This window comes from Vigna unguiculata, chromosome 1 (assembly GCF_004118075.2).
Source record: "Vigna unguiculata cultivar IT97K-499-35 chromosome 1, ASM411807v1, whole genome shotgun sequence".
Classification (NCBI taxonomy): domain Eukaryota; kingdom Viridiplantae; phylum Streptophyta; class Magnoliopsida; order Fabales; family Fabaceae; genus Vigna; species Vigna unguiculata.
The window spans coordinates 7,844,814-7,916,902 of record NC_040279.1 but is presented as its reverse complement, the minus strand read 5'-3'; the positions used below and the strand labels follow the sequence as shown (position 1 = coordinate 7,916,902).

General features: G+C 33.7%; 4 protein-coding genes and 1 long non-coding RNA gene across 5 annotated transcripts; 4 read left to right on the top strand and 1 right to left on the bottom strand.

Annotated features, from left to right (window-relative positions):
- Positions 1–30,795: 30,795 nt before the first annotated feature.
- On the bottom strand, positions 30,796–31,859 carry LOC114164943. Its single transcript, XR_003599677.1, has 4 exons — positions 31,508–31,859; positions 31,321–31,356; positions 31,048–31,217; positions 30,796–30,949 (listed from the first exon to the last, which is right to left on the bottom strand). It is a non-coding gene; the product is annotated as an uncharacterized LOC114164943 (long non-coding RNA).
- Positions 31,860–35,037: 3,178 nt separating this feature from the next.
- LOC114187736 lies at positions 35,038–38,454 on the top strand. Its single transcript, XM_028076086.1, has 6 exons — positions 35,038–35,103; positions 35,152–35,505; positions 36,501–36,734; positions 36,852–37,258; positions 38,072–38,170; positions 38,364–38,454. The coding sequence occupies exons 1-6, from the start codon at positions 35,038–35,040 to the stop codon at positions 38,452–38,454; spliced, it is 1,251 nt and encodes a 416-aa protein (XP_027931887.1).
- A 1,044-nt stretch (positions 38,455–39,498) lies between these two features.
- On the top strand, positions 39,499–40,536 carry LOC114183753 (glutathione S-transferase 3-like). The gene is made up of 2 exons (XM_028070917.1): positions 39,499–39,878; positions 39,982–40,536. The coding sequence occupies exons 1-2, from the start codon at positions 39,564–39,566 to the stop codon at positions 40,324–40,326; spliced, it is 660 nt and encodes a 219-aa protein (XP_027926718.1). The 5' UTR covers positions 39,499–39,563; the 3' UTR covers positions 40,327–40,536.
- A 5,020-nt stretch (positions 40,537–45,556) lies between these two features.
- On the top strand, positions 45,557–47,155 carry LOC114187732 (endoglucanase 17-like; the record flags this gene model as incomplete). The annotated part of the gene is made up of 4 exons (XM_028076072.1): positions 45,557–45,700; positions 46,622–46,714; positions 46,801–46,962; positions 47,044–47,155. Coding segments are annotated over 4 exons (423 nt in total), but the record flags the coding sequence as incomplete, so codon positions are not given.
- A 6-nt stretch (positions 47,156–47,161) lies between these two features.
- Positions 47,162–48,560, top strand: LOC114194781 (endoglucanase 17-like). Its single transcript, XM_028085201.1, has 3 exons — positions 47,162–47,398; positions 47,531–48,139; positions 48,322–48,560. The coding sequence occupies exons 1-2, from the start codon at positions 47,254–47,256 to the stop codon at positions 47,863–47,865; spliced, it is 480 nt and encodes a 159-aa protein (XP_027941002.1). The 5' UTR covers positions 47,162–47,253; the 3' UTR covers positions 47,866–48,139; positions 48,322–48,560.
- Positions 48,561–72,089: the final 23,529 nt, after the last annotated feature.

Genomic DNA, 72,089 nt, shown 5'->3' with positions numbered 1-72,089 from the left:
ATTCTTGTTGAGATTTATTTTCATCTATGTCTTTTGGTTCTTAATTTAGTAAAAGTAATGATTTTTACATTGTAGCAAGTTAGCACGGTGTTAAATCTACCTAACATAACAATCGTATGAGTCCAAGGGTTTTTAAATTTTAATTGAGAAGTTACTTTGATTAATTTTAGAAACTTTCATATGATTGAATGAGTTTTTGCTAATAATTGAGAAGTTACTTTGATTAAAGATGAAAACTTAGAATACAATTAATCAAGAAGTTACATTGGTTAATTAGCTTTTTACTAGATATAAGAGGTAAAAGAAGGAACATGATTAGGATTAGTAATATTTAATTGAGAAGTTACTTTGGTTAAATTTACTAAGATTAATCTACAAAGTTCTTGTTTTTGATTGAGAAGTTACTTTGGTTGAAAGTAAAGACGCCAACAAATTAATTGAGAAGTTACATTGATTAATTTGAAGTCTTTACTATTAATCTTTAGGAAACCAATGATGAATTCTATTTTGAAAAAGCAGTGGAATCAACCTATTTTTCTTTACTATTATTTCTATCTTATTTTATCTTTTTATCTTTATCTCTCATATTTTTATTATTTTATTTAAGTAACTCTTTTGTATAGATTTTATAAGAACTAACTTGTTAAAAATCAATTCCGTGTTCGTTGGGAGACGACTTAGGGTTAACTTAACCCATACTAATTTTCTTAACTATTATCTTAGCAATACTGAAGTTGCTATAGTTTAGTAGTATTAATTTGATTGCGTCAACAACAGCATTATCAAATTTGATAACGTTGTCGTTCACACGATCAAATTAATACTACTTATCTATAACAACTTCAGTATTGTTACGAAAGTAGTCAACAAAATAGAAAGGGTAACCAAAAAGGTATTTTAACCTTATCAAATTAACCTCACTTGATCACATAATTCAGCAACTTCTCGTATCCAATAATTAACTCATCGATAAGCCTCCCTACTTCTCCAATCAGAATCAACCCAGAACCCCAAAAATATCAAGATTGAGCCCATATGACTCGCGTCGCCTGGCAGGTGGTCGTCCGCCATACCGTTCATGAGAAAACCCAAAAATTGGGTTGGCACTCATGTGTCACCTGGCGGCTAGTTCGTGTCGCCAGGCGGTTCCTCTCAGGAACCCAAATCTTTTTGCACAAAAAAAGGATGAGTCACTTGGCGGCTTTGAAGGCCTGCTAGGCGGTTTTTGGAAAATTTCCAGAAACTTAGTACAATCCAAAAATTTCACAAAAATATACATTCTATGCTTCTCATACAATTCATAATTAAGAAATCAAAGTCAAGAACGCAAGGGACAGCTCCCTTAACCTGGTCTCCTTGCTTAATTAGAGGTTTCTTGCGTTAGCTTTTTATCCAAAAACTTTCCTTTGTTCCCCCGTAGTTCAACCCTCCTCTTCACCCACTGTTACCGTGATTCACTCTGATTTTCTCTCCTCATAGTGTTCAACAAGCCTTTCCATTTTCTCATCTTACAACTAGGGTTTCTTGATCCCTCTCATTCATACCAAAAAGAATTTTTGCAAAAAGAAAACTTAGTTTATGTCTAGCAAGGTTCGAACTCACAACCATGCAATTTGTAAAGTCAATGTACAACCATTCAACTAATTCATGTTTCATGATAATTATAATTCTAGGATTATATTATCACTCATCATGATCACTCACATTATTATTAAAATAATAATCAATTAAATAACACACAAGTGACATACATAAGACTCAAACTCAAGTCCTCTCAACATGACTAAGTACTCTCAACAACTTGAGCTAATAATTTTCCACGTCATATAAGCTAACATCAATTGCCATAAAGGCTCCTACTACCCGCATTTCTTAATTATTTATTTATTTAATTAATTAATTTCAACGGGTTTTACACTACCCAATCCCCTTCTAATTCTAAGCTACACAGACCAAGGTATAGGGACCCACTCAAGTCATGTACAAAAATATAAAGTGAGTGTGTGAAGGAAAAAAAATGCACACCTAAAACCCCACTTACAAAACAATCAGAAAATATTTAGGCAGATACAAAACATGTTTTCTACCCTAGAGTTCAATATCCATAATTATTTCATACACTAACTAAAAATGAAATAGACACACACAAATAACAAATGGAAAAATAAACATTTAAACTAAACACATCACTTTCGCATATTCAATTAAATAGGCTTGATTCTCTGATGTCCCCAATGAAGTCGCCCTATTTTGACATTTTTTGTAAAATGAGTGTCCTGTGAAGCTTGCGGCCGAGTTGACAAAAAAAACATTTTTATAATTTTTGTATTTCGAAAAGGAGTATCGTCCGACACAAGTGATCGATTAGACACCAAAAAATTTCGATGATTTTTATTTTGAAAGTGAGTGTCGTGCAACACAAGCGGTCAATTAAACTCCAAAAACTTTTTTATAGTTTTTGTATTTTAAAAAAAAAAAAGTGTCGTGCGACGCAAGCACTTGATTAGACACTAAAAATAAACAAAGAAAATAATTTTAAATTTTTATTTATTCTTATTTTATCACTTTTAAAAATTATTTTAATTTTTATTTCAATTTAAAATACTTTTATTATTTTAGAAAATTATGTTATTGAAATGTGAGATTTAATTAGAAAATAGTAAAATTGGAAATAGAAAATGGGAGTGCATAAGTGAGTATGTGAGTGTAATGAAAAAACTACACACATGGGAATGAGATGCATAAAGAGAAACGTGTGGTGCATAAAGTAAACGCATCCTAGCCTAAAAAAAGAAATTAAAGGAGTGGGGTGTGTGCTTAGTGAAAACGCAGGAACTAAAATATAAAACTAAATGCACGGGATGGGTTATTACATTGGGGAATGCATGAAGTAAATAAATAATCAGAACCCAAATTAAAAACAGGGATGCGCAAATTATAACCCAAAACCCAAAAAAACAAACTAGAAATTGGTCAAAATGAGCTAAGACTACTAAATTAGCAAAGAAAATGTAAAGTAATGATGCAAACACAGTCTAATTAGTATATGAATGATGAAAACTAAGGTAAAGGTGAGGAATAGCATGAAAAACGAAAAATTATATGTGGAGACTAACTTGGGTGGCTTTGTTTATGCAAAACCAGTCTACCTTACTTTATGTTTCTTTCATTGAATTAGAATGACTAACTTGTGTGGCTTATTTTGATGTAGAAAAAGTGAACCAAGGACACAAAAACTTAGGGGTGGCAAAATGGGTCAGCCCGGCCCGTGTTGGCCTAACCCGCTAGCCCGTCACCTTTATTTTTTATTTATTTTTTTTAATTTTATTTTAACTTTATTTTAATTTTTGTATATAAATTATATATATATATATATAAATTTATTTATGTAATATAAAAAAATTATTATTTTTTAATTATTTTTAATTTTAAATATAAAAAATGAAAAATAGTTGGTAGGCCAAGGTGGGTTGGCCTGCCAAACTGGCGAGCTAGGCGGGTCAAGCTATAGCGGGTTGGCGGGTTTGAAACTCTAACCCAACCGACCGTTTTCTTGGCGGGCTGGCGGACCTGCTCCGCTTTAACATCCCTAAAAAAACTAAGAAATACAACGGGAAAATTTGAACTAAGTTGGCTGAAAAGTTGTTAAAAACAATAATAAGAAATCTATGAAAAGACTATTTTGCTTTTTTACTCTAATATGAAATCTATGAAAACTGGTAAAAACAGTAATAAAAACCTACTCAACAAATATCAAATGACTAAAGGAACCTAAGGAAGAACTCAAAAACTGAAATCCTGCCTAAAACTCAAAATTGTAATACCTAAAACCTTTAAAAACAGCCTAAAAGTAGGCTAAAACTAAGGTTATTATAAAGTATGGGTAGAAGTCGAGAGAAACTACCTATACAAGGTTAAAATGACTTTATCAAACTTAATCCTAACTCAGAAACTATCTCCTTAAATATTTACCAAAAATCACTACCTAAAACCAATACTAATCTACCAAATTAACCCTTTTCTATATGCATGTACTGAGATAACCTATGGAATTTTAGTCTAACTATTCTAACAAGTTTCTAATGGCAAAATATGACTAGAAAAATACTCACACTGCTAAAACTAACTATAACTCAAAATCTAGGTACCTATGACCTTAAACTACCACTGAACTATGTCGAAACTACTGCATATAACTCATATAAAACTACTTGGACAAGTTCTAATTAGCAAAAGAAAGGTTTAGAACATATGACAAATCATAATTAACAAGGGAATTCGAATTTGTCTAGTTAAAACCCAAAAAATGAACTAGAAATTGGTTAAAATGAGCTAAGACCACCAAATTAGCAAAGGAAATGTTAAGCAATGATGCAAACACAATATAATTAGTATACGAAAGATGAAAACTAAGCTAAAAGTGAGGAATAACTTGGAAAATGAAAACTGATATGTGGAGACTAACTTGCGTGGCATAGTTTATGCAAAATTAGTCTAGTTAAATACCTTAGTTTATGTTTTTTTCATTCAATTAGAGTGACTAACTTGTGTGGCTTATTTTGATGCAAAAAAAGTGAAGCAAGGACTGAAAAAATAACAAAAACAATTGGAAAATATTCGCCAAATTGGTTGAAAAAGTCACTAAGTTGACCAATAGTTGACTTTTTGTTATTCAGTCCTAAAGCTTGTACCAGCTATTGGAGACTCAAATAAACATTAAATGGGACTTGTGCTGAGCTAGAGAAGCATCAGAGAAGGCTGGAAGTCAAATCAATGACTAGATTGATGCACAACTATGAATATAAGTGATGCTTATGTAGTTTCCAATCAAAATTATTCATGAATCCCATTCACCACTCTAGACAGAATTGAACTCAATACAATGGAGATTTAACTACTAAAAGTTCCACATTATGGCAGTATTATTGTTCCTGTAGAGAACAAACAAGATAAGTTAGGCACAAGCGTCACCTTACCCATGTAGTCCGTTATCTCCTCAGTTGGCTTTTTCCCAGGTGGTACATGTCGGTTTGGACCCAGGAAGGGTTACCTGCAGAAGCGACTCCGAAGCTCAAGTGAGTCAAAACCCTCAAAAGGTCAAATCAGTGATTAATGAATGCGTACCTTTAATTAATGGGGTCCACGTGTATTTATAGAGTATTAATTATGTTTGGGTATGGCATGGGTCGGGCCCTGGTTTGGGCCTCAGTTTGGGCTGTAAGTGGACATGGGCCTTGGCCCAGGCCCTTAGTTTGACTATTGTGGGCTCATTGGATGATAGGAGGGATTTCATTTTGCTAAGTCTTTAGGAGCAGTCTGATCAGGATACTTCTCAACTTGTCGGATGTCGTCCTTGCCCACGCACTGTCCTAGTTTTGTCGTTCTGTTGTTAGTTTAGCCTCCGTTCAGTTACAAGTTTAAGTCCATGCCGGCCCAAGTCGTGTACTTGGGTTGTTCCCGGCATATACGTAAGGGTTGTCATTTATACGGTTAATTTGACCAGGTCCAGTACAATTATGAAATTAGAAAGTGATAGCACTGTGATTTAAGGATCAAAAACTACACAATTCTACAATTAGGGTTCAGCCCCCAAACTTGGACATGACACAAGGACCAAATAATGTGTGTGAACTTTCTCCAAACACTAGACTTTAACAGATGTTCCATGAGTACTAAAATAAGGAATGAAAACATAACTCAATTCATATGCAGAATGATTGTAGTAGGAAGGAAAATTAAAGGACGCGTTACATCGACGCTAGTCCAGTAGTGCCAAAGCACCAATATTTTTCATTTTATCAAAAGATACAAGAGTTATATTAAAATTTCATTATTATTAATTTAATATTTGTTCTTTGCGTACTTTTGATCAAGTGATGTATTATAACTTTTATTAATGTATAAAAAGGAGATTCATTAGAATTTAAAAAATTGAAGTAAACAAACATTTAAAATATATTTTAATTTGAATATTAGTTTTCCTTTTATATTTTTTAAATAATATTTTTAAATTTTATCAACTAGGTTCCATTAATGTTTGCAAATTTAATAAATGTTCTGATTCTTATGAAATTTTATTTAGTATTCTAATTTGAAATGTATACAATTATAATTTCTTTATAAATATTTGATATCGAAGAAATAACCATCCTTTTAATATTGAATATTTGATAATATTATGTTTCATTACTGTAATTTTTTTATTATTTCATAAAAATTAATTAATTAATATTAAAACAGTAAGAAAACAAGTATGGGTGTGGGTATAGGGATATGCCCATTACACGGTGAGATGGGGATGGGGCAAAAGTTTGATATCCGTTGAGTTCGGAAATAGGGATAAATTTTTTCTACGGAGATGGGGATGGGATAGTGAAACTCGTCCTTGCCTCATTGCCATCCCTAAGTGCGTGCCCAAAGTATTAATTGTACTTTTATAAATAAAATTATATATTAAATTATTAAATATCCTTGAAACATTAAATCACATTGAAACCTTTTCCAATACACATTTTTATGTAGATTTAAGAAGGCAATTATCTTCTCTCACACGTCTTTCCATTAAGTTTGTCTATTAATCACTCATTGATTTTTCTTTTATTTAGTTTTTTTGTCATTAATTAATATTGTTAGCCTTTTTTCTCTTATTTTTATCTTTTTGGGAAATAATACTTTGACAAAATTTTGTTTAACAAACAATTATTTTTGGTAAAAGAACCCTTAAAATTTTATTACTTTATTTTTGTAACTTCTATAAAAAAAATAAAAAATTCCTCTATTTAGTAACTTAATGAACTTTATCAACCAAATGTTTGTCAAAAATCATTTTCATCTTTTTAGTCTCTATTCATTTCCAAAGAAGGTTTTCTCTCTTCCCTTGGAAGTGGTGTCTGGCTCCTTAATCACAAATCATAATTTATTTCACTTTCTCTTAACCATTTCACATAGGGATGTTTGGTTTGGTTTGCACTGCTCCATATCTATTTTTAAGGTCCATCTCCATTTTAAGGTTTTCTCAAATCTATAACAATATAAGAAAAACAACATCTACTAAAATTACCCAACCACCCCTATTTATCATTCTGACACATGTTCACTTTTCTTGGTTTTTTTGTCTTTTGTGCAATTTTCCATTCACTTTCTCGTTGTACCCTTATAGCCATGAAGTTGTGTTCCAAAAAATTTAGTTTTAGTGTAAATATCTTTCCCGCTCCTCTATAGTGATCAATGCTCGTTTGTGATTGATTGATATCATTTTACAGTAGAAGAAGGTTATAGAGTCTTCATCTGTTTTTCATTTGTGTTTCTCGTCCTGCGTTTGGGTTTTCGCTTCTCTCCATCTATAGATTGTGTTGTGCTCTATTTTATGTATTTTTCTTACCCCGTTTTTCTTTTCTTTTGTTTTCCAAATGAATGTGTGAATTTTTTTGGTTTCATGTCCTCATTATGGGTTTTCGATTTTGCTTTCTCTCCATATTTTGAGGTTCTTTTGCTAGGTTTGCAAGTATTGTTCTTATTTTTATTTTTTATTTTTGCGAAATAAGTGTGTAGATGTTTATGGGTTGTGTATTTTTGTTTTCGTGATTTACTATCAGCTCCGATGAAAGTTTTGTCTTATATTTTTGCTGTGTATTTTTTTCTATTTTATTTTTGTTAAAATGTTGGTGTTTTACAAATATGGATGGTTTACTCATGTTGTTGTGTTTCTTTATGTGTTATTACTTTTAAATTTCTCTCCATCTTTTGAGTTTCTTTTGTCTAGGTTTCATGTATTGTTCTTATCTTGTTTTTTTCTTTTTTGCGAAATAACTGTGTAGATGTTTGTGGGTTGTGTCACTAGTGCATTTTAGAGCTTTTACATCGCAATATATGCCTCGGTTCCTGTGCACCCGCTGCATATAAACACGCGGTGACATTTTTGTAATTAAAGTCATCTTTTATGCCTCAGTTGCCATTCTAACCAAGGCATATAGCTTAAAAAATTTTGACCACTCACGTTGACCCATAATTTGAATTTTTTTTACTAAAGCAATATGCCTCGGTTCTTTTATAACTAAGGCAGTAGAGACCTTATGCTTCGGTCCAACTAGTACCCGAGGCATATAACGAGACAATATGCCTCAGTTTCGAATAACCGAGGCAGTATCTCTTCGTAGGGTTAAAAAACCCAAATTTCTTTACTGCAACAGCGGCGCAGTTCTGCAATTCTTCTTCTTCTCCACGTCCAACGCTCCTCCGACAGTCTCGCACACCTCCCACCGTCCTGCACACCTCCGACGCACACCTCCCACCATCTCACACAACTCCGATATGCCAGGCCATCGTTTCATCGCCTGCACCGCACCGCCGCTGCATCGCCTCCACCGCACCGCCACTACATCGCCTGCACCGTCGAGGAGGTTTCCAGCACCACTGTGGCTTCTTTTTCTTCGACCAACCATCACCGTCGTTGCACCGTCGAGTAGCCGTGCATTGCCACTGGAGCTGCACGCACCGTCGAGGAGGTTGTTGATGAATGCCTTGCTAAAATTCAACGAGAAGATGAGCGTCTTGCTAAACTTCAACAAGATGAAGATGAACGTCTGGCTAAAATTCAACAAGATGAAGTTGAAAGTCTGGCTAAAGCTCAACTTGAGGAAGACGAGCAACTTGCTCGGGCAATTCAAGAAAGTTTGACCATTGGTTCTCCTCCTCGATTTGACAATGATTCTTCATTTCTATCTTATCCTCACCTCTTTCCTCCTGGATATAGGTAATTGTGTGTATAATTACATCTTTTATCTATATAACAAACCCTTCCTTGTACGTTATGGAAATTGTTGAATTTTCTGACATTTCAAGCAAAATATGTTTTGAAACTTCAATTTTAAGTTTTGCTGGTTTGAGTGTTTGGTTATACAATTAACTGATCTGGACTTCATTCTAGGTATTATTTTAAACGATTCTCATCTGAATCGTTGAAGTGGGCTAAGCACTGGATTGGAATTTTATGAATGATACCTTGGTGTTTGTTAGTTTTCCTGAGTGTTATTAAGTACCTTTAACTAAGATGAAAATGTTAGAAAATAGTAGTGATTAAAATGAACATATTATGTAATGTTTTAGCTAGTTTTGTTTATGGTGATTCGTTAGCACTTCTTGGGGAATATCTTAGAGTTTACTCGTCATCTACTAAAATTGAAGTTCTCTCCTCTATTTCAATATTATGGATCTATATAGTAAAGATTATTTTTTCAAGGTTTCATGAATCTTTCTTAATGATTAAAAATATAGATTTAATAGGTTTTGGTAAACCTGCTTTCAGAATCTATGTTGGGTGCAAGACTGAGATTGGCCATGGAAGATTTTTAAGTTGCATGGGAAACCTCAATTTTAAGTTGCTTAGAAAAATAATTAGTTGAAACCTCATTTTTCTTTTTCAAGAAAGAAAAGGTGAAAATTAATCTTAGCTTCATAAATGAAGTCTTCAAATATCATTTTTGGTCAATCTTCATTTGATTATGCTGAATTTGTTCCTTTACAGTTTTCCATGTCTAGCAATCGCCCTTACCACAAATCATGCTATGGGAGAAGCATCACCCCATATGTGATGTTTGCAAGAACTTTATAAGTATCTTGACACTTGTTTTGCACTAACAGTTGTCTATTTGTCAACTCTGTGCTTGTTCTCTTTCAAGTTTAGAAATTTAGAAATTTCAATCCAATGTTTCAAATGTTATTTTACTTTACTATTTGAATCACTCATGATTTAAGTGGAAAAGTTAATCTAACGGAAGAGTGAGAAGAGGATCAAGAACATCTCCCTTTCTGTTTCTTAAAACACTTGTTTAGAGACCAATTTTTAAAACAGTAAGAGTGAGAAGAGAATCAAACAGACCCCAAGTCTTGGCTTTTAAGTTATTTTTTATAAGTGTTATATATATTGTTGAGTGAACTAAAATGATTGGTTATTTCTTTGCAGATCCCAACTAATTCAAATAATAGGCAGAAGACTATTCGATTTTTTTTAAATGGTCATATGCCTCGGTTGAAACACACTCGAGGCAGTAAATGTATCTTTCTGTCGCGGTTAAAACAGATCTGAGGCAGAAAGTATATTAAATTTTCTTTTATTTTTTGAATTTCTGATACCCATTAGGCCTCGGTTATGAGAAAACCGAGGCAATAAATATTAAATATGCCTCGGGTTTGTAACCGAGGCATAAAGTACTACCTTTTTACCTCGGCCGTATATGCCTCGGTTGTGGATCCGAAGCCAAAAGCTGAAAATAACCGCTGTCATTTCCCTTCCCTGCACTAGTGTGTATTTATGTTTTCTTAATTTACTTTCATTTTTGGGTTGTTGTAAATGTTGGTGTTTTAAAAATAAGGATGGTTCACCGTGTTGTTGTGTTTTATTATTTTGGCATTATTTTTTGCCTATTGTAATCAAGGTTTAATCTTTCTATTTTCTGGATAAATTTTTCAATGTTTAATGTGATATTTGTCATCTTTCTAACCTCTTCTTCCATATATCTTTGGTTTATTTTATTTTTCTCCTTCTATGGGTTATTTTTTGTTCATTCTAACAATCTTATTTTATAATGTTTTTGTATTACTTTCATTGGTGGTGTGTTTTTTCTGCTAAGGTATAATGAAGGTTTAATTTTTCTATTTCCATATTAAATTTTTATATTATCTTCCTATTGTTAAGCTGTCATTCTACACTTTTTTACCTTTATGGAGGTTAATGTGTATGTTCCCATATTATTTGCACAACTTTTTCTTTCTGTAGACATTATTTTTGTAAACAACAACTCTCTATTCTTGTGAAAAAAATTTATTCACCTCTTGTAGTTTTTATTATTGTTCATTTATATAATTCATAATACAATTTATAGACTCAATTTTACGTTCGTTGTACTCATAATAACTATAAACGGCTAATATACTAACTACCCACTACGACTAGTACATTAATTACCCACAACGACTAACTCATTAATTACCCACAAAATCCCAACGGCTAATTCATTTAAGTTTATTCTAAAATCAAGAGTTTCTGCTATTGAGTTTGACAAGTCTGGTGGTCGAATAGTTCTAACAAAAAAATGAAAGTTTGATTCTTACTTTAGCATTTTTTTATAACTAAACTTAGTTTTGAAATATTCCATCTCACATCCTTGATTTTGTAATATATATATATATATATATATATATATATATATATATGTGTGTGTGTATGTATACTACTTATGTATACTACAATATCTAGCGACATCGTGCATTAGGGAGGGATTTGAAGAGGATGGACTATTTTGTTAGTAGACATCCTAAGTTCCTTTATAAAACAGAGTTTTAGAGTCATAAGCCCGAGGTATTTTTAGTCATCAGTTAATGCTCCCTAAAATACCCAAGGACTAGAATAGTTAATATCTATGACATGTAACTGTTTTTTCTTAAGCATATATTCAAAATGAATTTGTTTTATGATTGGATTTTCTCTATTTTTTTTCTACATAAGATTTAACATGATTGATCTGATTTATAACCTGATTGGTATTTTTTTTCTTTATGAGAGTTATACAGGTTTAAGAAAAGAAGGTGAAATTTTTTTTTAGATGAACGTTGATCCTAAAGTAATGGAAAATGGCTCTGTTCCGAGTTTAAGTAGTTCTAGTAGTTGTAGATCATTTCTTGCAAATGGAGTGTCTCGAAATGGGTCATACAATTATTTAAACAATGATTTCTCATTTCCTCCAAGAGGCATACCTTCACTAAGAAAACCATTGGTAGTTGTGTTCAGCCTTTCCAATTTATTTATTTTTTATCAATATTATTTTCTTGGGGATAAGAAATTATGCTATGGTCTTTTACGATGAACAACCTAGAAATTTGGCTCTTAGTGGAAATTCAGGGAGTATTATAGCTCTATTTTATTCTATCTCATCCATCATTTGAGTTTCACCACAATGTTTCCACATTCATGTTATTCCTCTCTTTGTCCTTTGACATGTGTATCAATTATGGTTGCTTGCTTGACATTCTTGTGATTGTAGGATCTTCTTGAAGCAGTATCAGTTGAAGAGGTTGCTCGATATTTAGATTTGAAGAAGTTGGATGAAAGAATTTACATGTTTGAAGTTGTGTCACCATATGACGGGCAAGTAGTTGCATCAACTTTCTAATGCATAATCTATACATTATCATTTCAATAAAGATGGAGTTATTTGAAGTACATACTCTTGGGTGTTGTCATCTTCAAAGTGAAAATAATTGTTAGGGATATAGTGAAGCACATAGACTTGTGTTTGGATGTTTGTCATATAAGCAATTAGTACTTGCTTCTGTGTTCATTATAATTGAAGAGGTTTTCTTTTAAAATTTGTAGGATGGGGATTAGGGAAAGTGCATAATGGTTGGTGGAAGCGATGGAGAGAAGCAAGAGACTAAAGTGTTAAGAGCAAGGGTCGGTGCAATGAGTTTAGGTCCTAAGAAGGGTCTTACACAATAAACTGAAGTGATCTCACTATTCCTTTATATAGTTTTTGTTAATCCAAATTGGCTTATACATGATTAAAAGTGATGAGTTCAAATTTTTGCCTTCATTTAATGTTTAAATTTGGGGATTTAATAGAATTTTTGTGTTTAAGGATTGATTTAATCAGGATTTATGATTATTGGATTTATTGAGTTTGTAAGTTAAAAATAGAGTAAAATGTGATTTTAGTTGCATAAAATATTATTGGACATTCTAATGTTTGTTGATGCAATTGAAGTTTAATTTGGGTCATTAAAAGTGTGGATTTGAAATATTCAAAGTTACAAAATAAGTCCAAAATCATTAAATTCTAGAAAGAAAAAGTCAAGAGCTAAATGCACCCCCAATTTTTATTTTACACACTCCTCCTTCAAGTGGACCACCTAAAAAATCTAGTTTTACACCCCTAGTTTCTACTAAGTTGCACCTCTAGTTCCTACTAAGTTGCACCCCTCCAACCATTTAAACCCAACTAAACCAGATCATGCCATGTGGCAATCATCCACTAATTGAGCTGATGAAAGATTGACCCCAACCAAGGATGGAGGCACATGCTTAAGAAGACTAAGCATGTTTAGAAAGGAAGTTCACTAATCCTTCATCCCTTTCATTTATGTTTGTTATTTTTGATTCCCTAAGTTGACTTAGTTGAATCAACTTTAGTTGACTTGTTGACCTTTGACTAGGTTTGACTTGTTGACTATAGTTAACTTGACTTAAGCCCACATGCTAATCTATGTTTATTTGCTTTGTAGGTTGATTAGGAGTAAGAAAGCAATGCTAGGTGGCACATGGTGATTGGGGAGCATAAATGATGTGGAGGAGAGAGTAAAGCAAAGGCATAAAGCATAAAGAAAAAGGCATAAAGCAAGTGTACCTATGTACCTTTGGTCTCCTTTGTTTTTAGCACACTATGGCCACTTTCTAGAGACATATGAGACACATTATTGGTCTCCTTTTGTGCTAGAACGAAATTATCCTTGCACACACCACAGTTAGCTCTTTTGTCTCTCATTTTTTGTAACCTTATTTGACATAGTTTCTAGAAGCTACGGTTAGATTTTTGTAGAGACATCCTTAGGTATCTTTTATTTGCTTAGAGGCCCCTAAACCCTTCTATATAAGGGGTGCTCCTAGACATGTAAAAGGGTTTAACATTTTGAAGTAAAAACACTCTTGTGTCTCAACCATTTGTGAGAGTTTCCTCCCTTGGGAGTGAATACTTTTAAGCCTTATCTTGCATAGCAAGTGGCGGCACACATCCACTCATCTTCAAGGTTGCCATGGCTTCTAGCCTAGCCTTGTAGTGGCGTGCTTCTCACATTTTTACCATTTCTTTCCTTTCCATTTTATGTTTTCTTCTTCCTTTAATTGTTCTTGGTTTTCTATGGTTTATGTGCTTTCCATTTCCTTTTTGTTTTGAATCAATCCATCATCTTATTCTCTTGAGCTTTGTGAAAGGAACCTTCACATCTAGATAGCTTGCTATCTTAATGTCCAGTGGGGATTTCACTTAGCTTTCTTAGTCAACTCACACCATATTCAATAATCTTAAAAAGCAACAACATAATCCTTCATCATTTGGTATCTAGAGCCTAGGTTATCTTGAATATGGTGTTTTTCATGTGCTAACCTTTTCTTGTTGTAGCTATCTTGGTATGGTTCAAATCCACTTCCATTGCACACAAAAACAATGCTGGCAGAAACTGTTCACGATTTTAAAAGATTAAACTGCACCTGCTCAATGATAAAAAATTTACGTTCTTGATTTCGAAAGAAAGCTCTGTTAGTCTAGTTTCTAACAAAAAAAAGAACCAATGCATTTGGAGTTTTGTGGAGAGAGTTATGATTGAAATAGTGAGCAAAGGTCAGAGCTACCGAGATCACCGTGAATCAACATTTTTCAGGTTATGTTGGGCAGTTTTGGCTACTGTTTTTGTTACTCTTCTTACTCCTAAATGTGGTTGGATAACATGTCTTTGGATGCTTAGTCTTTGAGCCTCAAATCCATGAGTTTAAATGCATGATAGCTACATGTTTGTGTCTTTGTGTATGTCATGTTGAGTCTTTAAATGTGTCTAACTTTTGCTTGAGTCATATGTCATATGCTTCTTTGAGTTTTCTTATTCTTGTTTCTAAGTATTTGAGCTATTGCATGAGATCTATGCCTTTTGTTGTAGCATGCTCCTTGAAATTGATTTTGACCTAATTTTTAAGGAACTAAGTGTTCAAGACACCCTGAAATATCCTTCTCATCATCTTAAGTACCTAGTTTTGAAAAGAAAAATTATTTTCATGACCAAAAAACAGTTTGGCCGAGAGCTAATGTGTTGCTTGGTGAATCCATTTGGCCATTTTTACTAGGTGTTATGCTACCAAATTTTATACTTGGATTTTGGGTGATATTGGCAAATTAGTTCCATGCTTTAACTTGGTTATGATCTTTCTTAGTGTATGCATAATTTGAGGTATAATCTTGGCTTGTTCAAATGCTTTCCATAGAGTCTTTAAAAGTGTTTTTCATTGCTTTAGTCTTGTTCAAGTTTTGTCTTTAAAACAAAATTTCCTTAGAAGTTAAACTTTCTTGTTTTTGTGCTTTTCTTGCTTGTCACTAGGTGTTCTTTGTTGTGTCTTAGTAGTTTTCTTTTCTTGAAACTCTTGGGATGTTGTGGCCGAATCACTTGTCTTGCATTTAAAAGGTTTTGAACAAGTTTTTAAAAGTGTTTGCTTCACTCCTTTGGTGGATTTTGAGTGCTAGCCTTGCCTTGTTACTTTAGGAGAGTGATCTAAACACTTGGGTTACAATTTGGGTTGGATTTGGTCTCGATTTTCATGTTGTCTAACCTCTAATCCATTTATTTTGTCTCGGATTTGAGTGCTTTTGTTGTAGGAATCATGGCAAGTTCATCAAATGCACCTACACCAAACAAAAACAATACATTGATGAGATTGCTTCGGGATTTGGAGTTGTCTAGGAAGGAGGCCTATGAACAATTGAGAAAAGACAAGGAGCAAAGTGACCTAAGAATCCAAGAGCATATTCAAAGGCTTGAAGCTAGGGAGAAAGAAAGAGATCCTAGGAAAAGAGGGCATTCTAGGCGCAACCCATCACAAAAGAAGCAAACTCCAAAGATTCCTAAGTTCTATGGTGGAAGTGATCCCAAAATCTTCCTTGATTGGGAAGCTAAAGTTGATCAAATTTTCATTGAAAATCATGTAAAGGATCAAGCACAAGTTGATCTAGTAGTTTTAGGATTTTTGGCGTATGCCAATACTTGGTGGCATAAAGTTTGTAAGAATTATGACCAAGGGCCACCCGCGGCTTCTTGGATGGACATTAAAACTCTTATGCGCGCTAGATTTGTTCCTCCCTCCTATAGGAAGGAACTTATTATGAAGCTCCAAAGGCTTCACCAAGGTCCTATGAGTGTGAGTGAATACTTTAAAGAATTAGAGTCTCAAATGCGTAGGGTTGAAATAAAAGAAACTAACAAAGAGAAAATAAAAAGATTTGTGAGTGGTCTTACGAGAGACATAAAAGACCAAGTAGAGTTGTATGAGTACTCCACTCTTGAAAATGTTTTCACACTTGCCCTTGGGATTGAAATTCAATTGAAAAGAAAAAGAAGGGCAAAGAAGAGTTACTCACCCAACCACTACTTTAGTTACTCATGGAAGGGAAAGGATAAAAAGAACCTTGATAAGTTCCCTTCTAACTCTCATCAAGAACCACCAAGTAAAAGTAAGTCTCCAAGTGATCACATTCACCATTCTACTTCTTCAAGATCAAGTTCCATTAAATGTTTAAATATTTGGGTTATAATCACATTGCTTTAAATTGCCCAACCAAGAGGACCATGATCTTAAAGAAGAGTAATGATGTTGAAAGTGAACACTCATCTCCCCATTCTCTTTCAAAAGAATCTTCTTCCTCTAGTAAAACTAAATTTTTTGAGAAAGACCCTATGTTATTAAGGCGCATGATAGGTCAAGATCAAAGTGAGCTTGAGCCAACTGAAAGAGAAAACATTTTTCAATCTAGATGCAAAATTAACAAATGGGTTTGCTCTCTAATTATTGATGGAGGAAGTAGTACCAATGTAGCTAGCACAAGGTTGGTGGAAAAGCTTAGCTTAGAGACCATTCCTCATGCTAAGCCCTACAAGCTTGCTTGGATAAGTAAAGAGGGAGAAATAGATGTCAATAAACAAGTCCTAATTAACTTCTCTATAGGAAGCTACAAAAATGAGGTGCTATGCGATGTTGTTCCCATGGAAGTCACACATATCTTACTAGGTAGGCCATGGCAATTTGATAAACAAATTTTACATGATGGCCATACCAACCAATACATTTTCTTCAAAAATGGGAAAAAGATAACTTTACTACCTCTATCACCTCAAGAAGTTAATAAGGAGAGAAATATAATAAGAAAAGATAAAGAAGAAAAAGAAAAGGGGCAAGCTTTCACTAAGGTGTTACTTTCCTACAAAATAAATTCTTCCAAAGCAAGATGTGCATCACCCTTCCTTCTCTTCCCAAGCCAAAAAGGAAGGCCCAAAGCACAAGCAAGAGAGGAAGAGTACTCTAGAAAATAAAGATGGCCTTACCAAAGCTAGGGGCAATATCCTTAGAAAGGATGGAACAAGAGTTCATAAAAGGGAGGCGCAAAACCTCCCCTAAATCAAGTCAAGCTTCATCTACAAAGGCTTAAAGAATTTGTGGTCAAATTCTCTCCAAGGAGGGGAGGATGATGAAGGATTGACCCCAACCAAGGATGGAGGCACATGCTTAAGAAGACTAAGCATGTTTAGAAAGGAAGTTCACTAATCATTCATCCCTTTCATTTATGTTTGTTATTTTTGATTCCCTAAGTAGACTTAGTTGAATCAACTTTAGTTGACTTGTTGACCTTTGACTAGGTTTGACTTGTTGACTATAGTTGACTTGACTTAAGCCAACATGCTAATCTATGTTTATTTGCTTTGTAGGTTGATTAGGAGTAAGAAAGCAATGCTAGGTGGCACATGGTGATTGGGGAGCATAAATGATGTGGAGGAGAGAGTAAAGCAAAGGCATAAAGCATAAAGAAAAAGGCATAAAGCAAGTGTACCTATGTACCTTTGGTCTCCTTTGTTTTTAGCACACTATGGCCACTTTCTAGAGACATATGAGACACATTATTGGTCTCCTTTTGTGCTAGAACGAAATTAGCCTTGCACACACCATAGTTAGCTCTTTTGTCTCTCATTTTTTGTAACCTTATTTGACCTAGTTTCTAGAAGCTAGGGTTAGGTTTTTGTAGAGACATCCTTAGATATCTTTTATTTCCTTAGAGGCCCCTAAACCCTTCTATATAAGGGGTGCTCCTAGACATGTAAAAGAGTTGAACATTTTGAAGTAAAAACACTCTTATGTCTCAACCATTTGTGAGAGTTTCCTCCCTTGGGAGTGAATACTTTTAAGCCTTATCTTGCATAGCAAGTGGCGGCACACATCCACTCATCTTCAAGGTTGCCATGGCTTCTATCCTAGCCTTGTAGTGGCGTGCTTCTCACATTTTTACCATTTCTTTCCTTTCCATTTTATGTTTTCTTCTTCCTTTAATTGTTCTTGGTTTTCTATGGTTTATGTGCTTTCCATTTCCTTTTTGTTTTGAATCAATCCATCATCTTCTTCTCTTGAGCTTTGTGAAAGGAACCTTCACATCTAGATAGCTTGCTATCTTAATGTCCAGTGATTTCACTTAGCTTTCTTAGTCAACTCACACCATATTCAATAATCTTAAAAAGAAACAACATAATCCTTCATCATGAGCTGATCAACCAGAACATGACACGTGTCTAAATCCAAACACTCAGAAAACCAGCCAATTAGAACTTTCCACCTAATAATCTCATTCCCATCTCCTAAACAGAAATCCTAGGTCTTTCTGCTCTCCCACCATCATCACACCGACAACCTCCATCCTTCATGCCTGCACCAGCATCGTGCCAGCATTGCCATCACCACTTGCACAATGCAACCACTTGCATCCACACATGCCACGAACCATCGCAGATGTGCACTACGTTCAACCATCTTCAGCCATGAAAGCCGAGCAAATATGCAGTAGCCCCTTCATATTACGCAGAAACGGATGTTGACTGGGATGTCTAATTTAGGAGTTATTAATTACTATTTTAAATAAATTGTAAGTGTTTTCTGTTATGCACGTTTACACATATTTATGTACATTTAGGGATTTGTCTTTTAGTGTTATTGCAGTTCTTATTTTTTAGTTTATCAATTGTAAGAGCTAAGCCTATAAACTTGGCTCCTTTTCATTGTGGAATAAGAGAGATATAGAGTTGTAGTTCCCTCTATTTCCAAATCATTTCTGAGTTAACAAGTGGTATTAGAGCTCGTTGAAATCAGTACAAAGAAGTAGCAAACTTCAATGGAAAATGCAGATAGCAACTTCGTGCATCCTGCCATTCCAAAATTGAATGAGAACTACGACCACTAGGCAATGCTCATGGAGAACTTTCTAAGGTCCAAAGAGTATTGGAATCTCGTAGATTCAAAGATTCCTCAATCCATTGATGATGATACTGAAAAGAAGATTATTGAGGAGTTGAAGTTGAAATATCTAAAGGTGAAAACTATTTATTTCAAGCTATTGATCGAACTGTCCTTGAAATAGTTTTGAAAAAGGAGACCTCAAAGGAGATTTGGGACTCGTTGAAAAAAAAGTTCAAAGGTACAGCAAGGGTAAAGTGCGCTCAACTACAAACCCTACAACGAGAATGGGAGATTCTATTAATGAAGAATGTTGAATCAATCAATGACTATTTTGCTAGAACCCTCATAATTGCAAATAAGATGAGAATGTATGGTGAAACAATGTCTAAGCTCAATGTTATTGAAAAATCCTTCGTTCAATGCATGGTGAAACTATGTAGTGTGCTCCATTGAGGAGTATTGTGATTTAGGTTCCATGACTATAGACGAGCTACAAAGTAGTCTTATAGTACATGAGCAGTGAATGAATGGGCACAATTCTCATGAAGAACAAGTCTTGAAGGTTGCACAAGATGAAGAAAATGTTGGGTGTGGTCAGGGAAGAAGTGTTTTACGAGGTGGAGCTGAACGAGGAAGAGGAAGAGGGAGAGGAAGAAGAGGTAGATAGCCTATAGACAAAACAATAATAGAATGTTATTACTATCATGAGTATGGGCATTTCCAAAGTGAATGCCCAAAGAAACCACAATACAACATAGCAAATTATATTGAAGGCGGTGAAGAAGCAGTGTTACTAATGGCACAACTTTCGATAGATGAAAGGACAAGTGCACAAGAAATGTGATTCATTGATCCAGGCTGTTGCAGCCACATGACAAGTAGAAAGGACCAGTTTTCTTCTATTGATTTCACATTTTCTGATGAAGTAAAATTGGGGAATAATTATACACTAAATGTGGTTAGGAATGGTACTGTTAAAATCCTAATTAATGAAGTTATGCATGTGGTTACTGATGTCTTCTTTGTTCCTAAGTTGAAAAATAATTTATTTAGTATGGGTCAACTTTTGGAGAAAGGATTAAACATTCAAATGAAGCAAAAACAAGTGTGAAGTGTTTCAAGGAGAAACCTTAATCTTTGAGACCTTCATGGCTGTTAATCGTATGTTTGCTATTTATGGAAAATCTATAGTCTCCCATAATTGTTTCGAAGCAAGTTCAATGTCTACAACTCAAGTTTGGCACTTTCACTATGGGCATTTGAGCTATAGTGGTTTACGAACATTATTAGACCTTGATATGGTGAAAGGGATGCCTAGCTTTAAGTCCCCAACTCAACTTTGTGAACACTATCGCAAAGGAAAACATCAAACCGACTCTTTTCCACGACAAAGTAGGTGGCGTGCATCTCAATTATTGCAGTTAATTCATTCTGATATTTGTGGGCCTATCAATCCTACATCTAATGGAAATAAAAGGTACATACTCACTTTCATTGATGATTTGAGTAGAAAAGTTTGGGTGTATTTTCTTGTTGAGAAAAGTGAAGCATTTGATGTATTTAAAAAATGTAAACCATTGGTTGAAAAGTAAACTGGTGTCTCTATCCAAATTTTGCATACTAACAGAGGTGGAGAATACACCTCCAAGGAGTTTGTTGAATTTTGTAATGAGCAGGGGATTCAAAAAAAACTTACTGCCTCATATACACCACAACAAAATGTAGCTGAGAGGAAGAATCAAACCAAAATAAAAATGGTTAGAAGTGTATTGACTGAAAGAAGAGTTCCAAGAGTTTTTAGGCAAGAAACTGTAAATTAGGTGGTCCATATTTTGAATAGAAGTCCCACCCTTGTAGTAAAAAATATCACACCTGAGGAGGCATGAAGTGGAATGAAGCCATTTGTTTCTTATTTCAGAACCTTTGGCTGCATTGGATTTGTTCACGTACCTAAGCAGAAAAGAAGCAAGCTTGGTGACAAAAGGGTTAAATATGTGTTGTTGGGTGTGAGTGAGGAGTCTAAGGCCTACAAACTTTATGATCCTCTTAATAAGAAGATTTATGTGAATAGAGATGTTAAATTACAAGAGGATGCAGCTTGGGAGTGGGATGAAGCCAAGACCAGTGAAGCTAAGATCAATAATATTGATGCAAGTGATCACTCAGAAGAAATTTGTCCAGCAGCAGAGGAGGTAATTCAGACAAACCAGAGTGATGCAACAATAACTAGTACAAATTTAAATGCATCTGATACTTCGAGAATTGTAGAAATTTCAATTGAATGGGGGAGAGTTAGAAAACCTCCAGCATGGATGAGAGATTATGTCATTGGTGAGGATTTAACAAATAAAGAAGATATAAATTTTTCTATGTTTATAGGTGCAGACCTAGTGACATACAACCAAGCATCAACAAGTCAGCATTGGAGAGATGCAATGAATGCTGAAATTCAAGCTATCCAAAGGAATGATACATGGGAGCTAGTTGATCCACCACCGAATTGCAAAATTGTAGGTGTCAAGTGGATTTTTAAGACTAAGTTGAAGGAAATTGGGGAGATTGACAAATTTAAGGCCAGACTAGTAGCAAAAGGCTACACTCAAGAGGAAGGGATCAACTATAGAGAGATTTTTGCTCCAGTAGCCTATCTTGAAACCATTAGAACTGTTGTTGCACTTGTTGCCATAAGGAGATGAACTACTTATAAACTTGATATTAAGTCAGCCTTTCTACATGGAGCAATCAATGAAGATGTCTACATAGAACAACCGCCAGGCTACATTGTTCAAAAGCATGAACACCAAGTATACAAATTAAAGAAGGCCATATACAGCCTTGAACAAGCTCCTAGGGCTTGGTACAACAAGTTAGCATCTTATCTTGAAGCTAATAAATTTTTCAAGTGTCCACATGAACACATGCTATTTGTAAAGAAGGAGGGAGGTAATATCTTAATTATGTGTGTTTATGTAGATGATTTGATATACACAAGTAGCCATGAGTCTTTATTTCAAGAGTTTAAAACTATGATGATGAATGAGTTTGTCATGACTGACTTAGGCAAAATGAGGTATTTTTTGGGCATCGAGGTTTTCCAAAGCCGTGAAGGAATTTTTATTGGGCAAAAGAAATGTATCAAAGATGTGTTGGACAAATTTAACATGTTGGATTGTAATTTGGTGAAAAACCTCATTGTTCCTAGGACTAAGTTATTGAAAACGGATGAAGGAGCAGAAGTTAACAACACACTATTCAAGCAACTTATAGGCAGCCTCATCTATTTGAATGCTACAAGACCATATATTACACATTCTGTCAGCTTGATAAGTCCCTTTATGGAACACCCTAAAGTTAGTATTTTTTGGCAGTAAAGCATATCTTGAGATATTTACAAGGAACTCCAAATCTAGGAATTTTCTACAAAGCTGGTAGAGGAAATGAAGAATTAATTTCTTATACTGATAGTGATTATGCATGGGATCTTGAAGATAGGAAGAGCACGTCTGGTTATGTTTTCATGTCGGGAGGAGGTGTGATTTCTTGGGCATCAAAGAAACAACTTATGGTCAGTTTATCTACAACTGAAGCAGAGTTCATAGCAATTGCTTTATGTGCTTTCCAATGTGTTTAGCTTAGAAGAATTCTAGAACATTTGGAACATTGTCAGCAAGGGGCTACTATACTATTGTGTGACAATGCCTCTACCATTTAGTTATCCAAAAATCCAATTTTGCATGGAAAAAGTAAACATATTGACGTGAGATTTCATTTCTTGAGAGATTTATGCAACGATGGTGTTATAATGCTAGATTACTACAACACAAAAAGAACAACTTGCAGATATAATGACTAAATCACTTAAGGTTGATAGCTTTTAGCATTTGTGAAATGCGCTCGGCATTCGTGAAGAACCAAAGATAAATTGTTGCAAGAAGCATACAATTTAAGGGAGGAAATGTTGACTGGGATTTCTAAGTCAGCAGTTATTATTTATTGTTTTAAATAAATTGTAATTGTTTTCTGTTATGCACGTTTACGCACATTTACGTACATTTAGGGATTTTTTTTATTGTAGTTCCTATTTTTTAGTTTATAAGTTGTAAGAGCTAAGCCTATAAACTTACCTCCTTTTCATTGTGGAATAAGAGAGATATAGACTTGTAGTGCCCTCTGTTTCCAAATCATTTTTGGGAGTTAACAACAAAAACGTTGTCGTCACGCACCATCATCCTTCACGTTGCAGCCAACCATGAGTGAACCATCTGAAGCAAACACCAAGATGCAGGTAACCACTACGCGCCACCACCGATCGTCACACCATCCTCGGTAGTCTGATCAGCCACCATTGTTGCACCTACGTAGTAGTAGCCGTCAACCATGGAGCAGCATTGGATCCTCCATTGCACTTACAAAAACCCTAATTTGGGATAAAGAAAAAGCTGCCACGTGTCAGTCTCTCATGGGGCAGTAAACTGGTCAAAATTGGTCAAACAGTCAATTCTGGTCAAATTATGGTCAATTTTGCAAAAAAAAAAATAGTCAAACAAGAGGGGCAGAATTGGAAATTGGACAAAAATTAAGTTGCTAAACAATTAATTAAATATTTTTAATTAATTTTCTTTGGTATATCTCAAATTATCAATAGAGAAAATACTCCAGATATTTTAGAAATTTATAAAATCCATTAATTATTTGAGAAATATTATATCAAATGATAAAAGATTTCAATAACAGAAAAGATAAAGTCCAAGTCCAATCAAGGCTTATACAAAGAGAGCCAAGAGAATGTAAAGGACATTTAGCAACTCTCTGGTTTTAGCAGCTACCATCCCTCCACCACACCTCTTGTTCTTCCATCCCTTTTATTTTTCTTTCATTCATCATTTATCATGTATACCATCCAATCCATGGAGGGCTAAGCTTTTAAGGTTTTTTCCACTGTAACTTTTTAACTGGATTATGAGGTTAGATGAATTAATGTATTTGTTCTTTGATTATTGTTGTGGTTTTTATTTATCTATGTCATTTGCTTCTTAATTGAATAGAAAATAATGATTTTAAATATACATGCATGCTAATCATATGAGTTAAAGGGTTTTTAAATTCAATTGAGACTTTACTTTGATTTTATTTAGAAACTTTCATGTGATTAAATAAGTGTTTACCAATAATTGAGACTTTACTTTGATTAAAGGTAATCATTGTAACTAAAATTAGTCAAGACTTTACTTTGATTAAATAAGTTTTCTATTTAGTGAGGAAACAAAGGAATAAACATGATTAGGCATAGTAAAATTTAATTGAGATTGTACTTTGATTGAATTTACTATGTATAATCTAAAAATTCTCACTTTTAATTGTGACTATACTTTGATTAAAAGTGAGAATGGCAATAAATGAATTGAGACTTTACATTGATTGATTTGTAAATCAACAACAATAATTAATTTAACAATAATCTTTAGATAACAGATGAAGAATCCTATTTTGAAATAGTAGTGAAATTGACCTATTTAATATTATTGTGTTTGCAATCTTTTATTTGTGTGACATTCATTCTTTGCATATCAAAACCCCATATTTTTATAGTTACTAGTTTTAATTGCATTTTGCATAGATTTTTATGAGAATCAAATATTTGAAATCAATTTCGTATTCATTGAGAGACGACTTAGAGTTAGCTTAACCCTAACTAGTTTGTTCACTACTAACTTGGCAATACTGAAGTTGCTATAGTTAAGTATTGGTAATTTGATCGTTTCACAACAACGATATCAAATATGGCACCATTGCCTGGGAATACAATTAGCATTTTTAATATTTCAATTTCTTTTCTTAATTCATTCATTTTTTGTTTTTATTTTATTTTCTTTATTTCATTTATTTTATTTCTTATTATTTATTTTTACGCATATACAGTTTGTGTTTTTTTTAGTCTTTAGTTTTTTTATATATTTCAAGAAAAGTTCTATTTTTTGTTTTGATTAAGAATTTCTTTTAAGAAATTTTTTGAGACTAGTTGGAAAAACTTTGGCCAGGAAAGAGTTGGTATTTAAGTTGTCCATTGTGACACACCTCTCTTTCCTCGGAGTGAACCCAGCAACATCTTAACCTATTCCTTTCTTGAAATCTTTCTCCAAAACAAGAATAAGAAAAAAAAAACAGAGGAACACTTTCAAGTGGACTGTGTAGTGCATGACTCGGGCCAACCAGGGTGAATTCTATCAATTTGATCTAGAACTTGAAAGGAACTTGCGCAAATCAGGCAAGAGACTTGAATTTGGGTGTCTTACTAAAGGAGCACCTTTATCATCTAAAGCTACCACTGAAAGTGTATCGCTAGAATCAGCTTCAGTGATTGAATCTTCTAATCCATCACCTGAACAATAGCCTAAATTTTAGGCCTTTATATGAAAGCAAATACACATAAGCACTCTTAGCCCTTGGATGAGAAAGGCATTCAATCTTGGCCGTGGAAGATGGCTTGGAGAAGGAGCAATGCTCACGACCATTGGATGATGCCTTGGAAAAGGAGGAAGCATTCCTAGCCCTTGGATCCGTGAGGAGTAGGAAGGAATGTTGACTTCCACTTAGTCCACCTTGGACCTTTGGTAGCTCATGACCAAATATCCTATTGGGCTTAGTCAAGCCCAATTTTAGCAATTCACTACATATTGTTTGACTTACTAATGGGCCAATCTTATTGTTATTTTACTGCTCTTTGATACACCTCTTCAAATTTTCACATCTTCTTTGGCCCATGTGAAGAGTGTGAGAAGCCCATGTGGATTGGGGCCATCTTGGATGAAGTCCAATTGGATCTTTTAAGCATGTCCCTTGTTATTTGGCCTCTTGATGGGCTTGGACTTGAAGGTGTACCTTGGCTTGATGTTGGGCTTGTTGGGGTCACATCATCAACAGTCTAAACACCAACAAGTCTATGTTCCACCTCAACAAAGGCAACAACCATAACCAACTATAACCTCTAGTGACTCAAACATGGAAACAATGATGAAAATGATGGCTAACTTGATGAAGGGACAAATCACGGAGTTGAAACAGATGATGGAAGCAACTAATCAAAATCTGCAGAACTAGATTGGACAAATGGCAAATGAGTTGAACCAGATGAAGTCTCAACAATGCTCGAGCAATCTGCCCGCACAAATTGTAATCAACCCACGAAATGTAAGTACTATTACTTTAAGATCGGGTAAGCAAATACAAGGCCTTGGGAATGCCCAAGAAGATGAAGATAAGGACAATAAAGTTGTACCTGATAATGAAAGTAGAGGATCAGACGAAGCAACATCTGAAACACTTGAACCCAATGATGACTTTAGGTTAGTATCCCCTAATACTTCCTCAAAAAATTCTTCACTTTATTCTCCTCTTCCCTATCCAAACTGTTTAAAACCAAAAACAAAAAAGATGGAGGAGTTACACAAATAAATCTAGAATACTTTCAAGAAGGTGGAGATAAACATCCCTTGTTAGATGTTGTAAGACAAATTCCTAAATACGCCAAGTTTCTTAAAGAACTATGCACAAATAAAAGGTGTGTTATGGATAAGGAGGTAGTGAACATGGGAAGAAACATGTCTAGCTTAATTAAGAAGCATGTAGTCAGAATTATGTTTTATGTTCCTTGGATTTTAAGTTTGCTTTAGGCCTCTCAAACCGTTGAGTCGTCCCTGGTGCAAAAATAACTCTTTTGAAAGAAATATAATCTTAGTCAAGTATATATCAATGCTATTATACATTTTTAATGTGTCATATTATAAATATTTTCAAATATAGTGAAATTGTCCAAACAAAATATACGAGATAAAATTAACTGTATAAAAGATACACCAAAAACTAATTAATATACAATAAACTATCGTATTAAATACTGCAATTTATTTTAATTATATAAGTTTTGTAAAACTTTATAAATAAAAATATAATTAACTGATTCAATTTCAAAATTTTTCTAAAATTTAAATTTAAATTCTGAAATCATTTTTGTAAATATTAATTTTTGGATTCATTTTTATATTATTAGCTAATTAAGATGCTATTAAAAGTAAAAGTTTATTTTAAAACTCATATTTAATATTTATAAAAAATATATATATTTTATATAAAATTTTATCATTAAAAATGTATATTTTATATTTTAAAATTTTAATATATAACTCAAAATATTAATTATAAATTTTAATCATACAACAATATTTTTTTTACTACAATTATCTAATAATATATTATTATGATTAGTATTAATGAATATTAAGTAATATTAGCAGGTATAATTATTATTATCTTTCATTATTATTATTAGTATTATTTTGTTCAGATCCATAATTGACAATATATCTATATTGTTTTACTACTACTAATAATAATAATAATATTATTATTATTATTATTATTATTATTTTTATTATAATATTACTATTAGTATTGTTATTATTATTATTTGAGTTAATATTACTATTAATATCATTAGTATTAATAAATATTTATTATTAATATTATTGTTATTATAGTATTATTTTATTTTCCATTATCATTATTTATATTATTATTATAATTCTTTGTTATGGGATCCATATATATATATATATATATTATAGTAATTTATGTATAATTTTGTTTTTTTATGATTTCATATCCTCAATTTATTTTAAATATTAATTTAAGTTTTATTATTTCTAATTTAGTTAATAAATTGTCACCAATTTCGTTTTATATTTATTTTGTACGAGATCCATAATGCACAATATACTTATATTTTATTTTAAGAATGATCCATCCTTATATTTTATTTTAAGAATGATCCATCCATATACATTCCATTTTAATATAATATATAACTCAAATATTTAATTATTAATTTTAGTCTTACAACAATATTGAACATAACTAATAATATATTACTATTATTAGTATTAATAATTAGTATTACTTGACTTTTAATATTATTATTGTTATTGTTACTATTATTCTACTACTATTATTAATATTATTTTGCAATATCGTTCTTATTATCAACATTAATATGTCAATACTATTTTCTTAACTATTTTTATTATTATTACTAGTAGAAACACAAGGGTTTTCGCACACGTGTGTCTACATTTCTTAAGTTTTAAGAAAAAAATGTTGAAAATAATAGAGAGAGAAATACATTAATTTTTACGTACAAATTATAGATATAATGAAAAAAAAATGAAATCAATGTCAATTTAAAATAAATCAATATAGTAGTTAGGGGTGAGCATCTCTTGGGTTGGGCCGGATTCGGACCCAACAGACCAAATCCATCAAAATCTGAATTCAATATTAAAAAAACTAGATTCGACCATTTTACACCTTAGGTTCGTCGGGTTTGAGTAGTTTTGGATCCGGTTAAGCACGATGGATATGGGTTATCTAGATTTCAGTTACAGTTCAAGATCAAATGCATTAGCCTCGAGAAGATTTGGACTCCTCCTTCGCGCATCGCCTTCGTCATCTACTACGACATTCTCCACATGCGTCACCAAACATATCTACTGGTCACAGCCACTACAAGCATATCTGCGTGCAGGTAAGAGATCCACCATCGTCGGCGTATGAACTGAGTAGATATGAAATGGAGGTGGTGAGACGTCATATCTATGATAGATTTCTGGTTCCTTGCGTTGTTGTAGGTGTGTATGGTTGCTCGCTCCACTATTTCGCATGGCTAATGTTGTTTCCCAACAAGTTGCGATGAACAAAGCTCTGATAGTGGTCATGATTTGGTGGTAGTTACGCTTCACTAGATCGTGATATAAGAGTTTTTAGCGAAATGGTGGTTATCAGCGATGAGATCTGTTGTGATTTATGGTTATTAAGGAATCATAGAGTGATGTGATCCCATTAAGGCTCACAGCTTAGGCCATTGGTTAGGCCCATTCCTTTTAATTTCTTTTATTTTCTTTTGTTTTTAATTAAATAAATGTGTTCTAATTGGGTTTGTTTTGCTAATTATAGTCAAGCTGCCAATTATTGAAAGTGTTGGCATTGGGCCAGCTACCCAATTCTTTTCTACTCCAATCCATCATCAGCCTATTCCAGCACACTAATCAAACTGCAGTAGCCTACAGCAAGTGCCAATTTAATTATGTCCGTGATTGGCTTTTTTTATGCTGAAACAATCTATTAGAGTGCCTAGTTGGGCCTGTATCAATTTGCAATTCATATGTGGCCCAATTCACTCACGCATGGTCTGATGTTCCATCCGCACACCTCCGCTGGCAGCCAACACTTGATTTTTCTTTGTAGCATCATCTTTATTTGGCCCGAGCCCAATTCTCCAAGATCTCACCCGTGACTAAATGGGAAGCTCATAATAACTTTGCATCACACGTTCATTTCCTACGAGGAGAGCTTCTCTGTTAGGGTTTCCAACTTTCACCATCACATGTTTCCAACCGTTAGGGTTACTTCACGCGTGCTAACCTTGAGCTCAATTCCTTCACGCCTTCCATCCGTAGGGTCCTTGTAGACGGCATTCCATTTCTTCCTTTTGTTTTCCGGTTGTCTCTTTTCTATAAAGGACAAGCCATTTCATTGTAATAGATAGCTTTGATGAATGATAAAATTGGTTGAGAACACTCCTACCATTCGTCAGCTCAAACTCTAAACCCTAGATTAGGTTTTAACCTTGTTAGGGCTACCAAATCAGTGAGGAACCAGTGAGATCTGAGTGTTAATCTCTAGTCTTAAGTCTTTCGTTGTGTTTCCCTTGCCTTCCGCGAGGATCAATCGGTAGAACACCAATTGGAAGAGGTTTTCCGACGAGTATCGCGACGGAGAAGTCTCATCATAGAGGAATGGGAGGAGGAATGATAGGAAGAAGATGATACGAAGGGGTTTTTGGACAAGGTTTCATGACATTGAAAGATGATGATATGAAATGGTTTCTGAATGTTGGAGAAGACGATACGAAAGGGATTCTAAATGTTGGTTGTAGATTGCAAAAGTTCATAACGAAATATTAGGATTAAAAAATTTTGGATTGGGTCGGGTAACCGTGGATTTTGAATTCAAAATCCATATCTGATTATTTTAATCCATCTGAACCCGAAATTTTTTTATCCAAAGTAATCCGACTCGAAATAAATCAACCGAATACACATTCTCCTTTTCAAACATAGCAATTTTGGTCAGGTTCCCTTTTTTTCCTCAAGTCTAATAGTAGTTACTATTAAGAAGTTAGTTAACAAAATCATAAAAGGTAAAATTGAAATTATAAAATATGGAAAAAAAAAAGAAATCTTATTTATATATAGATATAGGTATATATTAGTTGAATTATTATTATTATTATTATTATTATTATTATTATTATTATTATTATTATAAGAATGCATAGTTAATTATTATGTACAACACTAACTAATATAGATCATAGTAATTACAAACCATTTATATTATTTATTTATGCTATATCAAATACGAGTAATTACACATTGAAACAAATTCAATATTATTTGTGTTACATATAATAAAAATTTCATAAAAACAAATATTGTTATTGTAAATATATATTGTTATTGTAAAAAATATAACGATAATTTTTTGTAACACTATCATACTAAATTCACTTCTCTTTACTAATACAACTGATAAATTAACGAATTTAACGGAAAAAAAATAACATATTAATGTACATTTTACTTTTTAAATATTGTTTTAAGTTGTTTCAATATGCTTTTGTTGACAAATTTTAAGTTCAACTTGAACTTGGTGTTGTATTTATTTTTTATGGAATTCATAATACACAATATATATATATATATTCAAACTTTATAAAAATCAAAAGTAGTTTGCATCATCACATAAATAACCTATTGTGTTCTTCAAACAAAAGTTTCTATCTTTATTGTGTTCTTCAAACACTTCATCCATCTGGCAAAAAGCATTTATCCATTAGAGGAAAAAAAATATAAAAGTATTCAGATTTGAGAGAAGAAAAAAAGATTCGCGAGAAGAGGAAAAGCTTCCACCTTTGGTGTGTTCTTGAAACGGTTCATTCATCTACTAGAAAACATTCATTTATCATAGAAAGAAAAAACTATAAATAAGTATTTAGATCTGGGAGAAGAAGAAAAGATCCGCTTAAAGAAGAAAAGCTTCTACCTTTATTGTGTCTTTGAAACCGTTTATTCATCTCCATCTGCCAAAAAAACATTCATTCATCAGAGAACAAAAAAACATAAAAAAAATATTCAAATGTGGGAGTAAAAGAAAAGTTCCGCGAGAAAAAGGAAAACTTCTACCTTTAGTGTTGTTTGAGAGTTTTGCCTCTCTTCGATCTTTTCATTCAAGCATTTCAACCAAAACAAAGTTAAGATCAACGCAAAATTCAGTTAGATGAAAGCAAAAATAGAAAGAAGATGATTTTTTTTTTTCATTCAAAAAGATGAAAATAACCGAAAACTGAGTAAAAATCAAAACTTTACATACCATTGTCATTCTGCAATGAAAAAGATCAAATCTTGTTCAAAGTTTTGTGCTTCAGAGTCTTGCCTTTGACCCATCTTCTCCTCATTTCATTCATCTCAACAAAAAAAAAATTAAGATCAAAGCAAACTATACTCAAAAAGAAAGAAAAAAATAAGAAGATATTTGAATGTATTAGTGAGAAAGAGAGAGATGAAGACTCGTAAAAGAGCAAAAATAAGAAGAGATTTGAATGTGTGAGTGAGAAAGAGTGATGAATATCACCCTACGGGGCTTTTCAGCTTGGGTTAGAATGAGTCTCCTAGGACAAACCCTAACAGAGGTGACGACTGCAGCTCAAGAGGCACAAGGTTTCTGTTTACGAAAAAGAGCACAAGATTAGGGTTGGGACAGATTAGGTCTGATCCTCCCCCTTTGGGCCAGTCCTTAGGCCCACAAAATTGGGGCGGCCCTTAAAATAAAGGAGCAGAATAATTGGGCCTTACACTATATAAAGGTTGTTTTACCAAAAACAATATATAGTCTTTTTATTGGTTATTGTAGAAATTTTTCATTTAATATATGAATAATTATATTTTTTATTTTACCTCCTAGCAATATATGTATAGATATAAAACCAACGAAAGTATTCTTAATTAAACATAATCAAAGTATTATAGGTGGTAAAATTATGCTTATACAATATTATGCCTTTAAAAATAAATGCATCCATCACAATAATTAATGAATCTTAAAAATTAATAATGTATTATAATATATTAAAACCATTGTTAATAAACTAATGTATTATAATATATTAAAACCATTGTTAAATAATAAATTGTTAATAATATTTCATTTAAAATTATAATATAATTATACTAAATTTAAATAATAATTTCAATAACATAAAATAAGTGTGTTCTTAAAATTTTAAAATTATAATCTCTTTAAACTTTTCAATATAAAAAAAAATAACTTACCATTTCAATTTTAAACATTTTATAAAACTAAGATTCATGTTGTCAACTAAAAATTTAAAATTCAAAATATTTGATAATCAAGTTTGAATGAGATTTGAAATTGCAAAAACACTCTGTAAAAATATAGTAACAAAATTTATATTTAAAATTTAAAATTACAAAATTACAAAATAAGTTTTTTAATGAACTTTTTTAATTTTCTGAACAACTTTCATATAATAATGTAAAATATAAAATATTATATAAATAATAAATAAGTAATTCGATATTGTAAGACCCATTTTATTCCTACCCTAAAAGTTAGTGAGCTGCCCTACAGTATTGGACCTAAAGGTCGACCCATAGGATAAAAACCTGTTTCAGTTGCCCTAACACTCACACTTTCTGCATTCTCAGTTTCGCAGCCGCCTCCTTCCCTGTTTCCGCACTAGAGCTCTGCTAGGGTTCCAACGTTCTTCAGATTTACGCTTAGCTTGGCCATTGTTCTGCTCACGTAAGTACCCTTAACCCTTACCGCCTCTGTTTTGTATAGCTTTCACAGTAACAGTGGAGACCCTTTTATAACTCGTTTTACCCACTGTTCTAGTTGCGAATCGGGTTCTAGAGCTGCTGTGCTCCTTAGTTCTGTGCCGAAAGACCAGTACGGATCCATTTCCAGGTACGGGAAGTTAGAATCCTTAGTTTCCAATCGTTTTGGTCAGTGTTTGCATTGGTTACTGCTCGTATGGTTTAATCTTTCGATTTGATGTGTGAGAACACTTTGTATGCTTGTTTTGGGTTGAAAAACATGGCTGTGCAGTGAAGAACAGTGGCGAGACCTGTTAATCTCGCCCAGGCGAGTCAGTCTCGCCTAAGCGAGATGAAACAGGGGGCTCGCCTAGAGCTCCTGCGCGAAAAGTCGCCCAGGCGGCTCGCTCAACTTTTGAGCGAGCAGGCAACTCGCCCAGGCGAGAGGGATCTCGCTTAAGCGAGATCTCGCGTTGCTCTTGCTTCTGCTCTTGTGCTCTCGCCTAGGCGAGGAGGAGGCTCGCCTGAGCGAGCATGTCTCGCCTGAGCGAGACCCCTCGGCCTGAGCGAGATGCTGGGCGAGACAGTGCTGTGATTTGGATGTTTGATGTTTCCCGAGTGATCCATTTTGGTTGAGTATGATTGTGTGATGATGGACATGTATATAATGGAGCATGAAGTATATTATTTGGCATGAATCATGAATTGTGGATGAATGGGTTGGTATGAGATTTAGCATGTGAAATGAATGTGTGGTTTGAAATTAAAGGAACACGGTATTGACATGAGATGAGACCATAGACTCATGGGACGGTGATGATCAGAGGTATGGATTTAAAATGTGATGCGTATGAGGAATGAATCTCATGGATGAGTGTGGAATTGTAAACATGCTTTTGATGTTCTCCTAATGTTGTTTTATGAATGTTGGTCTGTGTCAACGTGTAATTCCTTGGGGTCTCTAGGTGAGACCTCTGGGGTCGCGCTTCAGTGGTCGGGACGTAATTCCATGGCCCCTGTTAGTGGGTGCCCATGCTGGTGCCACATCTGTATAGCTAGGTAAGGATTCAAGGTAAGGACTGCATCCTGACACTCTAAGGGGCCAGTTAGTCTCACTTATAGCAAACTGACTCCTGTGGTGAGAGTAGCAGGAGGCCTGAAATTCATTAAGGGCTAACCTTGTGGTGAGAGAGATTTGATTCATCGTAACACTTGTAACACATAGCTCGGAGATGAGCAGCTCAGAGTCGAGCAAGGGTATTCACCACAAGTGCGAGCGTCCGCTGAATCCGACCAAGTTATATGTATCCGGATGAGTCGAGTCGAGTCGTAGTGTATTGAATGAAAAGTCATAACATGTTTGGTTGCTATGTGGATATGAGATGAGAAAAATATATTTGACTACATGATGAATATGTTGTTGGCTCTAGCTTACCCGTTTTGTTGCATGGTTGTGATGTATGTGGCTGTTCTCTCTTGCGATGATCATCAACTTGGTTGATGGGAGCAGATGGGCGAGGATCTCATGGGCAACAAGGGAATGGCGACTCCGCTACTTAGCCATCTGGGCTGGATCTCACACTTCTTTCTTTCGTGTTTTCTTTAGGGTTATGGCCCCTGTATTCGTGATTTTTAGATTGTAACTCTTAGTTAAACAACTATCCTACTTTTGTTGGCATCGTGGTGTGCCTAGTTTTGTAGGGGTGAGGTTGGGAACCCCAGGACTGCGTTATTATGCTATCTTATGTGTGGCGTTTCCTTTAATTGCGTTTATAAATTAAATGGGACGTTACATTTATGGTATCAGAGCGGTCATTCCTTAGGTCTGTGGACTTGGGTTGTCCGCTTAGCTTTCTCTGTGTGTCTCCGAGTGTTTAGTTAAAATTCTTGTCTTTATCGAGCCTAACCAAGTGATTTTCTGTGTGCCAGTGGACTATGGCACCGCCTCGCCGAGCTTCTCAATCATCCCAGGGGGACGCACCAGATATCGCCAGAGCCATAGAGGCGATGGTAGCAACTATGGCACAGCAGAGTGCTGCGATGATGCAGCAGCATGAGACATCCATGCAGCGACAGGCGGCGTCACTTGAGCAGCAGCAGGCTGTGATGCAACAGATGGAGGCTGCGAGAGTAGCTGCTGAGGATGCTCATAGGCAGCATATGGAGGCCCTCCGCCAGTTGGAGGAGAACAGGGCGGCTGCCCCTGTGCTTGGTCCTGAACCACGACTTGCAGTTAGGGAATGGGGTCTAGAGGATTTCCTGAAGCACCACCCGGCGAAGTTTGACGGGAAGACTAGTCCTGACGCCGCAGACCAATGGCTGAAGGACCTGGAGCGCATCTATGATGCCAAGATGTGCCCTGCGGAGAACAGGCTGGCGTTCTCAGTTTATATGCTCACGGGGGAGGCGGAGCATTGGTGGAGCAGCACCAGATCCATCTTAGAGGAGAGAGATGACCCAGTGACATGGGAAACTTTCAGGGAGAGATTCCTATCCGAGTACTTTCCTGACAGCATCCGGTACGCCAAGGAGGTGGAGTTCCTCCAGTTGACCCAGGGAGGGAAGACTGTTACAGAGTATGCCGAGAAGTTCAAACACCTCAGCCGTTTCTACACCCTGCCACTCGATGAGGAGTGGCGATGCAGGAAGTTTGAGAACGGGCTCCGCGGTGACATCCGCTTGATGGTAGCTCCTTTGTCCATCAAGGACTTTGCTGCTCTGGTAGAGAAGGCCAGGGTGATGGAGAAGATGAAGCGCGAGGTGGAAGGCCAGCGCCCACAGCAGCCACAGCCGCCTCAGAGGATCGGTGGACCATCTGGGTCCAGGCCCAGACATGAGGAGAGGAGGAGACCGTATGATAGACCACACCATCAGCCTCAGGGGTCTAGGGGTCTTCCTCCTCAGCAGGGCCGAGTGCAGTGTTACACCTATGGAGGACCCCACCCGAGGTATGCTTGTCCACGTAGGGAGGGTTACCGCAGGTGCAACAACTGTGGCAAGGAAGGCCACTTTGGGAGGGATTGTCCCAACCTTGCCAGGGCAGCGACACGCCCTCCAGTTCAGGCACCCCATCAGCATCAGGGGAGAGACAGAGGCAGCAGGCCTCAGGCGACGGGCAGAGTGTACGCCATGTCAGGGGCTGAGGCATCTGGCTCAGGTAACTTGGTTATGGGTAGTTGCATGATAGCTGGTTCTTCTTGCTGTGTGTTATATGATTCTGGAGCGACACACTCTTTTGTGTCTTTTGCTTGTGTGGAACGGTCCTTTTGCCGGTGCGCGAGCTGCAGTGTGAGCTTGCAGTGTCTACTCCGGCGTCGGGTTTGGTCAGGACGTCGTCCTTGTGTTCTAGGCTTCCGGTGGAGGTAGAGGGGCGCAGGTACAAGGTGAACTTAATCTGCCTACCTCTACAGGAGTTGGAGGTGATCTTAGGGATGGATTGGCTCTCTGCCAATCGCATTCTGATAGATTGTCGGGAGAAGAAGTTGTTGTTTCCCGACTCAGAGGAACATGAGTTGGTTTCCTCCCAGGGAGTTATGAGGGAGCTACAGGACGGTGCGCAGTGCTACATGATCTTCACACATATGGAGGTGGAGAGAGGAGAAACGACGTCTGTGATACCAGTTGTACAGGATTTTGGGGATGTGTTTCCAGAAGAGGTACCAGGGTTGCCTCCCAGTAGAGAGGTGGAGTTCTCCATCGATCTAGTCCCAGGAACAGGCCCGATATCGATGGCTCCGTATTGTATGGCTCCAGCAGAGTTGGTAAAGCTCAAGAAACAGATAGAAGATCTGATGGAGAAACAGTTCATCCGACCCAGTACTTCGCCTTGGGGAGCACCAGTGTTGTTGGTGAAGAAGAAGGACGGGAGTTTGCGTCTGTGTGTGGACTACAGGCAGCTGAACAAGATGACGATCAAGAATAAGTATCTGCTCCCGAGAATTGATGACTTGATGGATCAGTTACATGGATCATCAGTGTTCTCGAAGATAGATCTGCGCTCGGGTTATCATCAGATTTTGGTAAAGGCTGATGATGTACAGAAGACAACCTTCAGGTCGAGGTATGGCCACTATGAGTATGTGGTTATGCCGTTCGGTGTGACCAACGCCCCGGCAGTGTTCATGGACTACATGAACAGGATCTTCCGACCTTTCCTAGACAAGTTTGTTGTGGTCTTCATAGACGACATCCTGATCTACTCCAGGACTCAGGAGGAGCATGCAGAACACCTTAGGTTGGTGCTTGGGGTGTTGAGAGAGAAGCAACTGTATGCCAAGTTGTCCAAGTGCGAGTTCTGGATGGATGAGGTTCAGTTTTTGGGGCATGTGATATCAGCCCAGGGGATTGCAGTGGACCTGGCGAAGGTCGAGGCAGTGGTAAAGTGGGAAAGTCCCAAGTCGGCCACAGAGATCAGAAGCTTTGTGGGGTTAGCGGGCTACTATAGGAGATTCATAGAGGGATTCTCCAAGATAGTGGCGCCTCTGACTTTGCTTACACGGAAGGACCAACCTTTCACTTGGACGGACAAGTGTGAGGAGAGCTTTCAAGAGTTAAAGAGGAGATTGACGAGTGCTCCTATATTGGTAATTCCGGATGTGGGGAAACCGTTTGAGGTCTACTGTGACGCCTCTCATCTTGGACTTGGTTGTGTTTTGATGCAGGAAAAGAAGGCAGTGGCATATGCTTCGAGGCAGCTTAAGATACATGAGCGTAACTATCCCACTCATGACTTGGAATTGGCGGCTATAGTTTTCGCCTTGAAGATCTGGAGGCACTATCTGTATGGGGCTCAGTTCCGAGTGTTCAGCGATCATAAGAGCCTCAAGTACTTGTTTGATCAGAAGGAGCTGAACATGAGGCAGAGGAGGTGGATGGAATTCCTGAAGGACTATGACTTCGAACTTCTATATCACCCGGGGAAGGCAAATGTGGTAGCAGATGCTCTGAGCAGAAAGACGGTACATACGGCACATCTCATGATAAAAGAGGTAGAACTGCTAAAGAAGTTCAGAGATATGAGGATACAGGTGGAGTTGGGGTCCGAGTCCATTAGGTGTAGTACCCTTACTATATCTAGTGACTTCTTGGACTCGATCAGGGAGAGGCAGTTATTGGATGCCAGTCTGAGCAGAGTTAGGGAACAGATTGGATCAGATGAGGCTAGAGATTTTGTTTTGGGTGAGGATGGCATACTGAGGTTTCGAGGCAGAGTATGTATACCTGATGATGCTGAGGTGAGAAAGTTGATCCTTGAGGAAGGACACAAGAGTCGTCTTAGCTTGCATCCTGGCATGACTAAGATGTACCAGGACCTCAAGGAAACTTTCTGGTGGCAGGGGATGAAGAAGGATGTGGCTCAGTTTGTATCCGCCTGTCTGACGTGTCAAAAGGCGAAGGTGGAGCATTAGAGACCCGGTGGCATTCTACAGTCGTTGGAGGTACCAGTGTGGAAATGGGACAGCATCTCCATGGACTTCGTGACTCATCTTCCACGGACTTTTAGGGGACATGACACTATCTGGGTGATAGTAGATCGACTGACCAAGAGTGCACACTTTTTGGCGATGAACTTGAGAATGTCTATGGCCAAACTGGCTCAGTTGTACATTAAAGAGATAGTAAGACTTCATGGGGTGCCCTCGAGCATAGTTTCCAACAGAGACCCACGGTTCACATCCCGGTTTTGGCAGACGCTACAGGATGCTATGGGTAGCAAGCTCACCATGAGTTCAGCTTATCACTCTCAGACCGATGGTCAGTCCGAGAGGACGATCCAGTCATTAGAAGACTTGTTGAGGACATGCATATTGGACCATCTGGAAGCTTGGGACGAGGTATTGCCTTTGATAGAGTTCACCTACAACAACAACTTTCATGCGAACATTGGCATGACGCCATACGAGACTCTTTACGACAGGAGGTGTAGGACTCCTCTTTTAATTATAATAAAAATAAACTTTTGTAGTCTTAAAAATAATTTCATTCATTGCGCGGATCAAAATGTAGATAAGGGATAGAATAACTAATTCAAGAAACTTAAAAAAGAGTCGTTTGAAAAGAGCACTAATTAGACAAGTTCTGTACTGATAAGTCTTTTTAATATGATAGTGATGTTTTTAAAAGCAGATTGTCCTCGACACAAATCGTTGCTTCTGGCATTCTCGTTAATCAAGAAATAAATTAAAAATAAAATAATATTTTGCCATTAAAAAATAAAGACCTCTTATTTTTCTCTCCTCTGCTCAGCTTTTTGATGTTTTCAATCGAGAATTTTGAATTGAACTCTCTTCGAGATAGTAAATGATAATAATGAGTCCATTAAAATTCCAATAATATTTAGACACGTAGTATAGTGGCTAGGTGGCTAGGGAGGAGTATCAGGGTTAGGTAAACGAAATTCACGTAATTGCAAACGTAACTGCAAACGTAACTATAGTCTTTAGTCTTTGCTCAAGAAGAACATTCCAGAACTATCTCCACATTTATTTTTTTCGTTATAAATATCATCACCTCTCCTGCTAGCCCAAAGCATCTAGCAGCAAAGCCAGTTGACAACCTGAGTTGGAGTTGATGATCCTGTGCGTGCAGTGATGGCGGACGAGGTTGTTCTGTTGGATACATGGGCCAGCATGTTTGGGATGCGGATTAGGATTGCATTGGCAGAAAAGGGTGTTAAGTACGAATACAAGGAAGAGGATCTCAGAAACAAGAGCCCTTTGCTTCTGCAGATGAACCCTGTTCACAAGAAGATTCCAGTTCTGATCCATAATGGAAAACCCATTTGTGAATCTGCAATAATACTGCAGTATATCGATGAGATATGGAATCACAACCCTCAACTCATGCCCTCTGACCCTTATGAGAGGGCTCAAGCCAGATTCTGGATCGATTACATTGACAAAAAGGTATGTGCTTTTGGTTTGTTGTCATCTCATCTCTTTTTGTTCTGCTTTAAATTTTGTTTTTGTCAACGATTTCTGGTTTTGTGATATTGGTTATTGAATGCAGGTGTATGATACATGGAGGAAAATGTGGCTTTCCAGTGGAGAGGAGCATGAGACATGGAAAAAGGAGTTTATCTCTATCTTTAAGCAACTAGAAGAAACACTTGGAGACAAACCTTTTTTTGGGGGCGACATGTTTGGCTTTGTTGATGTTGGTCTGATCCCCTTTTATAGTTGGTTCTATACGTATGAGACATATGGTAACTTCAAAATGGACACAGAATGTCCTAAACTCGTTGCTTGGGCCAAGAGATGCATGGAGAGAGAGGCCGTATCCAAAACACTTCCTGATGAAAAGAAGGTGTATGCTTATATTGATGGAATAAAGAAAGCACTTTTTTCAAAATAGAGGAGTTTCGTGGACTTACCCAATAAAAACTTGCACTTTAAATATGGTAGTTTGAGGCCTTGTATTAATTTAGCTTGGGTTTTTTCTGTCTTGGGTTATTTATGGTTGGATAGACACTTTGGTGTGTCTTTGGTGTGTCTGCTCTGTATCAGTGTGCACTTATAATCAATAAAACCTCTTTCTATTAGTTGTTTCATGTACTGGTCAAAACTATGTTTCAATCTTCTTGTTATTGTTACAGAGTTTAAAGTGACTTAAGAGAAACTGCTCAATTTGTTAGATATTGATCTCACAATAACTTGTTATGCAATTGAACATTCCCCTTATATAGTATTTGATGTAGGGTAATTTGGTGGGTGCCTCAGTTTGAGATATTAGTAGTAAAAATTGCTCGTTTATAAATTCAAAACGATCATCTACCACATACATAGAAAATGATTATATCATAATTCGCACTGTTAGTCAATAGAAGGTAATTAGTAAAAAAAAAAATCACATATAGAATGTTGTTAAATAGATCACAAATTCATTTGATAAGAACCAAACTCATACAAACACGTAGAAAATAGGTACATTGTAGGTGTTGAAAATAATAATAAATTAGAGAAACATAAAGAGCAAGAAAAACGAAAAAAAAAATTAACATGGTTTAAATAAAACATTAACAAACTTTAATCCACGAGAAAAGAAGTTTCTCTCATAATCTCACTTGACTTGGGACAACTTAAATATTATAACTCAAAGATAACTTAATACAAGATTACGAGTTTATATATATATATATATATATATATATATATATATATATATATATATATATTATGTTATGTTATAAGATAATGATATTAATTTTTACGACTAGATATTGATAATTTTTTTCTTACAATTTGATGAGACATTTTTAAGTGATTTTGAAATATAGAAGAATGAAAAGATGGAAAAATGAGAAAATGCAAGTGGTGTGTGTTAGTATTAATGCTATATTCATTTGAGGTAGAGTGGTTTAGCGAAGATGGATCGTGGAGTTTTTTATGTGTTCGTTTCGCAAGTTTTAAGAGGAAGGCACAATGGTGATTAGCGGGATGCAGCAAACTAATCTCACCACATATTGGTGATTTGAGTGGATTCACCAACTTAATGACAATTTCACCCTTTCCTCTCTCTCCCAGCGTTGAAAAAGCGTTAGATTCTTGACACCTTATGACCATACAAACAATATTTGAATTTGTTTGACTTAAAAAAGCCATTAAATACGTATTGAATAAGTTAGATAGGCTGGTATATGGTATTGGTGGGGTGTATAAGTTATAAGAGGGGAGAAGCCAATCTTGGTTTTTGGCTTTGATGGAGACATTGGTGTCGTGGTGCTGCCATTTCAGGTGAGTCTCCAGATATTTTAATATTTATGTGTGTGCAACTTGAGTTATGAAATGATGTCGATGTCTTTTTCGTTGATGTTGAGTTGTGATATGGTGAGGAACTCTGCAAAGTTGGAATACATCTACACATGGTGTGAGTGTGAGTGAATGGCCTGATGCAAAGTTGGAACCCATCACTCATGGTGTGAGTGAGCTGAACATGAAGATCCGGGTGTGGTTAAATAAGGGATCTAATCCCATTGCAATGGAAGGGATCTATGTTTAAGAGAAAAAGTGAGAGATCTGATATCGGCTTAAGCGAATCGGATCTGTGGGACTTTGTGAGGGATTCGATCCCATTGGAATGGATCGGATTTGGGGCTTCTTGAGGGATTTGATGGAACAAATCTGTCTGGTTGGTTAAAGTTGAAAGTGTTTTTTTTTTTTGTAGATACTACAATGACTTAAAATCGTGCCAAAATGGCAAGACATTTCTTTCAAAAAAAGTCGCGTCATAATCATACGACTTTAATTAAGTTAATAATCTGCTTAAGCAAAGTCATGCCAATATGACATGACTTTAGTTTTGGATTTTTTATGAAGAAGTCGTCTACTAAAGTGATTTTTTTTTCAATTATTTTTCACGTTCTCAATTGTTACTATTAAATTTTTTTAAAAATAAAAAGTTTAGTTAAGTAATTAATAGAGAATAAAATAAATATGCACATAAGAAAAAAAAAGGAGAAGATTTTCTTAATAAAAAGTACATAAAATTAAATATCTTAATAACTAGTGGATGACATAATATTGAAATTAAAGTAGACAAAGTTGATGTAGTGTAGTGATTAGAGTTACACAAAAAGAAAATTCAGTGTTTATTTGAACAATTTCTTCTATTATGACCAATACTTCTGCAAAACGAACATTTCTTTTGTTTGTATGGAGTTGACTGGTCTATTTCATTGTGAATACGATTTTCACTTCGTCTTCCTGATTGTTTGTGTCGCATGTGGGGGTTGAGAATTAAATTTAGACTAATATAAGCAGACCAATAATCTTCATTTTGAACAGGCTAAAACTGCACCTCATAAGGTTTAAAAATATTTTGGAGGCTATAGATAGAATCCACAAAAATCATAGGCTGTAAGATGAGCAAGCAACCATTACATGAGGGAAAGGTAGGGGAAGAGCTTGGAACTCCCTACAATTACACAACCAATCATTTAACTTAGCAATGTATGACAATGGACGACATCCAAGTTGGGGAGTGGAAATCTCCTTATCATTGAAGATTGAATTCTGTTGGTTATACCCCTGGACATGGCACATGCCAGATTGTTCATTTTTTCTTAATAAAGCATAAATATCCTCAGGATATCAGTGGCTAGCTCGTAACAATCATTCAATATTTGTCCCTTGTTCCATAAACCATTTTTTGTTTCTTTCCCAAAAAAAAATTAACAAGAGCATAAATTGGCAATGATCTTGCTCCCTTAAGAACGAAGTTCATACATTCGGCCAAATTTGTTGTCATGTGGCCATATCTTTTTCCCCCATATCAGTCATTTGGTTAGTCTAGTTTTCAACCACTTGCTTTTCCACCATACGTGGATGCATCATAGCCAATGTCTTCACAAGCTCCATTATGGCAAGTTCCATACACATATAACATATTTCCTCAACAACCAGATACTTTTTCTGGTCCTACACAAAATTTATTTAGAACTTCATCATCAACACCTCCATCTACCTATCCCACATCCTTTCAGCAATATTATCAGCCTATAATGTCGCCACAAATGTTGGAAGATGTCAACTAAACACAACAACATGACGATAACGATGATGACTATCCACGTTATTCCTAGATGACAAAGAAGAAGACCTCCTTGTGGTACGAGATCCCATAGATAACCTTTTCCCCATTTTGTGATTAACAAATATTAATAAAATTATTCACTAATTATATTTCAGATTTAGTAACTATATTATTTCATTTTGGGTTAAATATGTTTTTGGTCCCTTAAATTTCAGTGAAAATTGGATGTATTCCCTCTTTGAAACCTTGGCCTAATTTAGTCCTCCAACTTTAGAAATGTTTGGATTTAGTCATTTTAACCAATTTTTTAAAGTTTATTTAACGTTTTAAATGTGTTTCATGAGAGCATTTGAGTTGTTTACCCCGCTTGACACATTTCCACTTCAATGTTAGCTAAGAAACTATCTTGAAACACAATTGAAACGTCAAATAAACTTGACAAAATTTTGTCAAAAGTACTAAATCCAAACATTTGTAAAGTTGGAGGACTAAATTGGGTTAAGGTTTCGGAGAGGGACTAATTTCAAATTTCATTAAAAGTTAAGGGACCAAAAACATATTTAACCCTTTCTCATTTTTATTATTTAACTAAATAAAAAATAAATCATTTTTACCATTTACTAATTTGCTGACGCTGAAGTCATGTCGTCTCTGAACGACACTACAAGAAATTTGCTAATTTGCGAGGGAAATTAGCGAGGGAAAATTTTACTCGCTAATTTGTCGCTAATTAGCAAAGGATTAGCGACAAACTAAAATTGTAGCTAAGTTGTAGCTAATGAGCGAGGGACTAGACACAACATAATATGGTAGCTAAGTTGTAGCTAATTAGTTAGAGATTAAACACAACACAAATACGGTAGTTAAGTTGTAGCTAATTAGCGAGGGACTAGACACAACATAATATGGTAGCTAAGTTGTAGGTAATTAGTTAGGGATTATACACAACATGATATGGTAGCTAAGTTGTAGCTAATTAGTTAGGGATTAAACACAACATAAATATTGTAGCTAAATTGTAGCTAATTAGTTACGAATTATACACAACATGATATGGTAGCTAAGTTGTAGCTAATTAGTTAGGAATTAAACACAACATAAATATTGTAGCTAAGTTATAGCTAATTAGTTAGGGATTATACACAACATAATATGGTAGTTAATTTGTAGCTAATTAGTTAGGGATTAAACACAACATAATATGGTAGCTAATTTGTAGCTAATTAATTAGGAATTAGATACAACATAATATGATAGCTAATTAATTATGATTAATGATTTTTTTCTAATCCAAAGGTAATAAATTGAATTTGTAATTAAAAATAATAATATACAAACTATTCTATAAAATATGAATTTATTAAATAAATTTTTAAAAACTATCAACATATTAACAAATTATCAAAATATATTTTATTATTATATAAATTAATCTTTTACTTGTTAATTATATTTATTATGTATTTATATATATATATATATATTAAAATAATAACTAAAATTTAACTAATACAATATATTTCTTTCCGTTTAAATATTATTATAAAAGGTATTAAAAAAAATCTTATTAATTATATTTAAAATCAAATGATTAATTATTATTTTGATAATTACTTATTATCTTTATGCTGCTTTTTTATATTTTATATGTTAATTTATTCAAATAAAAGGGATATTAATTAATTTAAATTGTTACATATTATTATATTTATGGTATAATTTTTTTTATATTATTTAATTTTTAAACATTTTAAATATGAAATAAATTATTTATGATACATTATAAATAAAAACGAATTGTATGCATGTATTTTATTTATAAAATACAAATATTTAACTTAATATAATTATACACTTAAAAATTCATTTAAAAATTAAATATTTATATTAGAAGAATTAATAAAAACACTGTTATTTTGTTTAGTTTCCTTGCACTTTTCGCAAGCAGCACTGAACAATAGTAATTAATTACATAGTTTAAAATGAAAAAAAAAAAGACGTTGATGGGTCTTGGTATTGTCCCTTTAGTTAACATGAAGAGTATTAACACTGCACACTTCCTTCGTTCCTTTGCTTTTTGATTTCTTTTTCTCTGAACCACAATCGCGTCGCTTCTCCTCCTAGGGATTCACAGCCATGGGAGCTCCGCAAGAACTGCCTCCTCAAAATTCGTCATCCATTCGTCACTGTCGCCGAGGTTCTTGCATTTTTCTCTTCTTCTTACTTTCAACTTTCTCCTTCCTTTGCTTGTTTCTCTTTCTCTTTCTCTCTTACTCACACACACACACACACTTTTATTCCTTACACGCACAAACACATTCTCTTTGTTTTAGGAGTTTTATCCTTTGCTTAATTTGAACGATTTCGTGTGTTTGGTTGCTTGTGCATGATGATGTTTGCTTGATTTTTCGGCTTTTATTAGTTATTTTAACGGTTGACTTGTTTTTAGCTGTGATTATTGATTATTTTTTCGATTATGAAATGCAATGTATCTTTTATGGTATTTATATGCATTAAAGTGTTGTTTTAAAGATGTATTTAGGATTTAGTGTGTGTGTATTTGTCGGCTTTTCTTCCAAGTGCATTTTAACTTAGTGAATACCTGAATTCTTATACATATCATTCAATCCATGGCTGATTTTGCTCCCTACGATTGTATTGTTGCTATTAGTAGCTGTAAGGACAAAAGAGGATACACATTGATCCTGCTCAACTGTGAATGTGTTTTAATTATTTCTCTGCCCTGTGTTGTATAAAGGATCGTAGAAGGTTTTTATTTGTTTTTCTAATACGCATTTTTAATTTTGTTTTGAATATTCGTTTATTTATAAAGTAAAAGTGAATGAAAATGACTTCCAACTAGTTTTGCTATCGTTGTTGGATAAGGGAGAGTATTTAGCTTTTTTTCGTCGCTTCTTTTCTAAATGTAACCAACCTTTTCGCTTCACCCTCCTCAGATAATTATAGAAAAATTGGAGCGAACAACACAGTTATTTATGATAGAATAATTGTTACAATATGGTGTTTTATCTGTTGTAATGTTTTGGGTCAAGTTGCTCAACCCTTTGAAAATTGCTCTTCATTAAATCTGAACACTGTATTTTGTTTGTGGGTTTAGGTATTCCAGTTTGCTGATAAGTACAGGAGGTCCTACAACAATGCCTTGAAACCCTTTGTGTGCCCCTTCTACTGTTGTTACTCTGGTTATCAGGTAAGCTTTTAACTTTTAAGGGATGTTCAGTTTAGCAAGACGAGACATACTCATTACTCAAATTGTTTTGGTGAATAATATGGTAGGATGAGCTATTGTGGGGTGCTGCCTGGCTGCACAAGGCTACCAAGAATCCAATGTACCTAAACTACATTAAAGTTAATGGCCAGATCCTTGGAGTTGTAGAGTTTGACAACACCTTTGGGTGGGATAACAAGCATGTTGGAGCAAGAATACTTCTTTCCAAGGTTTCTATCCTTCACTGTACTGCAAACAAAACTAGAAACATAATGTTTTCTAATTTACAGTTTTTGTTTTCCTGGTTTTAGGAATTCTTCGTTCAAAGGGTATAATCCCTTCATGACTATAAGGGCTATGTAGACAATTTCGTTTGTTCCCTAATTCTTGGGACCTATTTCTCTTCCATCCATTATACCCCAGGTGAAGTTCATTTTTACTCGCTCCTAGTGGAAACATGTCTCTGTGGTCCAAATTGTAACAGTTACTTTCTTGTTATACTATGTGGTCTTCTTTTCAAGATGAGTGATAGCAACATGCAATATGTCACATCCACCTCCTTCTTGCTGTTAACATACGCCAAATACTTGACCTCAGCTCATACGGTTGTTAACTGTGGTGGAATCGCAGTAACACCAAAGAGGCTCCGGTCAATAGCAAAAACAGGTTGGGAAAAAAGAAAAAAAAACTAACTTGAAGCATCTACCTATGTGCCATAGTCATTTGAATAAAATGTGTCTTAAAAAGTGTAATGGTGTTGTTAACTAAAGTTGATTATTTTAATTATTGTATTTGCAGGTGGATTACTTGCTTGGAGAGAACCCCCCTTACAGATGTCGTACATGGTGGGGTATGGTCCAAGGTACCCAAGAAGGATACACCACAGGGGTTCATCTTTACCGTCCATTGGTGTACACCCTGGAAAGATCCAATGTCGTGCAGGCTTCGGTGTGATGAATTCACAATCCCTTAACCTAAACATTCTAGTGGGGGCTCTTGTTGGTGGACCGGACCAACATGATAGGTTCCCAAATGAACGATTAGATTATAAGAAATCAGAGCCAGCCACATACATTAACTCACCCCTTGTAGGAGCACTCGCGTATCTTGCTCACTCATTTGGTCAACTCTAGACTCCAACTAATTTGGGGTATCCCATGTTTTATTTCGATAGTGTTTTATTTCTTAGAAGCACACACTCATTTGAGACACCAGTACCAGTACCACTAAGCCTTAGAAACCTTATTGGTACCACGCTTATGTACGTGTATGTATGTTATGTTTAGTGATAGTGTCTTCAACTTCTGAAGAAATTGAAACCAACTTCTGAAGAGAAAAAGATACGCACCGAGAGCGTTCAAGTTGCTCAAAGGATAAAGGACATGTACATCCACAGTCCTAACTTAGGTACTATTAATTAATCTTTCAATTTTTAGCATGAATTTCTCAATAAACATTCATACAAAAATTAAGAACATGATCAATTAGGTTTTTTTAGCAGACTGAGCCGAAAGTTGAATGTGATTCTTCATAGGCTTGTTTTTATTTTGTATATATGCAATCTGAATTGTGTTGATTTGTTTATGCAGGAATTTTTCTTTGACAAAATCTGTGGAATGCATGGGTTGAAGACTCTTCATTTTTTTCAGTTCATCATTACCCAAGCATAAATGATAAATATTATTTATTTCATATTAATATTAGTATAATGTATTTATACTGAAAACTGGCAAGAAAAGTTAATTACTCCTTCTTCATGGAATCATAATTCAGTACTCAGTGTGAGTTGTTTACAACTGTTTATTTAATATAAGTGTATTTATAATGTCATCATTTCTTATATTTCTTCTTCCTATTACTCAATCACCATTTTGCACAAAACCATCGACATCCCCAACTATGGCTTTATTGAGCGTACATATATTTTGATAGAGAAGAGAAATATATTAATGCATACGATAAATATATTGTGATTAGAATATAAATGCATAAATAGGTATTAAAGTGAAGATTAAGTTAATTTGTTAATTTGACTAAATAGTTCTTTGGAAGGATTAAGCCTTCACAAATTGGTATAAACAAATTTAAAAGAACTTTTTAGCTACAATCACTTGTTAGGGATGAACCAAAGATTTGTTACGACCACTTTGTTAGGGATTAGTTAGAGATTTGCTACAAATAATTTGCTAAGGATTAACTAGAGATTTGCTACAATTAATTTGCTAGGGATTGGCTAGAGATTTGCTACAAACATTTTGCTAGGGATTAGTTAGGGATTTGCTACAATTAGTTTGCTAAGGATTGGCTAGGGATTTGCTACAAATATTTTGCTAGGGATTAGTAAGGGATTTGCTACAACCGTTTGGATAGGGATTAGCTAGATATTTGCTACAAATAGCTTGCTAGGGATTAGCTAGAGATTTGCTACAAACATTTTGCTAGGGATTAGCTACAAATAGTTTGCTAGGGATTAGCTAGGGATTTGCTACAAACCGTTTGCTAGGGATTAGCTAGGGATTTGCTACAAACTGTTTGCTAGGAATTAGCTAGAGATTTGCTTCAAGTAGTTTGCTAGGGATTAGCTAAGGATTAGCCAGGGATTAGTTAGGGAGTAGTTCCCTCGCTAATTAGCTACCTATAATTTAGCTAAGGTTTAGTGTCCTTGCTGTTTCCTCGCTAATCCTTCGCTAAATTGTTTTGCGAGGGATCAGCGAGGGATTAGCTAGGGATTGTTCCCTGCAAATCTGGAAATTTGTTGTAGTGCGACTTCTTCATTAAAATTACAACACTAAAGTCGTGCTAATATGGCACGACTTTGAAGCAGGTTAATTAAAATTGTATGATTATGATGCAACTTTATTTTAATAGGAATGTCTTTCCATTTTTGCACGACTTCGAGTCATTTTAGTAGAAGTCTTCTTATATTAGCATGACTTCTTCATAATGAAGTCGTACCATTTCCCAACGACTTTCCCTCTGTGGAAATATTTTAAAAACTTGCACCAAAATTGCTAAAAAATTGAAACAAGAAGATCGACGACTGAGAATAAAGTAAGGGAAGCAATGTAGAGGAGCGAGAAGAATAGCTCTAGAGTTTGTGTATAGATAGAGGTGGGTTTTGGAACTGCTAAATACACCATACCTATTAATCTCTTTCTAATATTGTCTTTGTCTTTGTCATCATAACAACCCTTATGTTGTTAGCAAAATGGATGTAACCGCTATCTCTTTGAAAGCTAAAGATTTTGATGGATACTCAAGCAAAAATACTATAAGATTAAGGAAAGCTCAAGATAAAGATATAGATTATTTAGGATGTCAAGTCACTTTAGATAAAGATGAAGCATAAGAGGAATTATCAGTCAAATAATCTCTCTTCACAAGTGAAATCATTTTTTCACTTGCATAATCAATTAAGGTTAAAACGTAATTAAATTATGTTTCTATAGTTTTTTCAAAAATAACAATATCTTTTGAATTGAAACTTTTTTTTAAAATAAAGTATTCTCTGACTATATCTTCTCCTAAAAATCATCTTTTCTGCAAAGAATAAAAATTGATTTTCGAATTTATTTGGTTTTATTTTAATTAATTCAATTATGTTTCTACAGATTTTCAAAAATAAAATATCTTTTGAATTGAAACTTTTTTTTAAATCAAGTATTCTATGACGACATCTTCTCCTAAAAATCATCTTTGAATTATTAATTGAATAAAAATTCATTCTCACATTGAGGTGATTGAGAACTGGATGTAGGGTTGGTTATACCCAAACCAATTTAAATAATTGTGTGAATTTCTTCTTTCCGTTACCTCTTTTTTTGGTTTAGGTAACACACTTAATTAATAAAACAAAAGAAAATGTATTTTTTTTAAGTATAGACATCAAGACAATTTTTTTTAAAGCATCAATTCAACCCTCTTCTTGATGCCATTTGTATAACAAGTGGTATCAAAGCTTGGTGTCATAAGTTGTTTCACTATTTCTTTTAACATGTCTTTTCAGAATCAGATGTACAAGGAAGGAGCTTCAATCAACCAACCACCTCTCTTTGAAGGTGATAACTAACCCTTATGGAAGGCGAGAATGGAAATTATTTTTCAAATCTTTGACTTTGGAGTTGTGGATGCAGTATTAAATGACCCTTATTTCCTAATGGTGATGCTTGCTGAAGGACCCACACAAAAAATATTCCACCAATCGATGCTAGATGAAAACAAACGAGTACAATATGATGTAAGAGATCAAAACGCTATAGTACCTGCTGTTACTCTTAACGAATTTTACAGGATATTAAAATGTAAGTCGGCGAAGGAGATGTGGGATACGGTTGAAGTAACACACGAAGGAACAAACGAAGTAAAGAGAGCTCGAAAGAACACAATCCTCCAAGAATATGAATTACTTCAAATGAAGCAGAATGAAAGCATAAGTGATTTTCAGACTCGGTTCACTCACATAGTCAATCATCTAGATGCACTTGGAAAAAGCTTCATAAACAAAGACTTAAGCATGAAGATTCTTAAGTAATTAGATAGAAATTGACAAAAAGAGGTCACGACAATTCAGAATCAAAGGACCTCACAAAGCAACCGTCAAGACCATTTTATTAAAAGCAAAAAAATTACATGAAGAAAATGACAATAATGAAAGTGAGTCTTCTGACATTGACATTTCCTTACCTGTAATACGCTTTTCTCATTTATGAAAAATAGGAAAAAGCGACAAGAGAAGAAAGAGAACAATTTTTTTTTTACATCAAGATACAAATGCTATGGATGTGGAAAGATAGGACATGTAAAGACCGATTGTCCATTAGCAAAGTGTCCCAACCAAAATCGCGACGGGACGACGAACCTAAAATAAAATTTGAAAAAATCGAGTTTGGAGTCGCCACCATAGTTTATTTTGGAAAAATACGAAAAAACGAAAAAAATAAGACAAGGTCTACAAAAAACCAAATTTTAGGTTTGGGAGGGTGGGGAAGGTATTAACACCCTACAACGTTCGTCCTAAGACGGTACCTTTAATTAAATATGCAAAAGTTATGTGGTTTTTTCAAAATATTTATTTTCCCAAAAAAATAAATATAAATAGATGTACAAAAGAAACAAAAATAATTTTTTGGTTTTTTAAGACCCGACGAGGATTAATCCTTGCTCCTATGTATCTCCATTCACAATGGAGAATCAAGGTTACGTAGTTCTTTGTGAAAAAACTATTCGGAAAACTATTTGGAAAATGATTTGATTTTTCTTTTGATAATTTTGAAATCTTCTTTATTTAAATTTTTAGTATTTGGAATTATTTTAAAATTTGTGTCACTCGACGCGAGCGGTTGGACAGACACTAAAAATAATTTTTTTTATTTATTTGAAAGTGGATTTGGATGTCATTGCGATGCGACATGGGCAACTTGATAGATGTAAGAGAGAAAACAAAGAAAAATATTTATTTATATTTAGATCTTTATATATTTTTTAGAAGAAAAAAATGAAATTTTAAAATAAGTATCATGTGACGCAAAGATATTTTTTTATGATAAAAAAAATAATGAAAATTAGAAAATACAAATCAAAAGATGAAAGAAGTTGAGATTGACATACCTTCAAAATGTTTCAGTATCTCTTCTTCTATATCAATCTCATCCTCTCATACCGGACATTACAACTACCTTTTTTTTTCGTACATTCCAAAGAGGTGTGTGTGGGTGGTAATTAGGAAAAAAGAATAGGTGTAGAGAATATTTTTTTTTCCGATCCCATGACAGAGTGCATATTTATATTCACACATTACAATATCATTGCAATCCCAACCTTAATTGTAACGAACAATATAAGGAAGGAATTGGTCATGATAGCAACACATTAGGAGAATCAAATCATAGTAAATTAGAGCACAAGATCGGTAATATTGATTCTAACCATTAAAAAATAAGAGCACAAAATCAATCCCAATTAGTAATATTGATTATAACCATTTGAAGAAATATTGCTTCTAATTATTAGAACCATATCACTAACTTTTCTTTCAAGAACAAAGGGTAGAAAATATTTTGAGTTGTTGGGCTCATGAAAAAGAGTGCGATAATTAATAACAAATTGAGCTCTTCCTTCTTTTTTCCTTCTTTTTTTATTTCTTTCATCTTTTTTTTTCTTTTCTTTTTTCTAAAATTAAAGTTTTAAAATCTTTGAAGAAAATAATTATTTCACTTTTTTATTTACCATTAACTCAAAACATTTTTTTATTTTTATTTTTATTTTTTTTCGAAAATAAATTTATTCACTCGGACGAAATTTGGTGTTGACAGTTGTTCCTCTTTACTTAGATTTTACTAGATAATATGAAAGTTTACTTTTTCATATTATCATAATAAAAGATAATAAAGATAAAAACATTAATTTCGTTCGGATTTCGAAATAAGACACATTTGAAGACAAATTTGACCATTCCAAAGGAGATGGTCTATATCTGAAAGAAAAAAAGTAGGTGGCCATTACCAAGTAGAGGATCTCACACCAATTTCTTTTTGTTTTTTTTTACTTTTGTATAAAACTAAATTAGACCAATTCTGTGGAGAGGTTCTATTCATAGGATTCAATGACCAATTACCATGTAGAGGGTCTCGATCTGAAAATTGACTTTTTTTTTTGTAAATTTGACTTTTTGAAAAAAGAATAAACCATTACCATGTAGAGGGTCCCGATTCGAAATGTTTTCTTTTTTTGACTTTTTGAGAAAAGATTAGACCAATCCCGAGGAGATGGTCTATATCCAAAAGATTCAGTGACCATTAACATGTAGAGGGTCACAATATGACAAACCACTTTGTTTTATTATTTTCTTTTTTGACTTTTTGAAAATAGATTAGACTAATCTCGAGGAAAGGGTATATATCCAAAGAGAAGAAAATAATGACTATTGCCTTATAGAGAGCCTTAATGTAAAGAAATTGATGACCATTTCCTCTCAAATGGCCCCGATATGATAAAGAAATCAATGACCATTGCTTCACAGAGTGTCTTAATGTAAAAAAATCGATGACCATTACCTCGCAAAGGGCCTCAATGTAAACATAAGGAAAGCAATGAACATTGCTTCGCAGAGGATCTTGATGTAAGCATAAGGAAATCAATGACCATTGCCTCGTAGAGAGTCTTGATGTATAAAAGGAAAACCTGGATTTTGCTCTTGAAGTGTCGACAAAAACTACGTGAATGCCTAACTTTTGTGAGACTTACATAGAAAAATTGTCATTGCTGATTTTTTTATTATTTTTTTTGGAAATGATTTTCAATGATTTTGTGGAGTATGATGGATGACATGATGTGATGATGCATGACATGTTATGATTTTCTTTTTGAGCCTATATGATGATGCATATGTGAATGCGTGGATGCATGAGCGAAGTTTACTTCTTTTCATTTTTTTTCTTTATTTTAATTTGATAGCAAGGAAAACTAGGCTTAGAGGCTAGAAAAAACTGGGCTTGAGACTATACAAAACTAGGTTTGGGGGGCCAATGTGGAATCTGGGCTTAGGGGCTAGTGTGGAAACTGGGTTTGAGGGCCAATGTGGAAATTGGGTTTGGGGACCAGTGTGGAAACTGGACTTGGGGACCAATGTGAAAACCTGGCTTGAGGACTAGTGTGAAAATCGAGCTTGGGGGCTAGTATGGGAACTAGGCTTGAGGGCCAATATGGGAACTGGGCTTGGGGGCCAGTGTGGAAACTAAGTTTAGGGTATATTGGTCATTCATACGAATGAAGAGGACTATCATAAAAAAAAATTGTGTATTTTTTTTTTAATTTTCTTCATTCTAAAACGAAATGATTCGATAATCATTCATATGAGTGAAAAGGGTTTTGATCGGGAAGGTGGGAAATATTTTATTCTAAAAGATGAATGACTCATGTAAGAAAATGTATGAATTTTTCATTTGCATTTTTTTGAAAACAAGATCAAATTGATCCCCATTTCATTGTTATTTTGAATTCATGAAATCATTCTACTTTTGAAATTTCAATTAGTTTTCCAAATCATTTCTTTGGTCTAATCAGTTTACTAACGAAACTTTTTTTAATCATTTCTTTTGAAACACTATTTGAATGACATGCCTGAAATTGCCAAGGGCTTGAAAAGGTTTGGATGAGGTGATGAAGATTAAGTAGGAACTTGCCCCAATTTGAATTGGTCTCGTGGCACAAAATGTGTTTGGGCTTTCCTTAGTTATTGATGATATGCAGGAAATGATGGGGACTTCAAAAATTTTCCCCTAGTATGAGAGCCTAGGATGGTCTTATTGTGCAAAAATGTGTTTGACTTTTCCTAATTGAGGAGATTGAAAAATGACGGGATCTACAAGTTGTCCCTAATGTAATCACAATCTTCAATGTAAATAAATGTCCTAATTTAGAGTGAATGATGGGAATATATGAATTAAAAACAAAGTGAGTATCCTAGTTTGGGCTTGGGATTGATAAAGATATAATATCTTAAGGTTGAGCAAAGATGAAATTCCATGAAGATTGAGTTGAAAGGGGACAACCCAAATTTAGCTTAATTGCCTGATTGCCCATGATAATTTTGAAGCTTTGAAAACATGTTACCCAAAAAAATAACTGCCCTAGTGTTTAAAAGCAAATCTCTGAGCACACTTTTTCAATCTTTTTTTCATCATTTTTTAGAACAAACCTATTCGCAAATCACAATTTTCTTCTAAATTAAAACCATTGAAAGATAACAACCAACCTTTAATCTGTGTGGACTTTATTAGGCTTGTATTGTGGCCAAGGCTAGGGTTATGGAAGTAAATGATAGTAAAGGCCCAAAAAGTTGATGTGAGGATTGTTTGGAACAAGGATATTTGAATAATGTTTCATCCAATATTTGTTTGACTTCTTTTTGTTCACCATTTTTTTTAATTTTGACCTTTTATACCCATTCTCCAATTTTTTCTTTTCTTGATATAACCATATCATTTCTTTCTTTTTCTTTTTTGATATTTTCGTAATGGTGAACTACCAGTCGGATGAAACAAATGCAAACATTATATCAACCCTCCTCAATCTCAATGTGAGGGTGATCCTTGTTTAGGGTAATTTGAAAGAAATATTTTTAAAAGCTCAAATGGGGTAGCAAAAGATAGTTACTTTTCTTTGGATAAAGAAACATGACAACGCATCACTTCAAATCATGATTGTTTTTCTCAAAAAAAATTTAATTCACAGGAAAATAATGTATTTCATAAGATATGATGCCCCTTGTTTTGTTCTCTTTTTTTTTTCACTTTTATTTGTCTTATTTTTGCCTAGTGAAAAATTTATGTGAATTTTAATCGCTTAGTGAAAAAGCATGGTTCTTTAAAACAAAAGTTCCAAGAATTAGAAAATATATTAAGTCATTTGGAGAAGGAAAATGATGATTCAAAAATAGATTTAGACAAGTACAAATTAATCTCTAAAAATTAACAAATATTTAAACCTTGTGAAAATTGCTCCCACATCGAAAATGAAATTTTCAAATTTGAGAAAATAATAATAAAAAGTTTAAATTCTTCAAAAAATCTTGATTCAATATTAAGTTCTCAAAGAGTGAATTCTAGCAAAGTTGGACTTGGTTACACTTCCAAAGAAGATCTAGAAAATCACAAAAACGTTTTTGTAAAAGAATCAAGAAAAATGAATCATCAAGTTGCTTATAAACAAAACTAAAAATTTTGGCACGTTCAACGCACGAGATATTTTTTAGATGAATGAATTTTGTTTTTTAGTAAATGAAAAAAATTAAAAATAGATATTAACTGTATTGATAAATATGATTTAAAATACGAGATATCAATTTTATCATGTTTATAAATAAATGTAATAATTATGAACATCCAGAATTATAACAATATTAATTGTAATAATTATTATTTTGTCCAATATAAATTTTTAACATTTTGAACATTTATATATGTACATGTTATGAACATCTATACAAAACTTCTAATTGATTTCATGGATCAGAAGACCGTTATAATTTGCAATATAAAATTGATATAACTTTATTAAATTTAAAATTGGATTAAAAAAACAAAAGAATATAATAAAATAATTGACAAATAACCGGAATAGTATAAGATTAATTTGTATACCTCTTATCAAATACTTTTAAATATTTATTTGTAAGCCACATTTGTAGTTGTAGTGGTTAGCTACATGTTCATCTTCATCCCTAATTAGTATTTTCAATCTAATCTTCTTTTCTATTTCACTCTAGAAATTGTTACATATAGTTTGTCCATGAGTGAATATGGGGCGAGGAAGATAAAACCCAACTGTAGAGAGAGTTACATACCTTCACTACTGGAAAATGGGCTTATAATGACAGGTAAAACGAACTTACTATGACAAGTATTCTGGTGTCATAGTTTCAGGAGTCATAGAAAATGCACGCTTTTTATGACACTGTAGAAATATGTCATAGTAAGTCAGTCATAGTAAGTCAGACTTACTATGATAGGCAGTGCAAACTACGCCATAGTAAGTCAGATTTTTTTTAATGATTTTTCTATTTTACCATTTTCCTTTCCATTCAATTTACCTGCAAATAACTTTCATATCACCAGACCAAACAATTCCAAACCAAACCAAGAACTTGTTGTATACTCTGATTTCAGCGGCCTCTTGATAAACATCAGCATGCTTTCCCCTTAGGCGCTGTAAAACAGATTCACACTCTTTCCACCGACCAACCTTAGCCTACAGAAGATGACATGTGTTGAATCTAATCATTTAACAAACAAAAGAAAAAACTTGGTTGCTTGTGTGATATGTGTCCAACATTACTAATGAAAGAGAAAAATTCCAGAAGCTAAAAACAACTCACCAGCCACCTGGGAGAATCAGGGATGAAGGGAAGATTCAGAAGGTGAACAATAGTAGGAACAATTTCTTGAGATAAAGACAAAAAATTATATCAGTTACTTGGAACCCTTTTTAATTTGGTTTTGTGAAAAAAAGTAACATAAGGAGGGCGAACGGCGCGCGGTGCGCAGAGGACGCACGAACAGCTCACGCGCGGTGTGCGGAGGACGGGCAGACAGCTCGCGGACGGTGCGCGAAGGACGCACGAACAGCTCGGACGGTGCGTGGAGGACGTGCATACAACTCGCGGAAGGTGCACGGACAGCTCACCGATGATGTGCAAAGGACGCGCGGACAGCTTGCGAACGGTGCGCGGAGGACGAGCGGACAGCTCACGGACGGCGCGTGGACATTGCGGACAGCATGCGAACAGTGCGAACGTCGCGCAGAGGGCGAGCGGATGGCGAGCAGAAGGTGAGCGAATGGCGTGAGAACGGTGCGCGAATTACTGTTTCGAGAAAGAAACTATGCTTCTGAATGTTGGAAAAAATGGAGACGAGAGAGAGAAAAAGAAAAAAGGGAAGGAAAAAAATTAGGGTTTTGAAGATACTATGACAGGTTTCCATAAATTTGTCATAATATATTTTTAACATAATTTCAATTTTGCCATCGTGCATTACTATGATAGGTCCTCTGCACTTGTCATAATAAATTTTCCCTTCTCACTTATTATGATAGATTCCTTTTTACCAGTCATAAATGTCACCTGTTACTTTTATTACAAAAATGTCACCGGTCAACTTATTATGATAGGTGGTTTATACCTATCATAATAAGTCGTCATAGATTCATCTTTTTCCACTAGTGTTTTCACCTAATTAAATTAAATATTAATATAACTAAAATTTATTTCTCAATAAAAAATTAATATAATTAAAATCCAATTGCAATACATCACAAAAATTTTCAATTAAAAATTAATACAATTATAATTTCTCAGCTCTGCAACCCCAATTTTATATAGAACCAAAACATTATAACGTTTAATATTTATTAATTATAACATTAGTATTTATTACTTTTCGTATTTATTAATTATAATGTTACTATTTATATTTCTTGTATAAAGATATTTATATTAATGTTATTGTGAAAACAGATAAAAATGTTTCTTTTGATTTTTTTCCCTCTTTTATTTTATTTTAATTCTTTTCATATTTCTATATTTTATTACATATATTATTTTCATACACTATATATTAATATATTAATGCTATTCATGAAGATCGATAAAAAATTTGCTTCTTTTAATGTATTTTTCCTCTTTTATTTTATTTTAATTATTTTTGTATTTCCATACTTATTATTAAACAAAAACAAATACAAAATATCTCCCTATCTACATAGTATTACATAGGGAGATATTTTCTTTTTAAATTTTCTTTGATGTATTCCTTTGATAAATATCCACGTGTCAAGCTAATATCATACCACGTGTCAGAGTCAGTTTTTTATATTCAATTTGGTCCCAATATTCGTTAATTGTTTTCAATTTGGTCCTAATTTTTTTTTAAATTTAACATTTTTGTTCCTCTCCAAATTGAGACAAAATTTAATTTGTATATATTAAAATGCATATTTTTGTTAAATATTTTTAATCTAGAATTAGCGTTAGTTTAAAATTAAAGCGAAAAAAAGCAATAACACCATTAATTTAAAATTTTAAGAGGTTAAAAATATTTAATTTTAAACTAACTCTAATTTTAAATGAAAAATATTTAATAAAAATATGTAGTTTAATAAGAATATTCATATAACTGCAATTAAGCCACATTTATATACAAATTATATTTTGTCTTTGGAGAGGAACAAAAATACTAAACTAAAAAAAACTAGGATCAAATTGAAAACAAATAACGAATATTAGGACCAAATTAAATATAAAAATATGATTCTGACACGTGGCATGATATTAGCTTGACATGTGGATTTTTTTTAATTAAAAAAATTAAATTAAAAAAATCAAAAAATCAAAATAAAAAATCAATAATGACACGTGGCATAATATGAGCTTGACACGTGTACATTTTAAAAAAATTAAAAAAAATTAAAAAAAAATTAAAAAAAAATTTAAAAAAAATTTAAAAAAATCACAAAATGACACGTGGCAATTACTGTTCACATCCGTTAACGATTTAGACGGAGTTAACGAAAAGGAGTTGATTGAAAAAATATAACGAAAAGTAAAATTGAAAACAATTTCAAAAGTAGGACCAAAGTGAAAAAAGTCGACCAAAACTATGACCAAATTACTATTTAAACCTTTAAATTAAATATTAAAAAATAAGTAATTTTATAATGAATGAATTTAACAATGTAGATAATAATTTTAAAATAACATATTCACTTATAATAAAACATTCCAAATCAGGAATATATATTAAGAAATTGTTCTTTAACATGTTTAATTAAGTATTAATGATCATTCATAACAACATTTTAAATACAATAAAGATGTTTAAGAGTACCTCTTAAACTATATTAATTATAGAAGTAAATTTTTGACTTACTGTCATAAAAAATTATGTTATAAAACATTCATGACGAAATAATTAAAATATAATTTTAATTATTTTTTAACTAAAAAAAATTAACCTAAAATATAATTGAAAAAATTATTATAGATGTGTAATATACATATTTTGTAACCAATGTTTTTGTAGTAACCAAAGTAACATTTCTTCCCCAAATCACTTACTGCTGCAACTGTTTTTATTAGAAATATAATTTTGTTTGATGAATGTTTCTTAAAAGGATTGTAGGTACATTTCCTTTCAATTTAACTTTATTAGAGGCAATTTAACTAATATCATTGAAATATTTTGTTTTGTTTTTTGAAATATGATGCCCCTCGTCAAAGAAGATTTTAGTTTCTAAGCAATAAAATAGATCGATATCATATAGTTGTTACATGTATGCATATCTTCTACAAAATAGTTTGAAATGAGAACTAATGTATAAATTCAGAAAAAAATAATTTGAAGCATATGATGTCAAAAAAATTGGTCACTGTTATATTGGTAAATTACTTGATGTTATAAACTCCTAGTACATGAGTCGAATAGTATATCCTTGTTTTGAAAATGTCAATTCCACACCTAAATCCTACAACTCCAAAGTAACGGTGAGAACACAAACCATTGCACCGAGACTTCCATTAAAATAAATCTTAAAAAATTTTAAACTTCAAAGAAAAACTTCAGTAAAAAAATCAATCAAATAAATGATAATTTAAATTTTTGAGTAATTGTTTAATGAATTACATATTTCACTTCTTTAAAATTTTCGAGTAATTAACACCACCACACTCAGTAACATACACGTTTTGTTTTTTAAACAAACTTTATTATTTTTTGCATTTTGTAAAAGGTCCAATCAAAAACCTCAAAAAGTGACTTCCAGATTTGGGTACTCCTGATATATCTCGAACATTGGAAACAAACTAAAAAAATCATTTGCCATACCACAAACATTTATGCCTCTAAAAATATTTTCTTCCAAACCCATTGAATAAAAAATTATTATAGACTTTGTAGACTTCAGCACATGAGGTGAAAAACTCTTATGCATGAACCAAAAGCCTGTAATTAATTTTCAAAATGATAAAATTACAACAGAAAATTTCAAGAATAAATAAGTCAAGCATCACACGCAATGAAAAATATGAAGTGCAAAAGTTTACAATTCATTAGTCTTGGAATCATAATGTCTCTGATCATGCCATCACTGTAGAACAAAAACTTCAGTAGAATTAACAGATACATTTACATTTACATAAGAAGGCATAACAAATCAAAAATTGATAACAAAAATCAATTTCCAATAAAGAAAATATGTATATTAAATGGATCAAAATTCAGAGCATTACTCAAAGAAAAATTGATTGTCTTAACCATATTCATAGTCATCTTCTTATGCTCCTTTATGAATGCAAATCCATACCTTCTACCGTTTCACAATCAACATTACACATCCAACACCACTCCATGCTAAAAGTCTTTCTTATCCTCAAATTATCAAAATATGTCCCTGAAAAGAAAAATAACATTAACATAAATAAAACAAAATATTAAAAAAATAAACAATCTATTGAATATTGAAACCGATTCTCCCAAAACTTTCATATTATACCTATTACACTTCACTTTCTAACACTTGTTTGATAATAATTGCAAATACAAAAATGAATATAAGTAGTTAAAACTTATCTGTTAAAAATCAAATATCATTAAGAAATCCAACAACAAACCGATGACTTGGCTTTTGCCTGTTGTGAAGGATTCAAAACTAAACTACATGTTCAACTGCTTTAATCTTTAACTCTTCTCTCCAACTTCAACCTCATTAGCTTCTCCAATTTCCATGTTTGGCAAGTTGTTGTTATAAAAGCATAAATCTGAACAAAGTCTAGAGGTGTGCATATAAATGAGCGGCAAAAGTGCCATAGATGTGGATGCAATAATTGAAATTCAAATTTTGAATTCAAAAGTGTTTTAAATGAGCAATTTTGATTTCTGTCAGGCTTTTGCTAGATTAGTACAGAAAAACAAAACAAAAATTAAAAGTAAAATAATTTTGGGTGTAAGAGGGAATTATAGGAGTATTTGGACCAAACATACATATCTTACCATTTTGGGTGCGTGATAAAATTTAAAAAACAAATAGCCATTTTCTTTGTAGCAATTTCACCATGTAAGATTCCAAAGACAAAATCAGTCTGATCCTGTATTTGCCAAATATATTTACAGAGATAGGAGTTAATATGGAGTAATAATATAGAGCAATAAAGAAGCTCAAGAAGATGATACTAATGAGTTGATGGATAGGAATGAAAAATCCATTCAGATATACAAAAAAAAAACAATGAAGTTAACATTCATTTGAAACACAAATAAATAGAAACAACAAACATTCAAACAAACAATCAAAGAAGAAAACAAAAATCGAAAACTAACTATTAAAGTTCCATTTTACTCTTCAACTCTATCTTCTGATAGTAGGAATAACATCCGAAAAAAGAAAAATCTTTTGAATTGAAACATTTTGTAAATCAAGTATTCTATGACTATGTCTTCTCCTAAAAATCATCTTTTCTACAGAGAATAAAAATTGAATTTTGAATTTATTTTATTTAATCTTTGAATTAATTGAATAATTTTTTTAAGAAAAATCAAGTAAAACTCTTTAAATAACCCAATTTGAGAACGAGAAAAAACACAACACACTATTACTGAGTGGAAGCACATAAATATTGATTAAGTTTTTGCCTCTGTTATTCAAGTTGGTAGAGAGAATTGACTTGTGAAAGGAGCTGACTGTGAGTATTTTTTCTTTGTACTCTTACTTTCCAGGTGACAATGTTCCAATTTTTGTATTTGTAATTTTCATCCTTTGTTCTGTACAAACGAGGTGTTTCATCCCTTGTGTGATTAAGGGAGGTGTTGTCATATCTTGAAAGGGTTCAATTCAACCCCCCATTCATCATGCCATTTTTCTAACAAATGTTAATCAAGAATCCAGTTCGTTTCGAACTCATGATATTTGTGGTGTATGTGGTATTATAGGTTGTTAATGGTGAAAGCACACACACACACACACACATAAGTGTATAAATTTGATATTATATTCTTAGGTGTGTTTGTTTCAAATTGATGATGTTTATCGTTTATCTTCTAAGTTCAATTCTTCTACTTTCGTCCCAGTCCTTTATCTTACTTGGAACACCTTCACATCTTCAATGGTATTCTGGTGGTTCTCAAACATCACTTCCAACCTTGTTGAACTTAACCTTCAAGGTAACCTCTTGAAAGGTTCCACACCAAGTCATTTTGGTATGGTCGTGAATTCACTTAGGCATATTGACTTCTCCTATAACAAAGGAAGATATTTGAAATCTTTCACATATATGTCTTTGAACATGGCTGGAAACATTTTTTAGTAAAGACCTTCCCTCCATTTTGATGGAGCTCCAACGTTTGGTGGATGGTAGAAACTCCATAGGCATCATAAATGGAATAGAAACAAGTGTTTAAGGCTCTTGTAACAAGGGTATTTGGAGTGGTGAAAGGTGCACTAGACTAGAAGCTAGGCTAGTGGAAGGTGGCTAGAGGAAATGTTATGAACCTCTAGGTTAAGTGCTCTCAAAATAATATAAGAGTGGAATGATCTTAACAAAATCATTCTACTTGAAATTTCAAGAGTAAACCTTAAAAAGTGCCATAATACTCTCTTTTATAGAAGAGAATGTCATTAATTCACATGTACATGAAACTTTTCTTTAAATGAAATGCAAGCTTGGAAAAGAAGTCTCTCTCTCGACCATTGGATGCTCATGAAGGCACGATTGTGGGACAAGTGGCATGGCTCTCTTTTGCAAGCTTGGATTTGCTCCCTTCGTGTGACAAGGTGAGCGTCTTGGCCAAGGCTTCCTATTGGGCTTGGATTAGCCCAATTACAATCCAATGAACAGGTTTATTTAGCCTACTATTTATGAAAGGAAGGCCTAAATAATTGGCCCAATTTTAAAGTTTACACTAATGCTTTGACATGAAGCCTCTCATATTTTGATATCCTCTTTGGTCCATGAGAAGGACATTTGAAACCCATGAGGATTTTGGCCATCTTGAGAGAATCCCATTTGAATCTTTCTTAACATGCTTCTTATTATTAGGCCTTTGATTGTTCCTGGGCCTTTAGGTGCATATGGGCCATGAGAATTGGGCCTAGGCGTTGGCCCAAGCTATAAGCCTTGGGGTGGATTCATCACATTCTCGGTAGTTTGTCTAATGATTTCCTTAGACACTAATTGCAAGATTTGAGTATGATAAATAATTATATCATTGGCATTTTTCCCGCCGTTTCAACATTCTATTCTTTTAAAACATTGTTTCTTGGAAGAATGCTGTTAAGTGGAACGATAACTAAAGGTGTCAAGTTACCATCTACTATGAAGGATTTGTCAATTAGCTCAAATTTCTTAGATGGTGGAATTCCAAATTCTTATGGAAACACATGCTCTTTGAGATCCTTAGATATGTTTGATAATAACTTAAGTGAAGAGTTTCCAATTATAGTTTGAAACTTGACTGGATGTTCTAGAAACTCGTTACAAGAATTGATCTTGCACGCAAATAAAATCAAAGATACATTACTAGATTTCTCAATTTTTGCAACCTTGAAATTGTTGAATCTTTCAACAAATGAATTAAGTGGCAAGATACCAGAAGATAACGAATTGCCATATAAGTTGAAATATTTGTCAATCCATTTAAACACAATAGAATGTAGAATTCTAAAAGCATTTGGAAATGCATGATCTTTGCTGTTATTTGACATGTCTTATAATAACTTCAATGATGAGCTTCCAAAGATAATTTCTCACATATCATGATGTGCTAGGTATTCATTGAAAACATTAAGTCTAGGCAACAATAAAATCAATGGCACAGTAACTGACTTCTCAACATTCACATCTTTAAAAATATTAAATCATTTTGAAAACAAGTTAAACGAAGTTATTCATATGGATATTTGATTCCCACTACAATTGGAGGCACTTTACATGTTTTCAAATTCTTTAAAAGTTGTGATTACTAACAACCATTTTGCTTATATGTTTAACTTACAAGAATTGTATTTATGAGACAACTCTCTGTGTTTGACATTTAATCAAAATTGGGTCCCACCTTTTCATTTGTTCAAGATAGGATTGAGATCTTGTAAGTTAGGTCCAACATTTCACACATGGTTGCAGGAACAAAATGAATTTGACGATATTGACATTTCAAATGCTGCAATATTAGTTACTGTCCCTATATGATTTTAGGCTAAATTATCAGTACAAAAATTGATCAAAATGAATATTTCATACAAAAATCTATGAGGTATACTTCCAAATTTTCCAACAAAAAATATTCCTAGTTTCATGTCTCTCGAATCAAATTAGGTTAAAGGTCTTATTCCTCTATCTTAATGAAATTCTTGACTTCTTGATTTATCAAATAAGAAATCCTCAGATTCTTTTTCTTTTTATGTGGAAGTGGTTCAATTAAAAATTTATTCCATTTAGATCTTTCATATAATCAATTATCCGAACATATCCCAAATTATTGGAGACAATTGAACTCGTTGGTTTATTTAGATTTGAGCAATAATTTTTCAGATAAAATTCCTAATTCATTGGGATCACTTCTTGATGTTCAAGCATTATTGTTGAGAAACAACAATTTAGTGGGGAAAATTAAATATTTTGGGGAAAATTAAATATTTTGAAAAAACCATATAACTTTTGCACATTTAAGTAAAGGTATCGTCTTAGGACAAACATTGTGGGGTGCTAATACCTTCCCCACACGTAACCGACTCCCGGACCCAAAATCCGGTTTTTCACAGACCTTGTTCTTTTTTATGGTTTTCCATAGTTTCCTATAATAACTATGGTGGCGACTCCAAACTCTGTTTTTACAATTTTATTTTTTTGGTTCGTCGTTCTGTCGCGATTTCGATTGCGACAGATGGCGACTCCACTGGGGACACTAGTGAGTTAGACCATTTATTTGGATGTGCAAAATTGATGTGGTTTTTCTTCATATTTTTTCTTTCTCATTTTTTTTTGGTATGTGTTTGTTTTATTTTTTTTATATTTAGAATAATTGTATGTGTATATTCTTCTTTATTTTTGTATTTAGAATAATTGCCAGGTGTGGGTTTAGGTATACATTGTGTTCTCCCTTCACACACACACATTTTATTTATTACATGAGTGGGGCCCTATACCCGGGTCTGAGTTGCTTAGAATTAGAGGCGAGATCTCCCTTCGCTCAATCACAACATCACTCACCTAGGTGACGAGACATCAGAACACACACTCCTCAGTTGCGATTCCTCGCTTATGCGAGTACCTCTCGCCTGAGCGAGGTACTCTGTCGCTCAAACCATGGGCTCCTCGCTTGAGCGAGACCCTCGAGCACAACCTCACCACTACGTGATTTCTCGCCTAGGCGAGCTGCTTTCTCCTGAGCGAGATGTGCAGACACAACCCATAATTTCGTTTATGCTATTCTCGCCTAGGCGAGCCTAGTTAGCTTGAGCGAGAATAGCACTTATCCTCCCTGTAATGCACGCAAAAACCTATCCCAACATGCCCAAAACCCCATTCTACTATGCCAAACAATTCATCTCAGGATACAACATTATGTACATGATTTGGACACCAAATTAGTCACCCAAAAATACGAAATCAGACCTTATACACCATCAGTAAATAAAATCCCATAATTTCCATACAAACTCATAAGGGTTTTATCACATTACAACAAAACAATCCCACACCCAAATTCACAGCATGTTGTCAAGCAATTTACATAGCAAAGGTACATAATTACTGCATATTACAATATACACGAAATTCGTCTCAATAATCATATAATTGCATGGAAAGGAGCTCCCCTAACCTGAAATTCATTGCTCAATTGGGTCTTTTAACCTTAGCTTTGCACTACCACCAATAACTCCCCTTTGCTCTTCAAAACTCAGATTTCTTGGTTCTCTCTAACTCCCTGGATGCCCATTGTCTCTAGGGTTTTTCCACCCTTTCACATTCAGACTACAAGTATTTTAACAAAAATAAAGAGATTAATTTATTCTCAGCAAAGGTTGAACCCACAACCACTTAATCACAAGGCAATTGCACAACCAATTCAACCAAGTCATGTTTGTGTTAATTCCTCTAATTCTATAGTTATGTTATCACCCAACATAATCATGCATATGATTAAAATTAATAATAAATCAAATACACATACATGACATCCATAGGACTCAAACCTAAGTCCTTTCACACAATCAAAGTACTCTCAACCACTTGAACTAGTACTTTTCCACGTCATAACAACTAACATTAAATGCCATAAAGGCTTCTACTACCCGCATTTATTAAATAATTATTTATTTAATTTCTTAAATTTCCCGGGTCTTACATTAAGCAACAAAACCCAGATTTGAACGAGGACGATATAGAAGATATAATGTCATTAGCTTTTGGGAAAGAAAATAGTGTCATTGCTCCACGTTCATCTGCTTCCACTCATGTTCCTTGTTTTGACCAAGTATAACTTTGGGTACTTTGTATTTATCTTATTTCATTTACATATTAGATCATATTTTGAAAAACTTGATCAATTTTTGTTTATTTTTTTTAGGTTGATCAAGGACCTCAAGAAAATATCGCAGAGCAAATGGAAGAATGATTGATTGAAGAACCTCTAGATTTTACATAGCAAATGTTATAATTCTTTTGTTATCTTTTAACTCTTTTAGTTTTAATACTTACAACACTTTTAGTTTTAGCATACATTGGACTACACATATGTTACTTTTAACTCTTAGTTTTAATGCTTATAAACTCTTATCCGTTATTACGTATATTAGATGTTTTGTAAAATTATTATTATGCTACATAAATCATTAACACAAAATAATATAAGAATTGCTTAAATGAATAATTGTAATTTTAAAACTATCGATCTAAATGTACATTTATATTTTAAATCAATTTAAAATATGTTGTCTAAACATAAAGCAGTCTAAACATAAAGCAACATTTCAGTTTGTTGTCTAAAAACAATAAGCAACATTTAAAATGTATTGTCTATACACAACAAGCCACATTAGAAAAGTGTTCTCTAAAGGATAGATAAAAGGTATGACATTTACATATGACAACATTTAAAAACATGTTGTCTAAACATGAAGCAACATTTTAAATGTGTTGTCTAAAAACAATAAGCAACATTTAAAATGTGTTGCCTATAAACAACAAAAAACATTTAAAATGTGTTGTCTAAAAACAAAAGGCAACATTTAAAATGTGTGGCCTATTCTAACACTATAAGACAACAATTTTGTAAATTGTGTGGCCTTTAGTACAAAAACTGTTGCCTATAACCTAAGCCCACAACCATATCCTCCACACCTACAAAATTGTTGCCAAAGTGTTGCCTAAAGTTTAGGCCACACTTTTTTAACTTTAGCCATCACTTTTTACCCGTTGCTTAAAGTGAAAAATGGTGTAGTGCTTGATCAGACACCTAACATAAAAAAAGCATAATTAGTAACATTCATTACAATATAAAGTATATATTAATATACTAAAGATTTAAATATTACTAGTGATGAGGGAGTGCAAGATGCTATAGATGAAGAGGTGGTTGTACTATAGCGATCTTTTAAGAACAAATCCTACTGCTTTGTAATATTATTCGTTTGTGATTTTTGTGTTTACGTGTGAAGGGGACAAAAGTTGTGATTCTTAATTATTTGGGAACTATGTTATGATGTTGGAAGAAGCTAAGAATAGAATAGGGAGTAAGATGCTTTGAATGTAACATCAAATTCCCATGCAATCCAAAACGGTTTGTTCCGAACCTCTTTCTGACCTTGAGCCTTGTGTCAATCACTATTATGAAAGGATTTGATTCAGTTAAGAGGAAACTAAAATAAACTAGAACGTGTAAACTTGTATTTACTCTACCTAAGAGTATGATAAAAAAATGAGAAGTCTTGATTGGATAACAATATAAATGTTGATTTGTAAGTGCGATCTATTTAAATTCTTACTAATTATTTGGTGCAGCTGTGATATTTGTAGAATAAATCTAAAATACTACCTCACCAGTTTATCAAGGTACTGCAATGCTTGCTTTTGTGTATATACCTTACATTTTCTACATTCCTGATCATGGGACAAAGCATAATTCACACTTAATTGATAGCATAAATAACAATATAATTCACCAATGCTAAAGCTAAAAATGAACTGGGAAAGATGTGATGTATTGCACAAGTCTCTTCATTCTCCAAACTCTTATAATTTATAATGGTTATAAATTATAAGTAAATATCATAACATTTAACAAGTCTGAACAGTAATTACCTCAATAGAGGACAACAATAGAAAACTATATTGAGGATCCCTTCCAATCATCTGTATAACTTCTCGATCACTCTCCATCCCCAACCTTCATAACCACCATGAGAGGGACCTATTGAATAATTTTAATGCAGAGAAGATAATTTTAATGGAAAAAAGCGCTAAATGAAAGCAAATAAGTCATGTTTATAATGTAGAAAAAGTAAACCTGTGTAGCGAATTGTTTCAATTGTACCCAGAATTTCTCATCTCCCATCACAATAATGGTTTTTGAGCTTATTTTCTGTGTGATGTTGGAAACAGATGTTGTTATACTGAAAGCCAAATTAAATAAATAAAAGTTAAGAAGAAATCATTAGCCCAAATGAGGCACTATCGTACCGAGAATCATTGCTTACTTTTGTTTTCTATCAATGTACGTGATTACTCTATATTTTGGCAAATGCTCTTGTATCAAAATTACCTGGAATTGATTAGTAAAATATAAAATATTATATTATATTTAAAAATGAAAATTAGTTCATTCAATTTAGTCATTGTATCTAACTTGGAAAAAGGAATATCACCTTCTCGGTTCCTTTGATTACAAAATATCCTCCAGGATCATGGGGGCACTCACCTAACGAAAGAAAAAAGTAAAATAGACAAGAGTTTTTATACAAAAAAAAAACACAAAGGGAAAATGAGAAAAAGAAGATATATATATATATATATATATATATATATATATATATATATATATATATATATTATCAAATACAAACCAAATTGAGTAAGTTCAACTTCATCTCTCCCCTGCAATAGACACTTACAACTCCGCAGCATGATAAGCATCTTCCCAATTTCAATGTTAAGCTATAAAAATAAAAAATCAAGTCAAAATTAATAATAAGATTCATTCAACACATTTTTACAATACTATTTACCCTTTCGTGTTGACTTGTGTCACTAGCATTTCCACGCGTATACTCAACATCAACATATATACCTTTTTTATCAGACAATATTGAAGAAAATCATAATTCAACACAACAAATAAAATTGTCATATATAGACTTAAAAACTTAATCAATCTCACGTTCGGTCACTTAAACGACATATGGTTCTCCAACCTTCACATTTAAAAACTTGTAGACGTGATCAAAAGCAGATCTGAGAAGAGGAGAATAATAAGAGATCAAAATAAAGAATAAAATATGTTATGTACCTCAGGTCTTTATGAGGATGCTTAGTAGCTACGATCATATCATTATCGCGAACTATTCTTTGTATATTGGTTTTCACAAAGGAATTAAAAGAATCCAGGTGTGGCTTAGCCCATTCCATCTACCAAATGTTAAACATATCAAGAAATTATATTACTGATAAACACTAAACAATATGTGAAAATGAGTTTATACTTAATTCAACCTCTTTGTAAGGTGGTGATTGCACCTCATTTATATATGATATTTTACTTAATTTCTAATGGACATGGGATCTCTAACCCAATTCACTAGAATTGGCACACCAGTAACATGTACTTGCTTCATTATTATTGAGTACACTACGAGGTTTGTATTTCCACTCAACACAAGTCACCAAACTGGTATAAATTGTATTGTTATACTATTTTCGTCACACTAAAGTAACTTTGACATTCTTTTAGACATGTATGTTCAATATTTTACATTTATTCATCATTTCTGTTTATCTTAAATTTATCTGCCACACATTGTCAAAATTGTTACAGTATTTATAGAATCATTTCTTCCACCAACAATAGTGAAGAATTTTTCACTACAGTATCTAGGATTTTTCACTGTAGTGAAGAATGTTGGTTGCTTCAGTTCAACTAGCAGAATAGACTGACTCACTTGATAAGAAAGATACAACATCTGACATAGTTGGTCTATCATCCGCTTGATCTTGCACACACAAAAGGTTGACATTAATGCATTTTAACACTTCATTATAACACATGATCCCTTCAAAACAGGGTCTATTAATTCTAAAGCTTCAACCTTATTCCACATCTGACATGTTTGAAAATGTCCAAATAGCATGGGATTGTTAACACCTGATCATACTAAAATAATGCAAACGTATGACATCTGGGAGGAAAATTTGAACTTACATGTCCTATGAGATTGATGGGATGGTCCGAATCAAAATTACTAGAATTCCTTTTACCACTAATAATCTCAAGCATCAATACTCCGAAACTAAAAAAATATCCATTCTTGTTGAGACAATACCATTTAAAGCATACTCAGGAGACATATAAGCACAGAAACAGTAAGTTACTAAAAAAAATAAGCTTTTAAAAATAACTTAATAATTAAGAGAAATAGAATTTAAATTATAGGTGTACTTACTAAGTTCCAACAACCTTGTTTGTCTTTTTTTTGGGTGCATTTAACTCAAGACTATTGTACATACACTTGTTATAATATGGAGTATGAACCTTAATTGCTAAGTAGAAAGCAAGCCAAAAGCTATGAGTTTAACCATATCTAAGAACTTGGCAGATAGAAA

Excerpts from the sequence above, each read along its gene's own strand:
- LOC114187736 (XM_028076086.1), top strand. The coding sequence starts at position 35,038 with ATGCAGCGACAGGCGGCGTCACTTGAGCAGCAGCAGGCTGTGATGCAA. Across the intron at positions 35,506-36,500 it reads GCATCCGGTACGCCAAGGAG|GGAGTTATGAGGGAGCTACA; the intron begins GTGGAGTTCCTC and ends GTTTCCTCCCAG. Across the intron at positions 38,171-38,363 it reads GGTGAGGATGGCATACTGAG|GCGAAGGTGGAGCATTAGAG; the intron begins GTTTCGAGGCAG and ends ACGTGTCAAAAG.
- LOC114194781 (XM_028085201.1), top strand. The coding sequence starts at position 47,254 with ATGAGTGATAGCAACATGCAATATGTCACATCCACCTCCTTCTTGCTG. Across the intron at positions 47,399-47,530 it reads CCGGTCAATAGCAAAAACAG|GTGGATTACTTGCTTGGAGA; the intron begins GTTGGGAAAAAA and ends TTGTATTTGCAG.
- LOC114183753 (XM_028070917.1), top strand. The coding sequence starts at position 39,564 with ATGGCGGACGAGGTTGTTCTGTTGGATACATGGGCCAGCATGTTTGGG. Across the intron at positions 39,879-39,981 it reads TCGATTACATTGACAAAAAG|GTGTATGATACATGGAGGAA; the intron begins GTATGTGCTTTT and ends TATTGAATGCAG.